Source organism: Leiobunum rupestre, chromosome 2 (genome assembly GCF_980474605.1).
Source record: "Leiobunum rupestre chromosome 2, qqLeiRupe1.1.hap1, whole genome shotgun sequence".
NCBI classification, from domain to species: Eukaryota; Metazoa; Arthropoda; class Arachnida; order Opiliones; family Sclerosomatidae; genus Leiobunum; species Leiobunum rupestre.
Window position 1 is genome coordinate 52824756 of NC_143385.1, and position 72089 is coordinate 52896844.

Below are 72089 nucleotides of genomic sequence, written 5' to 3' on the forward strand. Positions count from 1 at the left end.
CGCAATTTGGAATTTTAGCTTCCTTGGCCATTATTATTATTATTATTATTAGTAAAAGTTGGGTGGTTGGGTTAGACCCAACCTTGCACCTCGACCAGAGGTCCATTGTGCAGCCCTAGTTAATTAAACATGGAAAAGCCCAGTCTTAGAAACGAAGTGCAAGATTTGCTTCGCCGGGATGTTGGAAAGATCGCTCGTTTCCAGCCTACGCATACCAAGGTACTCAAACCTTTGAGCCGCATAAGAATCACAGACACAAAGGACATGAGAAGAAGTTTCCTCCTCTGCAAGGCAGGCCCTGCACAAAGGACTCTCACTGATACCAATCAGATGCAGAGGTCTATTAAGCTGGCAGTGACCTAAAAGTAGGCCCGTAACCACCCTTAAACTACTCTTAGGGTCTCCCAATTCATTTTTAATAAAACTTAAATTTGTGTAGCAATGAATTGTGCAATACTTCCGAAAGCGAACTGTGGTCACATGATTTGGTTACCTTTTGTCGTACTGTAAAGGCGGATGCACACATAGCCTTCGCGCGCGAAATTTCGCTGGCAAATCGCGTCGCGTCGCGTGAATTAAATAGAATGGAAGTCATGGCGCATGAGCGCGTGCGTGAAAATTCGCAGGCAAAATCGCTTGCGAACCGTATGCGTGTTTGGGCCTTTAAGCTTGTTTTCCACTGGCGCGCGCAACGACGCGTTTCTCAGCTTTGAAACGTTCAAACGTTTTTACGCGCGTAAAGAAAATAACATTATGACGCGCGCTACTGGAAAACAAGCTTAACCCGTGGTTTTCACTAGCGCGTGTAAGCGCTCGTCATTCCACTTTAGAGACGTACAAACTTTTTGAGGTGCGTAAAGAAAAATGCATTATGACGCCCATTATTTCGCAGGATCTTGGGTTGATTTGCCTCATGATCTGTGACGTCAGATTAATGTCACGGCAGCGGTTTGAAGGCGGGGTTACCTACGACCTATGCACCGAATTTAAAAATCACTTAAAACCTTTTGTAAAAAGACCATCGATTTAAAAGCACGTGCATTTCAACGAAAGAATTAGACAGGTTCAACCAGCGCTAGAAAAGTAAAGGAGATTGGGAACCCCAGCCAATAGCCTCGGTTCATTAACTTATGATAAAATGAATACATTTTATTCAATAAAATATAAGCTTGGTTGGTAGGACAATGGCTGATTTTCGCTTTGTTGTGGAAAACGTGTCGCCATCTATCTAAAAGAAGTCGCAAAAACCTGGATATTGCGACAGTTCAGCCTTCCTACATTTACCCAAGCGTTCAACGTTTTAATTCAATTTTTTAACACTATTTGTTGGTTGTTGTAAAATTTTAAATGAAAATTAGCAGATCCTTGTACCTCTGAAAGGCGTGTACATTCAGAAATTGTAATTATGCTCGTTGTGAAACGATGAAAGAACAGTTCTCCGTGGCGAATATGCTACCGTGGAGGAAACGTAAGGACAGCCAACTCAACCCATTTCTTGAAAGGAAGCTGGTAGCATTGGAAGAATTATTTTATCCGCGACATAGCAAGATGGCGCTACGAATTTTTCTTTCGTTTTTCAAGTTGTTCAAAGCGTAATATTGTTTGACTAATTATCATATTGAACAACAGCTTCCTGGTTATTTTTTTAAATTGGGATATTACGTGTTTTAGTATGCATTCCCACTAATAGATGGCAGACTTCGTCCAGACTAGTCGCGCCGAGAGAGTCGGTTTCCCGGAATTCACTCACAGGGCGGTTATCATTTTTTTTTACAGCTACTGTCGACTCTATCATTGCCACCTGTATTATGTTAATGCCCTTGTTATTAGAGATGGCAACGAGTCTTTCTGATTCCCCGAAAAAAAGACTTTACTGAAGAGCGTGGTGCCATCTATTAATGGCAAATGAAGTTTAAATTCAAAATAGCGAAACAATAACATCGTCAGAAAGCCATTGTAGTGTATTAAAAACAGACAACTTATACAGGGTTGTTTCAAAAGGGGTAAAAATTTTACAGAGTTGTAGGCTGTGAGTTGGGAAGTATGCCTGTTTTTTTCCCATTTTCCTACGCTGACTTAAAAGAGCGCCTACTAGCCACTGGAAGTTGGCTGCAACAAGACCAAAAGCAAGAAGCAGGAAAATGCGAACATTAAGGTTTGGGTTCGTGTGATAGGTAAAAAAGGACTTTGTAAACAATTCGAGGTAACCAGCGTAAAAAAAGTAAACTTAAACAGTGCTGCTTGGTTTTGAAAGCATAATTTTAATAATTCTAGACGAGATCTCGTCCACCGCGAACAATCACTGACTGAGCTTGCTCAATTTCTCTCTCTCGCTGAACAAGTTCAACTGACCTTCGTTTTTCAAGTTCTCGCTCGTTTCGAGAGCATATTAAAAAAAAGCGCTCCCAATTTTTGCCCACCTCTGGTTTCGGAAAGTCTTATTGGCAAGCTGGCTCTCAAATGGTAAATCGTCCAACGTTATTGGAGAAAGAACCACAATTATGCTGGGGCGTACAACATCACACCCTGATCCCAAGTCGCTACTGGATAGAGTTAGAAGTTTTTAAAAGAGAATACCCAACCATAGATGGCGCTAACGGTAGATTTTGACCCAACAAGCCATCCAAAAAGTCTTCCATTTGACGCAATGTTCGTATTAGCACTAGGCACTATATACCACTGATGTTCCCCTTTCGAAAGCTCTAGTGTTGTACCGTTATGGCACCATAAATGTCATGGCCGGAAGACGTGTCACCATGGAGCTTCTATACAGATATAGAGAATGTTTATATTCCGTCAGTCGCGACGCATCATGAACCAGGGGAATCAACTAAATGGGGGAGGAAATGTAAAAGTAGGCGTTCTTATTTAACGAGTCAACGAGTCACTCACGCGAATGTCAAACGCGTCAAGAGGATTTCATATTTAGGGAGCCAATAATGCGCCGCCTGGAATTGATTTAATTTTAAAAATCGACGGAATATAAACATTATCTCTATATATAAATAGATCAATTCTTGGTGTCACGGTGCACTTTGAGCAATATGTAAACTAGCCTTTGGCTAATTGTTGATATCCTCAATAAATATGCTTTTTATTATTATTCCCCCACGCCACTTTGGTTGCCTTTCAAGCGAGGGGCAGCGGCGGCGATCGCAAAACTTTCTTGTGGGGGCTCGGGTGAATTTTTTATATAAAATTTATTTACATCAAACTAAAATAATATTATTGTTTTATTTTATAGAACTATATTTTAAGCTTATTTCTTTTACGGTACCCTTCTTTAGTAATACCAAAATAAGACATTTTAAAATAATAAAAACAATAATTTAAAACTTATCTTGGAGGATTTCCGCACAAATATTTTTCAGTGGGGGCTCTGCCTCCTGCGGTTTTTCTCTTTGGGGGCCCTCGCCCCAGAGCCCCCACGGGATCGCCGTCGCTGGCGAGGGGTCGGACATGTATGAAAATCCCGTACACTTTGTCTAAAATCGAAAAATCTTTTAAAGCTTTCTATGATAAATTAACATTGAAATCCCAAAATCACTTCAAAAAGTAATGATAAAATCGCCAAAATCTCTATGAAATCCCGAAATCCCGTACAAAATAATGGCAAGTGTCCGACCCCTCGCTTTCAAGACTTTCGATGTCTTATTTCTTACATTATAAAAAACATCTTTTCGACTAAACAAAAATAACTAAAACTATTAAAATTTCTAAACCAGTAGTTTTTAAAGAAATTGCCAAACCATCTTGTCGGGTGAAAATATGAAAATATTTCTCGCTGCGGTAACGACAGGGGGCGACACTTCACGGGATCTGGCGCTGTTGTAGGGGAAAGCTTCCCAAGGGTTGTACCCGCCACTTGCTTTAACTATGTTAACCCGATTTTAACTTTATACGGTTTCAGCAATAACGAATCGAATCAACTGAGAACAACCAAACAGATATCCCCACGTTTCCATGACGTACTCTTTTTTGAATTTTGTGGGTGGAGCTTAATTGGGCGACATCTGTGGGTAAATAATACTACTGTATTTACCAACAGTCAAAAGAATTATATAGAAAATTAATAAAGTATTTTAATTTTTTAATATTATTTAATTTTATTATGTTACTATATGTTATTAGAAAAACATATTTCAAATTAATAATTTTTAATATTTAGTATGTCAATAATAGATAAATCTTTATATTAAATATATCACGAATAATTATATTTTAAATTTAAGTTTAAAATTGAAATTATTTAACTCATAAATATATTATTATTATATACTTCAAAATTAAAAAAGACCTTTGTAGTTCCATTTCAGACAATAGATGGCGCCACAAATCTATAAATAATAAGTAGATCACTCCATAATTCTATGTTTGTTCATTCTCAGTTGCTTCTTAGTTTCAGTATAAACATAATTTGATAAAGCAATTTATTCGGATAAACATAAGTACACGTTAGCTAAATATAAAACGGTAAAAATATTTTTATGTTACAATAACCCTTGACTGACCATTTTATTTTAATCGAAAACCATCCGCGTTACATTTTAGCAAAATGGTTACACTCTAACATAATGTTATGTTGGCACTTATTTACTAAATATTAAAATTATTAAAAAGAAAATACTAAAACATAAAACCGTGTAAAAAATTACATAATTAAAAATATGAAATATTTTTTAAACAACAAAAAAATGTTTTAGAAAACGCGACGGACCAATCACAGGGCGTCTTTTGTGACTTAGTTTGGTTTCGCAAACAAACAGATTCGTTTGTTCAAGGTCAAACCGTTAGTACAATATCCTGAAGTTGTACAACGTATTTTATTGCTTATTTATATTCATTTAATCTTATTAATTATATCTTAAAAAGGTTAAGTATAAAATAATTAAGATATATTTTAGGTAACATGGTTTAATTTAGATTTTTTAAGAAAATAATATAAACATAGTTTGGCTATTCAAAATAAATGTGAAATTTAATTATTTTAATGTGGGTTAATGTAAATGTGGGTCAATAGAATAACTTAAATCTCTTGGCACTGTTAAGATTTATAGCAAATTGGCAACGAAATTAAACTTCAATTCCAAATTAGAGTTCACGATTCGCCACCAATTCAGTACAACTCACGAATTAATAATTGCGATGACGATAGATATAAATATTCGTCACAATTAATTTTACGATTCTATTAAACTCATTGTGAAATCGACTGAATTCGATTAAACTAATTAAAGAATCGACTAAATTCTACTAAACTCATTCGTAAATCGATTGAATACTACTACACTCATTCGTAAATCGACTGAATTCTACTAAACTCATTCGTAAATCGACTTAATTCTACTAAACTCATTCGTAAATCGGCTGAATTCTACTAAACTCATTCGTAAATCGTCTGATTTCAAACACGATTCCTTAATAGCTCTTTCTTTAAAATAATATATACGCGTGCTTCCTAATATTTCAATGTAGAGGGTCTCGTGCGTTTTCGCGCGAGCTCAACAAAAACAAAAATATGCGCCCGCTCTCTAACTTTTAACTGCACGATGAATCTAACGTAATCACGTGACCTGTCGTATTTTATATAAAGAGCTATTGAATTTATTTATGACAAAATTATTCGCGATCAAATTATCATGTTTTAACTCATTGGTACTTACAGTATTTTCAACCAATGATATATTAAAAATTCTAGACAAATTAAAATAAAATTTTTAGATGATGCAACTAAATACAAATTAAAATTCAATTAAAGATAATAAAATTAAATAAACTTTACGCAAATTTTAAATCGAACTGTTTTTAAATAAATTTTCATTTACAACAGTACTGAACGCAACTCAAATTTCATCGTTTCAATCCCACGTCAACTCAATAAAATTCTGCGACCTCTCTGAAATCCATTACAACACAAATCCTTACCATACCCGTACTAACAAAATTTATTGGACATTCACAATCCATTACCAGCAGTTCGAATTAATATAAATCATAACATACAATACATTTTATCACAGCAATACCCAAGCTTTCATTCTGTCTAAGCTCGAATCAATCATTACCAATATACAGCAATACAGCACCAGTTCATAGCAGTTCAGCATCCGAAAAGAGTTCATAGAACCGTTCAGTAGCAGTTTCATTCATTACGGTCTCATATTATCGACAATTCCACGTTTTTCAACATGGGTTCTGTTTAATTTACATTTCAAAACAGTTCCATTAAGTTTACAGCAGTTCTAAACAGTTGCACATCAGTTCCATCTAGTTTACAGCAGCTCAAAACGGTTCCACATCCGTTCATTTAGTTTACAGCAGCTCAAAACGGTTTCACATCAGTTCCATTAGTTTATAGCAATTCCAAAAAGTTCAGCTAAACAATTCCTCGATGACCACGTAATTTTTACCTATTGCCCCAATCGCGAACTTCAACGACCACGGTGCCATTCTTGGATCCGGGTTTGACATCCATGTACTTGTCATTGTACAGCCGGGTCTCGTCTCGGGATCGGCTGCGGTTGATGGTGTTGGCCATATTCTTAATCTCTAGCGGACTCATCAAGGGTGTAAAATTTGGCATCTTGACAACGGGCGACCCGGTACTTTTGGACCTGAGATTCCTCTTATTCCAAGTTCCACCGCTACTAGGTGGCGGAGGAGGTGGAGGTGGTGGCGCTACTGGCGAATCGGGAGGCGACAGAGAAGAGGAGCCACCGAAGCGATCAGCTCGAATCAGACGCGGTGGGGGGCTGTTACTGGGGGGAGTCGTAGAACGAGGTGGCGAAGGTGGACTACTACTGTACATGGCTCTCTGGCGGCGTTCCGGGGCGACTTTACGGGTATAGAGCGGCTCTTCTTCAGCCGTCAGCAGCGAGTCGATAAAATGGCGACGCTCGTTGCTACTATTACTACTAGATTTCCTCCTAAGCCCGTAATCGACTTCATCCCGGGTGTCTAAGTACGTACGATTATCGAACGAAGTGCGTGTGTTAGAGGACGAATTCTTGCTGTTTTTGCGTTTCTCCTCGCTACGAACGTCGTTGACGTATCGGTTGTTTCTGGTGTAGTCGCTAGTCAAAGTCGAGCCGTCGTAGCTCGTGTCCGATTTTCCGTAGCTGTTGAAGGAAGCTATTCGACGGTCTATGCTATTCTCCTTCTCCGTGGAATGGTAACGGTCCTTACTGCTGGGCAAGGACCCGTACCCGTCTGAGTACCGCGACGTGGTACCGTCCGATTTGCCATACAACTTTCTATAATCATCTTTATTGGTGTTTGTGCCGGTGCTGGCGTTGCCGAAATAGAATTTGCCACCGTTTTTATTAGGTCCTACTAAGACGCTTTTCTTGGCGGTACTGGTGCGTCGAGGTAGACTGTGTATTTCGTACTCTAAGGGCGACGGCGATCGGGCCCGACTAAGTATAGACGAAAACACCTGACTGCCATCTTCGTCGTCACTCAGCTCCACTTGGATACTACGGTCGGTCTTCTTTCCGCCAGTGCTGAAGCTCTGAACCTCACTGTAAGACGTACGATGTCGCGGCTTTTCCGTGGGAAACTTCTGTCCTCGGGGGAGGGTCTTGGACGACAGCCAGTTGTCTTCTTCATCGAAGAAGTTCTTGGAATCGAACTTGTGAATGAATCCGTCATCGTGGGCCGTTACTTTACTGCGTAAACGTTGTCTGGGACTGATGTCCCGTTGCGAGACTGACCTCTGGACTGGGCTGGAGCGCAGTCTGGCGTCACGTCCCGTTTCATCGCGGGACAAAAAGCGTGGCTTGTAAGTGGAGTCGAAAATGGGATCGTTCAGAGTCGGCGTTGACTTCCAAACGGGAGCCGACAGTCTCCTGAGTGGCGTAGACTCCAATTTGGGCGGGGACAGACGCTGGTAGGTACCTTCCTGTCCCAAGTAGTACGTTTTAAGGGGAGTTCGGTTCCCGGACGAACTGTATTCGTTGGGCGATTTCGTTCTGGTTTGCGACGTCGGCGTGGGTGTACGTAAGGTCGTGTACACCACGTCCGGCGAGTCGCGAGGTTCTCGGGTGCCGCCAAAACGACTGCCAATCGGCGTCGTGTACACCACGTCGGGAGAGTCACGAGGGTCTCGAGTGCCGCAGAAGCGAGTGCCAATCGGTGTCGTGTATGTACTCTTATAAAATTTGTTACTGCTATCCACCTCTTCCTTGTTGTTGGTGTTGTTGGTAGAGATTCTGGAGAAGGACGTCTTGTGGACGTTTTCGCGTTCGAGGACGGGTTTGGTGGTGGTGCTGGACATGCGGATGTTAATGACGTTGCCTCCGCTCTTGGACTTCCGGATTGTCGGCTCAGCCACGTCGCTCTCGTCCGAACCGAAATGGTTCTCCAGCCAACGGTTGGTTTCGGAGTTGCGGATCTCTTCCTCTTCCTCGACACTGAGGGCCTTGCGCGTCACCGGGTCCCTCCGCTCGGCCGCGATGTCCCGGATGATGTTCAGTTCCTTCTCTTTGCGGATTTTGTCGGACAGGCTTTCGAATTCGTCGTCGTAGTGGTACGTCAGTCGTTTCGGACTGGTTTCGGCGCTCGGGAGGGCCTTGTTCGCTTCGTCTTCGGGCACTTCGTCGTCGTGGACTTCTTCGTGATGGTGGGTTCTGCAATTGTCGGCAGGTTGGAATTATTGTAAGTGGGTGTTTTTAGAATGCAGCGTGAAGCGATATTTTAGAGTAAATATGGGGAGATAGATGCTATATAGGCCTGAAAAAAAGGCCAAACCAAAGGGAACGAAAAGCAAAACACCGCATCAAACCATGATAATAGGTGGTTTCTTTTCGCTTGTTCAGGTATTTCGGAGTAGGATAAGAAGAGTAAGGCTATGACGTCATTTTACTCCGATTCTGTGGTGGCGAATAATTTGAGTCGGAGTAAAATTTTTAAAATGGCTGTCTGTGGCCTTTTTAGCAGATAAATTCTGGCTAGCAGATCATCTAATCAGATTTACTCTCTTTACACCTCCTTTTCAGAAGTAGTAAAAAGAGTAGCTCGAATACTCCGGAACAAGCGAATAGTTTATGGGACGGAATAATTATCATCTCCGGAACAGGCGAATAAAACGTTTTAGAGTAAAAAGAGTACACTTTTAGTCCGACAAAAGACGAAAATAAACCACCTATTAAAGCAATATGAAGAAGCCATATTAAGTCAAAATGGAAAAACCAGACCAGTAAAACAAAATCACCAAGCTTAAGCAAAAAGTTCTAAGACAGAACTACCAAACCAGAGCATACAATCTAAATCATTCAACTTTAAGGGCAACACAAGTGGCCACTATCAAATTTAGGTGACCTCAACACTTGGTCTTTCACCTGTCTATTACATTCTACGAAGTCTTTGTGGAGATAGGTCGCTTTAAAAAATAACCCCCAGCTCCTACAAAGTTTCTTCCACCGGCTACTTTTTGCGTCACCCTGTTCTGCATGATCACTTGTGTTGCCGCTTTATAGGCCATATAATCATAATTTCGTTAAAGCAAGTATATTTATAGTTTCACCAAGGTAATTGCAAGTGTAACGATAAAAAACTTCACAAGTTACCAAAGACAAATGGACTACGATCAAAAAAAGGTTATCAAAGTTATCAAAATCACCACTTTTTTAGCAGTAAAACCAATACTTCACTAAGGCAAACCAAAACCCAAAGTCTCAAAATATCTTCCAACGATTTCGGAAAATAGCTCTAGCAACCCGAAGCTCCAAATACCTTTAAAATATAAGGCAAGCAATGTCCATAAAACAAGCAAAAAGCGCGGGTACTTTAAGTACCCAAAAGCCAAACTGCTAAGCTGAAACAAAATGAAGGGTACTGACCGTGTAGTTTCAGTCACAACTTCGCCGTTCTTCAGTTCCGAGGTTTCCTTGACTTCCTCCTTGTCCGTTATCTTTTTCGACTTGCTCGAGTAGTGGGTCATTTTTCCAGGTAATTGCTTCAGCGTATCCAGAGAGTAGAATGGGCTCTCATTTGGCGCCAGAACCAAAGATTTCCTGTGAATTTCCTGAAAAATAATCAAATATGAAGTTTCGTTGTAAAAAGAATTGGATTTCACGATTGTAGTTTAGTCCAAACTATCACAATTATTGGTCGTTGATTAAGAGTCCAGCGTTACCCACAGTGTATCGCTTATTTAAGGTTCCACACTCCATAGTAGCTTTCCAAGCAGGACCAATAATCTTAGGGACTTATTATTCTAGCTCAAAACCAACAAGGAGAGTACCAGAGGTGTTTATGGCCGATTTCTTTCAAAGTCTGGCCTATATGAGATATCAATTTCCCAAAAGGAGATGTTGCCATGACCACTTAAAACAAAAATAGGAGTTTTTCCTTATTTTACTCAAAACGTGTTACAATTTTACCCCAAAAATGTGCCTATTTACCCAAACTTGATTAAATTTACGTAAATGTGGTCCAAATTACCTATTTCGTGATTTTAAATTAGAGAAAATCCCATGCTTTTTTAAATGGAGATTTATTTGTTTTTAGTGGTCTAAAACATTTTCGGTTGCCATGGCAAATCGAATGGGTAGTGTAACGTCTCATTCTGGGAAAAAATAACTAACGTAGTTGGTAAGTTGGGATTTTCAATATGGGAAAGTTAATAATATGTCCGTCAACCTGAACTCGCGACGCACGATACTACAACACGAACCAATATAATGGTAAGTTTTAAACAAAAAGACTATACTAAGTTTGGTCCAACAACATATATTTAAATTTGAAATAAATCCGTAGAAAGACATTTCCCATAGAAGAAGTGCGATGATGTCCTTTCAACGCCGGTGTGAACTTTTATATTTTATTGTCGATTTTCTTACACGAAAATTTAAATTTTATAATTTATTCCTCAACTCAATTTAAATCTTCCGATTTAAAAAAAAATAGACCGAAATAAAATGAAAATTCGACGTCCTAATAGTGGTAACTGGCAAAACACAAAATTTCTTATCGTTAGTATCACCTAGGAGTAACAAACACAGCACTCCACATACGGAGAACCCAGCTAGTCTTAAAACATGCTAACGCTGTGTTGTGTACAAATTTCATTGGACGAGCCTTTACACTGAACATTTTACGGAAAGGGGGAAGATAATTTCCGAATTTTCCCCTTCCGATGAAAATTGTACACAATAAAATAGTCGAATTTGTCGAGTTGCATTCTCCTTGTGTGAGGTGCTGTGTTTGTTGCTCCTAGGTATCACTATCCAATTTATAACTAGCGACAAAATATGTTTATTTTGGCAAAAATAATTAAAAAACCGCTTACTGGTCCGTTGAGTTCCTTTACATTTTCGTCGTGAAGCTGCATGTTTTCTTCCTTCGATTCTTTCATAACTTGGTGGGTTTCAGTCTTTTCACTGACCACTTTGGCTGAACCGGGAATTCTGACGTAATTAGGGTCCAGTTTGTCGTCATCACCGGTTGTCTTGTGCTGAAACAAAAGTAGAGTTTGTTGGTCGCCATTTTGTTCCTTAAATCGAAATGTTGTGATATCTACCTCTGTATTTTCACTCTCTTCCACCTTGTTATCCTCGGTGGTTTTGGTGGTGACCTGAGGACCACTGTCGGCGACGACTTTACCATCCTCCAAAATGATTTGTCTTTGTACTCTGGTTTCAACCTAAAGAATTAATTGTTATTAGGCGGATTCTGGTATACCAATCACAAAATTTTCAGAAATTAATTGTGATACTATAAAGGGACGAGATTTTATGATCAAATTCAATTCAAATGATATCTAAACATAACATTTATATCAAAGTGGCAATCACACCATAATGTATCTAATTAATTTAACAATTAACAATTTAATCATGATTTCCTTGTTTGGAATCATGATTTCCTCGTTTGGAATCATGATTTACTCGTTTGGAATCATGATTTACTCGATTGGTATCATGATTTACTCGTTTGGTATCATGATTTACTCGTTTGGTATCATGATTTACTCGTTTGGAACCATGATTTCCTAGTTTTGAATCATGATTGCCTCGTTTTGAATCATAAGTTAAAAGAAACTACCTATGGACTGCATGATTTACTCGTTTTGAATCATAAGTTAAAAGAAACTACCTATCGACTGCATGATTTACTCGTTTTGAATCATGATTGCCTCGTTTTGAATCATGATTGCCTCGTTTTGAACCATGATTGCCTCGTTTGGAACCATGATTTCCTCGTTTTGAATCATGAGTGCCTCGTTTTGAATCATGAGTGCCTCGTTTTGAATCATGATTTCCTCGTTTGAAATCATGAGTGAATGATTTTTAATCTTCATTTTGGTCGGTATTAATTCATTATTTATAAAGGCAAAGCTACAAAATTTAATTTCATCAATATTTAATAGCTTGCTACCCCGACAATCTTCATAAACGCCAAGGTTCAAATTTGATTTTAAATTTTCAATACCGATTTAAATTATCACCCAAAATTGAAACTATGAGATGTCACCACCGTCGGAGCACTCAATCAGGTAAAAACCAACAAAGAATGTACCGGTATGAAGTAAGGGTTAAAAGTGAACACTTGATAAACTCCAAAATATCTCCCAGCAAAAGCCGGTTTTCCTCCGGAGGAGCGAAGGCATATAGACTGAATATAATGGAGATCGAGAGGCAACTGTGCGCGCAGCCATCGCAATTTGACCTAGATCCAGTCTCCGACGGCGTGAAGGCCGAATTCCCGACCGTCCAAAATTATATTTTATTTTATCACACTCGCGATACCGTTAATACCAATTAAAAAAACGCCAGGAATGAAATTTATCTCCATTTTCAATGAGACAAAATAGCGCCGCGTTTATGCGAAATAAAAAAAAGCGACTGACCCGCCCCTATTAGCGAAAACTCGCAATGTACGCCGTTTTCCAAAACTAGTATTTTAACATTTTTCGAACTCGGCTTCGAAACGAGGCTATTGTTCGAAGAGACTTCGGGGAATGTCCACGATAATTGCCGGTTTAGACTTAACTTTCAACAATGGATTATTTTCTCCACGCTGTATTGTTACCCCGTGAGCTGCCTCTCGAAGAATTTAAGGCGATGCTGGGAAATTTTGGCTTAATTGATTTCAGGTAGAGGGGGACCGTTAGGTTTGCCATTCTTACCTTAATTAAATTAAACAATTTTTGAGGATAGTAAATGAAAGGATTCCGTTAATTTTTAATCTTATTATGCGCTGCCGATAACTTCAAATTATATTTGTAACTCGTTAACATTAATTTTTAATCATTTTTGTGACTGGTTACCGTTAATTTTTTATCATTTTTGTGACTCTGGTTAACGATTATTTTTAATCATTTTTGTTACTCTGGTTAACGTTAATTTTTAATCATTTTTTCTAACTCTGGTTAACGTTAATTTTTAATCATTTTTGTGACTCCGGTTAACGTTAATTTTTAATCATTTTTGTGACTCTGGTTAACGTTAATTTTTAATCATTTTTTCTAACTCTGGTTAACGTTAATTTTTAATCATTTTTGTGACTCCGGTTAACGTTAATTTTTAATCATTTTTGTGACTCTGGTTAACGTTAATTTTTAATCATTTTTGTGACTGGTTAACGTTAATTTTTAATCATTTTTGTGACTGGTTAACGTTAATTTTTAATCATTTTGTGACTCTGGTTAACGTTAATTTTTAATCATTTTTGTGACTCTGGTTAACGTTAATTTTTAATCATTTTTGTGACTCTGGTTAACGTTAATTTTTAATCATTTTTGTGACTCTGGTTAACGTTAATTTTTAATCATTTTTATGACTCTGGTTAACGTTTAATTTTTAATCTTGCTATTGACTCTGGTTACTGTTAATTATTAGTCTTATTATTGAAAATGACACGTTCTAAAACGACGTATTGCTAAGATGAATATAAATCCTTAATTTAATAAATTGTGATTTCGGTTAAAATATAATTTTCGATAAAATAGACCATTCTATAAAATACAAATTATGTGCTTATTTACTTGTGTATAGAGGGGCAGAAGGTTTGTCCCGATTTTTCATGAACCAGGGCGGCTCATAACAGGTTTCTCTGGCAAACCTGCCAACCTAGTTGTCTGGATAAATAGTGGATTTTTGATCAAAATCATACTCATTTAAAGGTTATAGTTATATCTCATTGATTTTGTAAATAGTTCAGTTATAAACGTATTTTATATTTTGAAATATACTTTCTTCACGTAGGCTACCTTAGCTATATTTTGAAAATCGACTTTATGGGTGACGCTTCAGAAAATACCAATCAAATGAAAATGAGCTTCAGCAGAATTTTAAAATCCAAAGAATAAATGCGTTTGCGAGTCCTTCTGAAGTAGCGCTATTTGGTCTTTGTGAGAGTATTAGGCCTGGTTGGCTAGGATTTTATAGAAAGGTCTATTGTCAAATCGTTTGAATGTCGTTGGAAGAGGAATAGATCGGTCCAGTAAATGGTTTTAAGTTATCCTAAAACGGGTTTTCGGTGGAAATATCATCGGGTTAATATCGGTAAATTTCGGATGCCGGTTGAAATATCGTTATACGCTTAATATCGGTAGTATTGCGATGTTGGGATGGGATTAATATCGGTAAAATGCCAATGTCACTTAAAGTATCGTTATCGGTTTAATATCGGTAAAATGCCAATGTCGGTTAAAATATTGTTTTCGGGTTAATATCGGTAAAATTGAGACGTTGGTGTGATATTAATATCGGTAAAATTGAGACGTTGGTATGATATTAATATCGGTAAAATTGAGACGTTGGTATGATATTACTATCGGTAAAATTGAGACTTTGGTATGATATTAATATCGGTAAAATTGAGACGTTGGTATGATATTAATATCGGTAAAATTGAGACGTTGGTAGGATATTATTATCGGTAAAACTGAGACGTTGGTATGATATTAATATCGGTAAAACTGAGACGTTGGTATGATATTAATATCGGTAAAATTGAGACGTTGGTATGATATTAATATCGGTAAAATTGAGACGTTGGTATGATATTAATATCGGTAAAATTGAGACGTTGGTATGATATTAATATCGGTAAAATTGAGACTTTGGTATGATATTAATATCGGTAAAATTGAGACGTTGGTATGATATTAATATCGGTAAAATTGAGACTTTGGTATGATATTAATATCGGTAAAATTGAGACGTTGGTATGATATTAATATCGGTAAAATTGAGACGTTGGTATGATATTAATATCGGTAAAATTGAGACGTTGGTATGATATTAATATCGGTAAAATGCCGATGTCGGTTAAAATATCGTTATCGGGTTAATATCGGTAGAACAATGAGAATGTAAATTGGCAAACGAGTATTTTTTTAATGTGGCCGAACCCATGAACAAAACCAGACAAAAAAAGAATGGCAAACGGGCACTTCCTGCGAGACGAGGAGCAGCCCTAATCAATTGGCCACTACGAATGTCGCCTCCTAACACTACCATCTCCGGCTCGACTCCAATTCAATGTCACGCAAAACTAAAATTTCTTCATAACTTCACGTCGCGCGTTTCGCGAGAGATTCGAACATCTTCGAGGCAATTGTAATCAGCCCAAAGCCACAAAGGGTTAACCGTTTGCCTCCTTCGAAATCAAAGTAGCGTAACATTCCACGCTTTAGACACACGCGGGGATGAGATCCACCCTTGTTCGCTTTCTTCGTCAACGGACGAGGCTTAAGTAATCATATTTGGCCAGCAACGCCCCTCACACGAGCGAAATTTCTTCAACACGAGGGACGTCTTAAACACTCAACAATGATTATTTTTTCTATTTTGAAATATAGTGTATATTCATTCTTTGAAAGTCTCGGAAAGGACTGTTATTAGGTAACGTGTTTTGTGTTGAAAAGTGGGTCTAAATTGGGTGTATACGGGTACAAATACGTTTTTCAGGATTGTAAGAATACCGCTTTGTAAAATGATACGGTTTTAATTGATTGAGTTAGTGTTATTTCGATACTTTAGTGCGAAACTCTAGTATTTAATTTTCTTTTAAACGGTACCTTTCAAACAAAACAATTCACCTTTTCAATTAGCCACGTAGCGGTCAACGCCAGAAGCTCATAAATGGCAGGATTGTCGTCTGCTAAGCAGACGCTTCGAGTTTTATAATAGCGTAATAGGGGAAAATTTTAATTCAAATAAATCTCTAAACGATGCAATTTGTTCAATGTAAATTATTAAATGGGAATATAACAATTTTAAGAAATACCTCCGTGCCAAAAAGCACTAAGCAGCGCCAGAAATGACAAAAGCCATAGGATGGAGCTGCTAATATTGTAACCTTTATTTGGCCTGGGAAACAGAAATACTAGAGATTATATTCCTTTTACACTTCCGGTGTAAAATTTACCCCATGAAAATAAACGAGTGACGTAAACGGCTGATACTAAGTATATATCTACGTCAAAAAAATAAAACGTGTACCCTCGCAAAATTAGATAAAATGTTAATTATATTTCCTAGGGATAAACTGCATTTTAGTCCGAAATAACTTTAGAGAGTTAGTCTATGAAATATTTCGTACTATTTTTCTTCTAAAACAAACTTTGTAAAATCAGGTGGACCATACACTTATCTCGTATGTTTTCGAAAAGACCCTCCAAATATAAAATTTGTTCTTGAAGAAGAACAATTATTTATTTTAGAGATTTATAAAAATTATTGGGAATCTATACGACAGTATGAATTTGATTAGTTCATGTATTGCGATGATATAAATGGTAGTGGGACCTTACTTAGCAGATTCTATTTAGTAACTCACTATTCCAATTCGTGAAAAATCTAATAAAGTAACTAGAGCCTAGCGCCGACGATGCAACGCCGCCATCGCCGATATTTTCTCTAGCGCCGAACCACCGCCGCCGATTCCTTTACTTTTGCCCCTTCGCACCGCCGCCGATATTTTCTCTAGTGCCGAACCGCCACCGCCGAGTCCTTTACTTTTGGCCCTTCGCACCGCCGTCGCCGATATTTTCTCTAGTGCCGAACCACCGCCGCCGAGTCCTTTACTTTTGCCCCTTCGCACCGCCGCCGATATTTTCTCTAGTGCCGAATCGCCGCCGCCGCGTCCTTTACTTTTGCCCTTTCGCGCCGACGTCGCCGATATTTTCTCTAGCGCCGAACCGCCGCCACCGAGTCCTTTACTTTGGCCCCTTCGCGCCGTCGCCGATATTTTCTCTAGCGCCGAACCGCCGCCGCCGAGTCCTTTACTTTGGCCCCTTCTCACCGTCGCCGATATATATTTTCTCTAGCGCCGAACCGCCGCCACCGAGTCCTTTACTTTGGCCCCTTCGCGCCGTCGCCGATATTTTCTCTAGCGCCGAACCGCCGCCGAAGAGTCATTTACTTTGGACCCTTTGCGCCGCCGCCGATATTTTCTCTAGCGCCGAACCACCGCTGCCGAGTCCTTTACTTTTGCCCCTTCGCGCCGCCGCCGATATTTTCTCTAGTGCCGAACCACCACCGCCGAGTCCTTTACTTTTGCCCCTTCGCGCCGCGGCCGATATTTTCTCTAGCGCCGAACCACCGCCGCCGAGTCCTTTACTTTTGCCCCTTCGCGCCGCCGCCGATATTTTCTCTAGCGCCGAACCACCGCCACCGAGTCATTTACTTTTGCCCCTTCACGCCGCCACCGAAATTTTCTCTAGCGCCGAACCGCCGCTGCAGAGTCATTTACTTTTGCCCCTTCACGCCACCGCCGATATTTTCTCTAGCGCCGAACCACCGCCGCCGAGTCATTTACTTTTGCCCCTTCACGCCGCCGCCGAAATTTTCTCTAGCGCCGAACCGCCGCTGCAGAGTCATTTACTTTTGCCCCTTCACGCCACCGCCGATATTTTCTCTAGCGCCGAACCACCGCCGCCGAGTCCTTTACTTTTGCCCCTTCGCGCCCGCGCCGATATTTTCTCTAGCGCCGAACCACCGCCGCCGAGTCCTTTACTTTTGCCCCTTCGCACCGACGTCGCCGATATTTTCTCTAGTGCCGAATCGCCGCCGCCGCGTCCTTTACTTTTGCCCCTTCGCACCGCCGTCGCCGATATTTTCTCTAGCGCCGAACCGCCGCCGAAGAGTCATTTACTTTGGACCCTTCGTGCCGCCGCCGATATTTTCTCTAGCGCCGATCCACCGCCGCCGAGTCATTTACTTTGGACCCTTCGCGGGGCCCCCCGCCGATTCGTTAACTTTTTCCACTTAGCGCCGAACCACCGCCGCTGAGTCATTTACTTTTGCATCTTCGCGCCGCCGCCACTACCGCCTAAAAAAATCAACGCCGCCTAGTGATTTTCGGGAAACGCCGCCGCCGACCCAAATCAAATCGGCACTATGCTCTAATAGAAACTACTATTACCGAATGCAAATTTTACCTCACATACAAAGACGAAACACTACACTTCAGTTACTCAGGACAAGCTAATAGGACTTTTTTTATTTGTTGGCAGAATGAATAGCAGGTTACGTTGATGGCGACAAATAGCACGCGAAATTTGCGTTACACACAGCGCCTATTTAGAAAATTAGCGGTCGAAAGATATTCCTTGCCATAACAAGAAGTGGGGTGGCGGAGTGGTTAGTACTTTCGCCTCGCAGCAAGAGGAGCCGGGTTCGATCCCAGTTTGTGGCACTGGGTGGAAACTCGGAACAACTCTTTCTGGGGTGAGTTTGCAAGTTCTCTCCCCCTCTGGTTTAAGGGATTTTCCCCCGAGCTCTTCGGTTTCCGCTTCCATAAAAACTTGTTGAGGTTAACGGTAATAGTTGGTGTAGGGAGCTTGCTTAAGAAATTCACAACTATGCAGACGATAAAGCAGAAAGCGTGCGCTTAGCAGAAGAACAACGAGCTTATTGAGTTCGCCACTACGTGCCTCTATGTAAACTGAAAAAGCTGATTCAAAATATTTTAAATATGTAAAGTAAATTGGCAGTCATTTACCTGTTTGGTTTTATGATTGACGACCTTCTTAGATGTGGTCCATTCCTCTGCAATGGAAACAAAACACATTTTCAGTACCCTCATGGCAGACAACGATGAGCTTATAGCTATAATATTTAGTCGCGATGACCATTCAGCGAATGAAGAGTTTTCACTACAAAAATCATCATTTTATATTTAAAAAAATATATATTTTTTTAAAGAAAACCCAAAATAATTCACGCTTGGTCTAAGTCGGACATCCTGTGTAGTCGAGTATATGAAGGCCTAGACATGACTAAACGCTTCGGAGGAAAATTATTGAAAAGAAAAGATAAAAACCTTCACATCCTATTGAAATTGGACAAATTTAGTACGAAATTTTTATGACTAATGTAGTTGTCCTTATTATCTATTCATAGATAGATGGGTCAATGAAATTAAACGTTAGAGAAATTCGCGAATAATAAGTTAAAAGGGTTATTACATTTATGTAGAATTAATTTTCGTAGCTAATATAAATTATTTAATATTTATAAATTAATTTATTATCTTAGTTATTATAAAGTAATTTATCATCTTAGTTATTATAAATTAATTTATTATCTTAGTTATCATAAATTAATTTATTATCTTAGTTATCATAAATTAATTTATTATCTTAGTTATTATAAATTAATTTATTATCTTAGTTATTATAAATTAATTTATTATCTTAGCTAATATAATTATTTAAACTATACTAGCTAAGATAATTATTTAATTTATATTAGCTAATAATTGTAAGATAAATATTTAAATTAATATTATTTTATTAGCTTAGCTAGATTAAATTTATATTATCTTATTAGCTAAGCTCGATTAAATTTATATTATCTTATTAGCTTAGCTAGAGTAAATTGCTATTTTATTAGCTTAGCTAGAGTAAATTAATATTTTATTAGCTTAGCTTGAATAAAATCATATTCTATTAGCTTAGTTAGAATAAATTAATATTTTACTAGCTTAGCTAATGTAAATTATTATTATTTTATTAGCTAAGCTGGAATGAATTTATTTTATTTTATTAGCTAAGCTAGAATAAATGTATATTATTTTAATTTATTAGCTAAGCTAGAATAAATGTATATTATTTTAATTTATTAGCTAAGCTACAATGAATTAATTTTATTGTTTTTTTATTTTGGTTTTGCTAGGCTAATAAATAATAATAATAATAATAATAATCAGCTAGGCTAATACCCAAGGCACCATCTTAGGCCTAAGTCATCAAGCGACTTTTGAAGCCTTTAATTCAGGTGGCCGGGTTACACTGCGTAGGAGGGTGGTGGCAAGCCCTGCATGCCACGCGATCGAGCCAACAGCTCCCTACACTCACTATAACCGTTAACCTCAACAAGTTTTTATGGAAGGGGAAACCGAAGAGCTCGGGGGAAAACCCCTTAAACCAGTGGGGAGTGCAAACTAATACCCAAGGCACCACCCATATTAACTTATTTGCTTATCTAATAAAATTCCCTATCAACTTATTTGCTTATCTAATAAAATTCCCTATCAACTTATTTGCTTATCTAATAAAATTCCCTATCAACTTATTTGCTTAGCTAATAAAATTCCATATTAACTTATTTGCTTAGCTAATAAAATTCCATATTAACTTATTTGCTTAGCTAATAAAATTCCATATTATTTGCTTAGCTAATAAAATTCCATATTAACTTATTTGCTTAGCTAATAAAATTCCATATTAACTTATTTGCTTAGCTAATAAAATTACATATGAACTTATTTGCTTAGCTAATAAAATTCCATATTTACTGATTTGCTTAGCTAATAAAATTCCATTTTCACTTATTTGCTTAGCTATTAAAATTCCATATTTACTTATTTGCTTATATTAGCTAATAAAATTCCATACTAACTTATTTGCTTAGCTATTAAAATTCCATATTAACTTATTTGCTTAGCTAATAAAATTCCATATTAACTTTTTTGCTTAGCTATTAAAATTCCATACTAACTTATTTTGTTAGCTAATAAATGAATATCAAATTATTAACTTAGCTATTAAAACTAGTTAGTCAGCTAATTAAACTTATAAGTCAGGGAATTAAACTTATAAGTCAGCTAATTAAACTTATTACTCAGCTAATTAAACTTAATATTTTGCTATCAAAAATATTAATTCATTACTTAGCTTATAAAATAATATTAAATAATTAGCTTACTTAATAAAATTAACTTCATAAATTATTAATCATACTAAATTAATGGATTAATTAAGAAATAATAAGATGCCATTTCAGGATTGCAATTTACCGAATTAAAATAGCATGACGTCAAAGCTTGCCTCAATTTTCCAAATGACAACCCGCATTAGGTACCTGGTGTAATGATATCACTAATTTGTTTACGCCCTATTCAGCCTCTATCTTTTAATAGATAGTGAAGGAATTTTGGTATAACACAATTTCAAAAAAAGAGATAGTTTTTAGGATTGTAGAATTAAAAGAAAAAATATAATTTGTATATAGTCGCGTTTTGTACAAAATTGAGCTTTGAAATGAAATCAAGTCAGGTTAAAAGTCCGCTAGTGTAAATAGGCTTTTTTTTTGTTACCTATCTTGTCGTGTTAAGTATTCCCAAAAAAAGGACTTCTACGACTTGGTCGAACGCATTCTAGATATCACCATCACGTACAAAAGTGGCAACGCACGGAAGGTATTTTTACCACAAACGGTTGCGAAACACTTTTTCGCAACCTCCGAAAACGGATATTACGAAGTGTTAGGCCTAATTTCACCTCTGGAGAACAATCGAAGCTAGATGGCGATAGCATAGTCTAGCCAACAGAAGAAATAATGTTGAAACGGGATACCGGCTTTACCAAGTTTAAGTTTTGTCATTTCTATTGCGGGGTTCAGCGGGCGGCACGCCCGTTGTGTGGCGCGGTTCTGCTTGGCTTGTGATGACATTAGATTGTTTTATTCCGCGATTTTGTAATAAATTTATGGCCGTGTGGGCTGCCGGGGGAGGCAGCCTATAATATAAGGCTTGTCTGCCGGTTTTTTTTTAAATGAAAGGTTGGAAAAACATGTCGTAATTACTGTTATTATGGTAATTGAAACTGTGTGGGTTTTGAACCCTCGACGGAGATAATTGTGGCAAAAAATGAAATGGTTAGTACTAAAAATTTAAAAGTTGATGTACTCACCGTGCTTTTGCGTGGCCACTACGTCAGGACTCTGAAATAAATGCACAAAATGTGGAATTAAATATTACGAAATACTTTAAATTACTTAATAAGGGGGTAAGCGCTAATTAAAAATCCCATTATGGGGTATTTCGAAAATTAAAAGGGACTTGGAGTTTAATTAAAAATTAATGTAACCTACTTTCCACCCTTGAACTCTAGGATAAAAACTAATTCATTTTTTAACTAATTAAATTATAATTAGTTTAGAAAAGTATAATTAAGTTTGAAAAGTATAACTAAGTTCGAAAAGTATAATTAATTTCGAACCGGATATTTAATGTCTAAAACAGGTCTGTAATTAAGAAAATATAGTTTCGTATATTATGTAGAATTTAGAAAAGGATTAATTTAGAAAATTAAGTTTAAAAATAATTTGTTTTGTAAAAAGAATAGGATAATTTAGTCGAATTTGGGAAATATTTAAAGCAAACCAAGTTTAACTAAAGCTTAACCGGTTTAAATAAAAACCTATGCAAAATAAAAGGGGCAATTTCCAAACTAAGAAATTTTAATTTAGAAAAATTAGATATCACTTTAAAAATGAATAAGATAATATTTGAAACTAAGCAGCTAACAGCGTGAGAAACCGAGCAAGTCCAAGGTCACACCCTAAAAGTCATTTTCCCATCCCCAAAATATAAAAACCACACAATCAAACAATAAAAAAAAACACTAGAAAGCGCTTGTTAACAACCAAATAATAAAAATACTTTCATCAGAACGACAAAAGACGTTGAACAAACGTTTTATTAACCCAATTTTTTCAAAATTCCGAAATCCATCACTAGGGGGTGTTGCTTTCTTTTACAATACCACCATCAATAATAAAACAGTACCTCTTGAAAGCACACATAATTGTTTTCTACCGGATTAAAAACGAGCGTAAAAAAATTAAACCAAGTCGTTGAACCCTGGTTCTGGACCGGCACTTCAGTTTCTAAAGCGCCCACTGCTGTTCTTCGCGTTTCCAGCCTTACCACCTACAAATGCCCATAGTGTCTCGATTTTTTCCAGTGTGACGCATATAGGTATTAGTCAGGTGTTAGCTTGGTTGAGGGTTATTTATATTTATGGTAGCCAAGGTTTTGTCATTTTGATTTATATTTCAATCTTGGAGGTATTTTTTTAATGTATGGTGAAAAAGTATTGGGTGGGGCTTTTTCTAAGGAAATTTGTTTGATGTAGCCGCGGTTTTAGCTCGGAAGGTTTGTGTGCTGGAGCTAATCTTAGATTTTATACATAAGAGTTGAAATTTGTGGGTTGCTGGTACAAAATGTCTCAAGAAGTATTTTCACAAAAATTGTCTACGGTGGTTTTCAATTTTTTTAAAATTCAGGGGCTGGATTTTCAAAATGAAAACACTTTGTAAAAAAATCATTTAAATTTTTGGTACGTGAGAAATTAAATGAAACGTTGGTTCCGTTAGAATAAATTTGCGGATTTCTCTTAAATACACCACGCACAAAAATTTCTAATTTCCAAAAGAATATCAGTAAATTATTATTGGTGCACATTTAGGGAACGTTATTATACCGTTAAGTCGATATTGACACTCATTAACACTTTTGGACTACCAATTAACAGCAAAAGAATAGTTTTTGAAAAAAAAAGATTTTATCCCGAAATTAATGAAATTTCGATCATTAATTAGAAAGTCGGGGTTCCCTAGAATAACAACATTTTTACCTTCGTCATATTTTTCAATGAAAACTTATTTTCTGTTTGTAGTTTTTATCTACCGATTAGATGGTGGTTAAGGAATTTCGCGATTTGGAGGATAGAAAGGCTGTTGATTCTCTTTTAGGATGAAAAGTCTGTAGGAGATTCTATTCCTACCGCTGTAAGGAAAATTCGACTGTTTAGGCGTTCGTTCCTCCTAGCTTTATGGAAGGCGATTGGTCTAAATACGATTCTTCTTAAAGAACACACTGCGTAAACTACCATCGTAGTATATACTGAAGTGCAGATTTAACTGAGTGTGAAAAGGCGAATTAAAATTAAGTTTCTGGAACTACTGCCCAAAAATTACTACCCCCAATTTCCAAAACCCCTTTTCAGGGTTCGTACACGATCTGGTAAACCTGGAAAAGTAAAGGAATTTGAAAATGTTTCCAAAAGGTCAGAGAAAAGTCAGGGAATTTGAAAATGTTTCCAAAAGGTCAGAGAAAAGTCAAGTAATTTGAAAATGATTCCAAAATGTCGGGGAAAAGTCAAGTAATTTGCAAATAGTCCCAAAAAGTAAGGTAATTTCAAAATTACCCCAAACAATCAGGCAAATAAATTTTTTAAAGAAAATATTTTTCAAGTTTTTTACCTCAAACCATTCATTTATTCTAGTCAGGGAAAACCTGGAAATGTCAGGGAATTTAATTCCGGAAATTTAGTAATAGCCCTGTTTTTACTCCCTTTAAATGTTATTATCCCCAGAAACTATTTAGTCTATTTTTTAATAATTGAGACACTTTGTACTGTAAAAACAAGTTAAGCCAAGCCCGAACACCCATAGAGAATTGCGGACTTACCAAAGTCTGCAAGCCGGTCGCGGGTCGCCGGGTGATGACCCTAGTAGTCGTTCCGTTACGGCCGCTACTGTTACTGCTACTCTCCCGGTCGGAAGGCATCTCGTTAAAGTCGCAGCCAAGGGCGCCAGATGTCGCTCTTCTACCCTCTCTTAACTACGTTCCGTGCGCTCGCTGACTTGATGAGGCTACGCATCAATGGATACCTAACCAAGGATGAGAGAAAAATTACTTCATCGGACTCGGGAGTCAAACAAAGATCGCTTTCAGTGAATCAAAGAGAAGAGACGCGATAGAAAAAATATCACGGTAAAGCGAAACCCATAAGGAAGTGAAATCGACAAGGAAGTGGATGGACTTAACTCAGTTAACTTTCACGCCATTTGGAGCGGAATCGAGCGTTTCGCCTCGGATTAAACCGAATACCGCGGTTCATCCGCCGACCCCCGTTCATTCATTAGGCTTTTTAGGAACGGAGATGATATTTATCTGCATTTTTGTACCGTTACCTTGTCTTACTTGGCAATGTTTGATACGGTTAATAAAGCGTACGTTTGTGCCATGTTTTGGCAAATGATTTGTTGATGGGGTAGATTTAAATTAATTAACGGATAATAGAATTCACGAAAGTTGTATTTTTGTACGGAATCGCTCGGTTTAAAAAGGATTTGTTTGTGTGTTATTTATTTGTTTTTTTCCGTCAAAAGTTTTAATTCAAAGTAGTTTTATTTTGCTGACAGAATTTCCTACACACTTCGTTTAGGAAAAATTATTTTTCATATGACTTACATAACTTAGTAATATATGGGTTTTCAAAATGGCTGGAAACGAGTTACATAGGTTCGCTCGATTATAGAGAGGAAAACCACTTGGTGGCATGGTTCTAAGATGGCGAATCCAATTCACGAAGGCTCTAAAATGGAGGACACCAATTCACGAAGCCTCTAAAATGGAGGACACCAATTCACGAAGGCTCTAAAATGGAGGACACCAATTCACGAAGCCTCTAAAATGGAGGACACCAATTCACGAAGGCTCTAAAATGGAGGACCCCAAACCACTTAGACTTTAAAATGAACGCGTGTAAAACCACATGGACTCTAAAAAAGGGAAATAAATTAACGTAGACTCTAAAATGGCAGCAGCCAACCAAATAATCATTACATTGATCTGTATAAAACCACTTGGGCTCTAAGTTGGCGGCAACCAAACCACCTAGGTTCTATAAAGGCGGCAGCCAACCCCAGTAGATCCACATGGGCTCTAGTATGGCGGGACATAAGACCACGTAGGATCTAGAAGGGCGGGAAATCAACCACGTGCGCTGTGAGGTAACGGAAATAGAATCAACTTCAAAGTTGAGCAAAAAACCCGGGAATGCGAGAACCACGTGGGTCTAAAAATAGCAAAATACCAGATCGTAAAAAGAATACAATTAGAATAACAACAAAAGCTCCGAATTAGCTCAAAGGGACACAAAACTGCCACTAAAAATACACCCATACGAAAAGGGAGAACATGGAAAAGTTAGAAAGTACACGTGTTACGGGTGGTGCCATCTCTGGATGAACCGCTACTAATAAAGGGAGAAAGGAAGAGCGTTATAATCCTTATGCTTAAGATAAGTTAAACCCGCGATAGAAAACGCTTAGGAAGAACTTCTAGAAGTTAAAAATTTTATTTTTAAAATATAGCGCCATCTACATTCATAAAATGGAATTACAATTCCTTAATTCTTCCGCTTCGGTTAAATCTACTCGAAAATAGTTTGCTTATTCCATTTCATATTAATAATTACCAGCTAAGCTAATACCCAAAGGCCAAAGTCAACTAGCTACTTGTAAAGCCAATTACCAGGGGCCGGGTTAGAATGCGTAGGGGGGTGGTGGAAAGCCTTAAAGGGAATATAACTTCAGGTATTTGGTATGGAACACCCACGTTTGCAGCTCTCGTCGCTCTTGCTTTTGGCTTTAAAAATGTTTGGCGCCACTGTACAGGGAAATTTGAAAAATTTAAGGAGTCTTCCATAAAATTTGCTTTGTAGGTTATATTCCCTATAATGCCACGAGAGCCAACAACTCCCTACATTTACTATTACATTTAGTTAATGAAAGTTTAGAAAATTAGGAAAAGGTGCCCCAATTTTGAATGTCAACACCGATGCAAGTCACTACAATTTTCAACCGGAGCCGCACGTGTTATTGTGGCTGTTGCGAACTTGTTTTCCTTCCCAAGAAAGCAACAATTTAAAAAGGCTTAGCGCACACCCTGACCGACTTGAATAAAAGGGAACAATATGAAGTTTCCTTTGCCAAAGAAAAAGGTGGGTTTGATTCTGCGCTATTCATTTGAGCCCCGGCAGAGGGCGCCGAAGTCAAGTATGATCGTGCCGCTTCAACTAGTTCTTCAATAGACTAGCGAAAGCCAAAAGAAACACAGAAATTTCAAACTGTTTAAAATTCTTATTCGTAAAACCACGCGTGAGAGTTTCTCCTCCTGGCCGCCACAAATTCACCAAAGGGCTGACTTATGGCGTCTCGACCAAATGGATGTCTTTAACGTACTTAGACATGTAGACGAGGGTTTGTACTAGTTAAGGGACAGTGGCGTATCCTGAGAGAAAGAGAGTTTACAGTGCCATAACATCTCCGCTGTATCCGCCATAATTTAGGTAAATCAGTGTACGCGACAAAATAGATGTTTAGACAAACCTTTCCCCATGAAAAGCGTTATACGCGACAAAATACATGTTTGGACGGTATTAACCCCAAAACCTCTCCCCGTGATCACCGTAAAAGACCAAAAAATTATTTTAAGTATACAAGCGTCATAATTTAGGTATAGTAGGGTACACAACGACATATGATGTATTTGGACCTTATTAAAGCTGAAAACTTATAGGACGGCGTTTTAAGCTTATTATACCATCTTTTTGAAAAGTACCTAACGTCATAGTTTAGGTATAGCAAGGTACACGACGATATAACAAGGGTTTCGACCGCACTAGAGCAAAAACAGGCCGCTGTTTTAAGCCTACTATTCAGTCATTTTTAAAAGTAGCAACGTTTAGGTATAGTAGGGTATAAGAAGAAAATATTCGTGTTAAGACAGTAGTAAAGTAGAAACCTAAAAGACTATAGCATTCAGTTTTACGATTTACTATTTCGTTTTTTTTTTAATTTATTTGACTTTGAACAATATATCTAAAATAAAATACGTACGATACGGTATTCAGTGTGGAATACGTCTCGGCAAGCCACAAATTCATCGCGACTTGATATTCGCAGCATGGTTAAAGGTTAACATTATAAAGGAGTTCAATTCAACTAATGGTTCTCTCACGCGCTCACGATCTCGCCAAACGAAAAGAGAGAGAAAATTCATTCCCCACTAAAACAGGATTTTACAAAATTACAATTCGTTGTTTCAACGCGAAAATACGGTATCTCTGATTTCTGCAAAACTGATAAAAATATTTTTGCCCTGAGAAGAAAATGCGTTTAAATTAGATAATTGAATATAGGACGGAATTTTAAATTAATTACAGTGATGCTGTAATGTTATTTAACAAACCTAATCAACACTAAATTATCGTAATTTCATATTTTCGTAGTATAAATTTTATCTCTATTTATAAATAAACATTGCAAATACTGTATTTTTGGTATGAAACATATGCCCAAAAGCATTTACACACCCAAATATTGGCAAAAATCCTAAAATACTAGATTAGACGTAACCCCAGGGGTCAAAACAGGGTACACTTCCCAGGAAAATCTTGAAATCTGACCGGGAAAAAAACATTCGAAATAAAAAAGGGTATATTTCAAACTGATCTTTAAAACGTGGAAATGATCCACAGATTTTCATAATCAATTTAGAATTTAAATCCCTGTACGTTAGATCTTTTACGCAATATTTGATTCAATAAAATAAGATTATTTATTTAAAAATATTACTCTAACTAATCACAATAACGTGTTGTCAATTCCTACTAGCATAAGTATATAATATTGATTAATAAATATTCGTTTTTGAGAAATATAATACGGAGAGTTATATTCATAGAGTGACGTCATCACAGAAAGAAATTCGCCCCCTGGTGAGGTGCTGTCAAAGGCTACCTGAGGCGAAACGACGTTGAAGCCCGCTGAAGAAGTCAACGTCGCGAATAGTGATCATAAGAATACCATACTTATGGAATAATGTTATAAGGCGACAATACAAATCAAATTTTCTCAAAATTCGAAGTTAGCATATTTTTGCACCGAGACAGGCAATTTCTCTCTATTTGGGAAAAGCATGCACGAATTAAAGAGAAAAACACGAAAATCGCGTTTACCCCTTTCAATCTAGCGCAGTTGTTTAAAAAAGCGCGGGTTTTATAACTTTCTAATGTCATTTTAAATTTAATTTGGAGCAATGCGTTGTTTAAAATCCATTAACGGTGCGCTAAAAAACTAGACGACCCGAGCCGTTTTTATTTACGCGTGAATGTAGTTTGCAACAAAGAATAGGCCAGGCAATAAAATGGTATCAACAAGTTCTTGTTGTATAAACCCGCGAATTAGAAAATGAATTTCGAGTTTTCCCACTTTTAGCAGCTACGGTTGATTGTACGCGTCTCTCAATTTTAAAATCGCTTTTTTCATTTCTTTTCTATATTTTAACTATAATATTCAAGATAAGCACTGCTCTATTTAGTAGTAAATAATTCTTAAGATTTATTTCAATAAATTCTACTCGAATAAAATGAGTGTCACTGACTCCCTGTGCATTACCTAAAATTTGTAAAAGTAACAGTGACTTTTAATTAGACTCAAAAAATAATCTAAAATCTAATAAACAGATTTAAGAAATCTAGGAGTCAATTTTAAAACCTTCAAATCCGACCGAAAAAACAGCCCAAAAACTATAAATCAATAAGGGTATTTAAATATTTTAAAATAGCCCTCAGACATAAAAATGTTTATAAGGTGTGCAGCTTTTACTAATTTTTAAATCGTCTCCAGATTTAATAAAATTTAAAAATCGTCTTTAGATTAAAAAAAATTCTAAATCTTCTTCAGATTTGGAAAATTTTAAAATCGTCCTAAGATTTAAAAAATAATAATATGGTCCTCAGATTTTTAAAGACCGTATTAAGATTTAAAAAAAATAAAATGGTCCTGAGATTTTTAAAGACCGTATTAAGATTTGTAAAAAAATAAAATCTGGTCCTTTCAAAAAACTATAGATCGTCCTCAAAATAACTTTATTATTTAAAAGCCGCCTGTAAAAAATACGTTAAGTGAAACATTTCATTGAATGAAAGAACCTCAAAAAACAAATATTTTTGAATTATTTTCTTTCGGCACTGAGGAGTGTAAGTCAAAACAATTTATTTTGGAAAATGTTGAAAACCGGCCTAAAAATGGGGGCCCAATTTATAACGGAATCTACCAAACCCAGAAACGCCGAGAAACTAATTTCGCGGTAAAGCGAAACTGGCGAAGAGAGGCAATCACGGCGCGGAAAAGAAAATCTGAAAATAAATCTCGCATCGCCCGAAGCGGATTCGAGTGGGAAAAGTATGCCAAGATTTCCAAGAAATGGAAAAGAGACGATATTCGTCGGTTTTGGGGGACCTCGATACACATTCGCTCCGATCAAGGAAATTTCGAACGGTCAGATTTATCGAATATAATGACTGCTTAGCAGGGGTGTGATCATGTTAAAGGAAATAATATACGCGGAGATACCTTTGCTGTTTTTCCCACAACCGCCCATTCACTTATAACCACTTCCGTTAGAAATCGTTAACATTTTAAATTTGTTCAATAGCTACCTCACAGTGTATGAATAATTCGGCCGAACTCGCGAGGGAAAAGAATAAAAAAATTGAGAAATTAGGCGTTTTCTGTCCAAACTTAAGTGTTGTTTTACTAAAAGATGTAGATTGGCCATTCCATTACGTGGTGATTTTTGATTTCGAGTTTGAGTGAGAAGTATATACAAACTCAACTTGATTTTGGAAACTATCAATTCTTAGAAAAGACATTTGAAATTTTACCAGGTGGGCAATCATACAAACCAAACCATGTGTCCAAAACTTTCAGTTCAATTAGAACCCCAGATATTTATTTATCAATTTACGAATTAAATTAAAGCAACTGTTGGCTCTATCATTGCCACCTGTATAATGATAAGGCCATTGTTATTAGAGATGGTAATGAATATATATCCCATTCTTTGAGAAAAAAAAAATTACAGGAGAGAGTAGTGCCATCTATTAATGGCAAATGAAGCTAAAATTTAAAATAGCGAAACGATAACGTCTTCAGAGAGCCATTGTCGAGTATTATAATTAGACAACTTAAACTCTACTTATTGGGATTTAACCTAATTTATACAGCTCATAAAATATATTTCTAAAAATTACTACAATTGAAGTTTTTGTCAAATTTACAAACGAGCCAATCAACGCGAGGGGTACTTTTATGTCCCGCCTTTTGGGTCAAAATGTAGCTTAAGTATCTTGTTTCAACGCTAGCGACATCTGTTGAAAAAAAACTTCTTCACGTTGAGCCGACACTTGCTTTAAAAATTAAATAATTTTAAAACACGCCATAAATTTTTCACTTACGAGAAATAGCACTTTTTAAAATTTTGTTTTCTTTATTAGCTTGATAATGTACTGTCCTACAAATTAATTTAAGACTTAAATAATTTTTAATATATTTTTCAACACGCCATAAATGTGTCACCTCCGAAAATTAGCATATTTAAAAAATAATAATTTATTTCCTTTATATTAGCTTAATAATGTACTGTCTTACAATTTCTGACTCATCATATCAGCTAAAGTAAAAATGCAGTAAAGCCTTCGTCGGGGGAATGTTTAGGTCGAAGAACTTTTAGGGGTAAATAAGGTCACATATCGAAAGTGCTCTCGGGTAAAAGTTACTTCGTGGGGGGGGGGGGGGGGAATGCGAACGAAAGAAGAGTTGCAGAAAATCCCGCGAGGGAAAAAAACGGGGTCATTACGTTTGATAGATCACGTCTGATGACATCACGTTTCCATTATTATTACTGTTTTGATTACGATGATTTCGCAGAGCCTCTCCGGCGTTCACGTCAAACGCCACTTCAACGAATTAATTAAAAGATTTAAGGTTACGAGTTTTTTTTACACTGTAAGGTCTTAAGTCTTGATTTGTTAACGTGACTTTTAAACGGCGTTACTTCATATTTCAGTTTGTATAAGGATAAATTGTAGTGTTTAACGAGTGTAGTGGAACCCACTATTTATAAAATGATTTTGACTTTTACAATAAATTCAAGATTTGATTTGTTAACCTTATACATTTAAACGGCGTTTTTTTAAATTTGGAAAAGGGTAAATTGTAGTGTTTAACGGATAAAGCGGGACCCGTTATTTTAAAACATTATATTGTTTTTCATTGTAGACTTAAGTTTCCATTTCTTAACGTGACTTTTAAACGGCGTTATTTGACATTTCAATTTGTACAAGGATAAATGGTAGTGTTTACAGAGTGAAGTGAAACTTACTATTTATAAAATGATCTTGCCTTTTCAATAGTTTGAAGTTTTGATTTGTTAACGTGACTTTTAAACGGCGTTATTTCAGTTTTTGCACGATAGAATGGTAGTGCTTAAAAGGTGAAGTGGGAGCCATTATTTATAAAATTATATTGTCTTTTCAATAGTTTGAAGTTTTGATTTGTTAACGTGACTTTTAAACGGTGTTATTTTAAATTAAAAAAGGGTAAGTTTTATTGTTAAATGAGTAAAGTGGAAAAAATTATTTATAAAAATAATATTTACTTGGTTTAAAAATTATTTTTCTTATAGTTTTTATGAAAGGTTATGTTTGTCAAACTATAAAATAATTTTAATTTAAATATGTTAATCCATCATAAAAATTTATTTTAGTGTAATGCAAATTTCCGAGCTTCGACTGTAATATGGACTATGGTAAGATAATACCGGCTGGTACTACTCTATAGTACGTTATAATTATTAAATTATATTTGACAATAGTTCTACTGGGTTTTGTAGTTCGTTGGTATACAACAATAATTTTAATAATACTTCCTTTGTCTACAACGATAATTTTGATTATTGGTGTACAAACAGGTTTAATTGTAATTTGTTGGTATACAACAATGGTATTAAGTGTAGTTTATTGGTAAACAACAATGGTATTAACTGTAGTTTGTTGGTACACAACAATGGTATTAATTGTAGTTTGTTGGTCTACAACAATGGTATTAATTATAGTGGTTTGGTGTACATGAATGGTATTAATTATAGTGGGCTGTTGTACAACTATGTTATTAATTATAGTGGGTTGGTCTACAATAATGGTATTAATTATTGTGGGTTGGTCTACAATAATGGTATTAATTATAGTGGGTTGGTCTACAATAATGGTATTAATTATTGTGGGTTGGTCTACAATAATGGTATTAATTATAGTGGGTTGGTCTACAATAATGGTATTAATTATAGTGGGTTGGTCTACAATAATGGTATTAATTATAGTGGGTTGTTCTACAATAATGGTATTAATTATAGTGGGTTGGTCTACAATAATGGTATTAATTATAGTGGGTTGGTCTACAATAATGGTATTAATTGTAGTGGGTTGATCTACCACAAATGTATTAATTATAGTGGATTGGTCTACAATAATGGTATTAATTATAGTGGGTTGGTCTACAATAATGGTATTAATTATAGTGCGTTGGTCTACAATAATGGTATTAATTAAAGTGGGTTTGGTCTACAATAATGGTATTAATTATAGTGGGTTGGTCTACAATAATGGTATTAATTATAGTGGGTTGGTCTACAATAATGGTATTAATTATAGTGGGTTGTTCTACAATAATGGTATTAATTATAGTGGGTTGGTCTACAATAATGGTATTAATTATAGTGGGTTGGTCTACAATAATGGTATTAATTGTAGTGGGTTGATCTACCACAATGTATTAATTATAGTGGATTGGTCTACAATAATGGTATTAATTATAGTGGGTTGGTCTACAATAATGGTATTAATTATAGTGCGTTGGTCTACTATAATGGTATTAATTAAAGTGGGTTTGGTCTACAATAATGGTATTAATTATAGTGGGTTGGTCTACAATAATGGTATTAATTATAGTGGGTTGGTCTACAATAATGGTATTAATTATAGTGGGTTGTTCTACAATAATGGTATTAATTATAGTGGGTTGGTCTACAATAATGGTATTAATTATAGTGGGTTGGTCTACAATAATGGTATTAATTGTAGTGGGTTGATCTACCACAATGTATTAATTATAGTGGATTGGTCTACAATAATGGTATTAATTATAGTGGGTTGGTCTACAATAATGGTATTAATTATAGTGCGTTGGTCTACAATAATGGTATTAATTAAAGTGGGTTTGGTCTACAACAATAGTATTAATTATAGTGGGTTGGTCTACAACAATGGTATTAATTATAGTGGGTTGGTCTGCAATAATGGTATTAATTATAGTGGGTTGGTATCTCTGTTGGTATACAATAATGGTAATAATTATAGTGGTTTTGATAATAGTTTGTTGCTCTTTAAAAAGGATTTTGATTATAGTTTGTTGGTCTCTCTGTATCCAAAACATGATAACATTTAACATGTTAATCGCCAACTGCCAATACAATAATTAACAACGCCATCAATTCAAATGTCTTAGCTGTCGAATACAGAGTCTAAAACCTCCACCATCGTAAAAAAGACGTACTGCATAAATCACCATCTTCGAGAATTCAAGTTCACCATAAAACGACCAGGGACGTCGTAAAAAAGAGCGCAATCAAAATCACAATACTTTTTGCATCTGACGTGAGATATATAAATAATAAAAAATACCAGAAGCTTCAACTCTTTACAACTAACACGCGCGACTTAATTTGCCAGCGCTATTGAACCCCCTGCCGCCTTTGCATCTCACTGACAACCTAGAGCGAACTTTTCCATAGACGGAACTCTTAAACAGTCGAGATCAGTTGACAGCTTGATAGCGAAGGTTCACGGCGTAGACGACGTCATAAAGTTAGGGCGAAGGGTTTAAATGGGAAACTTTGACTTCCCACCACTAGGTGGTCGGCTCCATTAGTTTCGCAGCTGGCCGCCAGGGGATGAGGGGGCTTTTAGGATGTCTGTGACCAATCGAAAATTACCTTTACGGGAGTAAATATACGAAAACTAAAAAAACCGTTGCGTATGTAAAAGTTATCGCTGAGTTTTTTATGGTTTGAAGATGATTTTAAGAGAGGTCATCGATTTGAATTTAAATGTTTTAAAAGATGAATGTTTTTTTATGGTAGGATTTGCTGGTAATTAATTCTCTGAGGTAACGAAAACGCGCGAAAGGTTTGTATGCATTTATTTTTTATCCTTCGATATATAATTTATTTTTTATTTTATTCTTCCTGTTCAGAGTAATAAATTATGATTCATCGAAAGTGTAACCTTAAGTGAACGCGCGAAACTGTTATTAAAAGAATTTATCGCTTATTTCCACAAGGAAATACAGGATATTGCGAGGGGTATTGTTTTACTGGAATGTATTTACTCATTTAAGGAACGAAAAATATTGGTTTTTAGGAATTTATCACTTATTTTTGAAATGTTGGAATTGGTTTCATTGAATTTATCGCTTATATTTGAAATGTAATAAATTTGTTTCAAGGAATTTATCGCTTATTTTTTAAATGTAATAAATTTGTTTCAAGGAATTTATCGCTTATTTTAGAAATGTAAAAAATTGGTTTCAAGGAATTTATAGCTTATTTTTGAAATGTAAGAAATTTGTTTCAAGGAATTTATCACATACGTTTTTAATAATTGGAATTGGTTTCAAGGAATTTATCGCTTATTTTTGATATGTAATAAATTTGTTTCAAGGAACTAATCGCTTATTTTTGAAATGTAATAAATTTGTTTCAAGTAATTTTATCGCTAATATGTAATAAATTTGTTTCAAGTAATTTTATCGCTAATATTTGAAATGTAATAAATTTGTTTTAAGTAATTTTATCGCTAATATTTGAAATTTAATAAATTTGTTTCAAGTAATTTTATCGCTAATATTTGAAGTGTAATAAATTTGTTTCAAGTAATTTTATCGCTAATATTTGAAATGTCAGAAATTTGTTTCAAGTAATTTTATCGCTAATATTTGAAATGTCAGAAATTTGTTTCAAGGAATTTATTGCATACGTTTATAGAGATTGGAACTTGTTTCAAGAAGTTTATTGCTTAGTTTTGAAATGTAATAAATTTTATTCAAGGAATTTATCGCATATGTTTATAATAATTGGAATTTGTTTCAAGGAATTTATCGCTTATTTTTGTATTGTTTGAAATTTATATCAAGAAATTTATGTATGCACGCTTATTTTTGTACTGTTTAGAATTGGTTGGAGGCACTTATCGCTTACCTACGGAATGGACAAAATTCGTTTCAATGAACTTAACGCTTATTAGGGAATGTATAACACAGTAGCGTAGCCAGGATTTTGGCTCTTGGGGGAGGAAGTCAAAAAACTGAAAACAAAACCCCTTGCACATACAACCATTCGTTTCGAGGGGGAACGTGCCCCACCCTGGATACGCCACTGATACGACGTCGGACAAAAGAACTTCAAAATACAATTCAGAGTAAATCGATACCAATTTTAAAGTAATAAATTAACCTTGAATTAAAAATTGTATTAAATTTCAGATTACAAATTTCAAATTTTATAAAACTACATAATTTCGGGATCATAATTTGCACATAACATCATTGAATAAAATTATGTATTAGGTAACGTAAAAGAATTTAAAAAAAAAATATCTTAGATCCAGAAACTTTTAACACCTTGAAAAAGTTACAAGAGCTAACTTTCGTAACTTTTGCACAATAAGCCAACAAATCCCACCCAACCACAATGACATTTTAATTGCCGCTTTAAAAACAAGCGAAATATAACGACTTTTGGAGACTCAGAATTAACAAAATCTTCGCGAGTCCTATCTCAAGTTTTCTCGTAATTTTTCGCTGAAAGTGAAACACAGCGACCTTGGCTCAACTCCGACCGTGGGTGTTTTGTTTCAAGCCGGAGCCGAACCTCTACCTGCCCGCTCAGGTACTCTCGCGGGACGCCTACCCAGAGTCGCTTGCATCCCCCCCCCTGACGACCCCTCCAAACTCGTTATCAAAATATTACTAGGACGGGGGAGGGGGGAATTCGTCATACCACACTGGCAAAATATGGTAAGTCCAATCTGGGACGCGTCAATACGGATTCCTACCCTTTGGCTCTTCCGCTTTTAAAATAAAGATCTTGCAAGAGTCCCGAAGACTATTATCACGGACGAAATTTTAAAATCAAATACGTGAAATTATTAATAATAAACAGATTAAGCAAACCCTCGAAAACGGGAACGAGGAACTTGTGGGAGTGTAAATTGTACACTTTTATAAGTTCACGTTACCGAGGAGTTGCTTAATCTGTCTTTTATTCATAATTTCACGTATTTGATTTAAAAATTTGTTTTAATACCGTACGTTTATACAGTTTGCGCTACACGTTTCGTCATACAGGCTTAAGCTCTCTAAAATTAAACGTGTATAAAGTGGTTTTTCATTGGGAAATGATAATTATATAATTATATATAAATACTAACCCTTGCAAAGATTTTGGTAACAATAGATTTCGTGTCGCTTTTCGGAAATATCAGATTTGAGAAAATAAATAATTTCGCCATTTTTCCAATATACCTGTGAAATACCGATCAATTGCTACGTCATTTGCGCGAAGCGAACAGAATCGAGTGCTCAGACATTTCAATTTTGGGTTACGGGATTTTGGATTTTCTTAAGGATTTTCTATATAAAGTCTTTGGTATGGTCGATCCTAGGATTTTCCATTTAAAGTCCATGGGAAGAAAATTTTAGGATTTGGGGTTTGTGGATTTTTTTCCAAAATTTCTTCCACGTTGAGGAACCTAAGTCAAATACGTGTTTTCTATGAGATAAATGTTGAAGAGCTAATATATATTTTCTGGTAAATCAAATAACCTATGCAATACTTTTGGTAAATTCTCCCAAGTCAAAACAGTTCGTGTGAATTTCGAAAAACAAATGCGAGTTAGCATATTTTGGCATTAAGTTCGCTTTTTCGGGTATATAGAGCGGTTTTTATGAGACTATAACTTTCTATCAATGTTTGCGAGAGTTACTGGTTCAAAATGTGGAGTAAGGATTTCTGGTCGGGGCTTCGTTGCGTCATCCCTCTTGCGAAATTGTTTGTTTTTTTTTTATATATTTTGGATAGATATTAGGTTTAACGTATTTGGTTTAGGAAGTGGTTACATTGTTATTAAATTTTAAAAGAGGTTGTAGCTTCAGGTCTTTCACTTATTTATTTTGATTTAATTGTTACGTTGAAGGGGAATTTTGCTTGGCCAAAAAAATTAAAACCGGAATAAATAATTAAGATTTAGTATCAAATTATTTCACTACTGAAATGATTTTTACGACCTAATTAATGTTTGAAAATAAATTAAAATCAAAAGAAAATGTTGAGAATTTAGGTATATGGAAAAACCATATGCAACATAATAATTGCGTGTTATTTATGACCAGCATTGGCAAAAATATCGAAAAAGCGCCGCCTGGTTGCGTCTTCGCGAACTATACTTCTGGAGCTTGTTCATCATTTGAGACCAAGGCTTAGCAAAGTTTAAAATTGACATGGTTTTTTTGCGTAATAATAAATAATAATTGAATAGAAACATAAAATTGGTGATTGAAAACACTCGTCTCAAATCAAGAGGTAATTTTTTAGAATTTGTAGATCAAAATTAGCTTTGTTAATTGATATATTTATCTGATTTGTTAATTTGAATTTGGATAACCAATGGGGGAAAGAAACTAACATAAACTACTAAATTTACTAATCCTTCTACTAAGTTATCTTTGTAAGTTTGGTAAAATAAAAGAGATAGAAAAAATCATGTACAAAACTTTACATGTTAAGTTACTTATGGAAGTAATTTATTTAGCAAGTACCGAGGACCAGGGAATTTACAAAATTTCGAATTCGTAAATTATTACGCGAGATCATTTTTATTTAAATAAAACCAGGGCCGTCTTAAGGCATGGGCTAAATGGGCTACAGCCCAGGGCCCCCTGAAAGGCCAGCCATACAGCCTCTACTCTAGGGATAAGGGTTTAGTTGGTTAAATAATATTTATGCTCATAATTTGACCCATCGCCACATCGCGTATCATACGGTACCAACAATTTCTAAAACCTAACAGCGAGTCACTGTTAGTAAAAATCTTATTTTCAGTAGGCCTATGTTATACTTTTGAAATTAAAAGTTTTGGTTTGATTATTTTGTAGGTGAATTTAGACAACGGACATACAAAGGTTGACCGTTGGGACTTTGGGATCGCAAATGTCTTAAGTTATAATTTAGACCAGGGCACCAAAAGGTCTTAAGACGGGCCTGAATAAAACTGTTCCAAGTAATAAACAATTTTTTTATGACCAGTCTACAACGCCTTATCCCCCGTAATCCCTAGTAGTTTCATTGCACCTACTTAATACCTCAATTAACCTTCAAATTACAGCGTTTAAAACGCGATAAAAATCAACAGCATCAAAAACACGGAGCGAATCGATAAGGATCCCTATTAAGAATCATCGAACGCGGCTCTCGTAACTGGATCAAACCGCGACCAAAATAAGGTTAATTTGGGACTGGGAGAACACCCTCCTCAACCCGTTAGGATCCCTTTCCCAAAAATATTAACGACAACAGGAAAATTAACTCGGAAAATGTAAAGGGCTCAAGGCCTCTAAATGAAAGAAAATGATTTCGTCAAATATTCACACTCACGGGTTCCCACGAACACGCGAACGAGCAAAGTCGAGTAATAAACTATACTAATTTATGTATAAAGTGTCGATATGGTCAGTTGCTCCGGACATTTCTGTAACGGAGGAGTGACAGTGACCGCGATTCGCCGAAGCGAAACGTCTTCCGCCTAGACGTTGAAAATGGAACGATAGTCATCTTCCAGCTAAATATCATATCTTTTCATAACGCCATATAATGATAGGTTAGATGGGACTGCGACAACATTTGGATGAAAGTGTTTTTCTCAGTTTGGACAAGGGTGGCTTATAGGCGGCGCTAGATCGTCCGTCTGTACTGTTAGTACACCATTTAAGTAGGAGCCAGTTTTCGGTTTTCCATCGCGAGAGTCATCGTTTAATCAAATTTTTAATTAACTATAATCCAACCATTTCCAGTGTATGGTTTTTTCTCTTTTCATCAGTCCGTCTATACCCATACGGTTTAGAATGAAGAGCATTATCTATTTCCCACATAATTATTACTAATTATATCTCCTTTTTACTATTTAGTGATTTATGGGGGATTAATATTAATAATTTTTTACACACAATTTTTGTTTTCATCAGTCCAGCTTTAACCATATAAATTATAATTATAATGATTTGTAATTAAATACTTTTACTAGCCGATAAGGATATCTGTGTTTAATATTAACAAGTCTTAGCACATCAGTTCAGTTTCACCAATAGATTTACAACTTGCTGTCAAGAAATACACATTTTTACAAGAACAGCTTTCATTTTACTAGCCAGAAATTAAAATTAAATCAATGTTTTTTTAGGACTTGTTTGATAAAGGAAATATAATTGACTACTTCTGGTAGTTTTATATGAGTTTATTATCTTAAGTTAACGAGATATAGGTATACCGATTAGTATGCAAGTTTATAACGCTTCAGAAGTATATGAAACTTTTCTCGATCTATACACAGATTACTAAGGTGACGATATGTGACGGCGCAGCCATAGTTGTTTAATAATGGAACAAGCGTGAAATCTGGATATCAGAAGTAAATGAACTAAAAGTGTAGGTGGGCTGGCGGAGTGGTTAGCACTTTCACCTCGCAGCAAGAGGAGCCGGGTTCGATGCCAGCTTGTGGCACTGGGTGACAACTCCGAACAACTCCTTCTGCGTTGAGTTTCCAAGTTCTCTACCCACTTTCAAAAAAACTTGATGAGGTTAACGGTAATAGTTAGTGTAGGGAGCTGTTGGCTCGCGTGGCATGAAGGGCTTGCCGCCACCCTTCTACGCATTGTAACCCGGCCACCTGAATTAATGTCTTTAAAAGTCGCTCGATGACTTGGGCCTAAGGTGGTGCCTTGGGTATTAGCCTAGCCGATTATTATTATTATTATTATTATTATTAAGAACGCTATAATTCTCGGTTACCCATAATTCCGTAGTGGAACTGGACTTCGACTTAAGGGAGTTAAAGTTTCGATTAATTTTAACAACTCTAGTTCATTTACTTCTGATAATACGCCATATCCAGTCCCGCTGCACTTCGATCTCATTGCGTAGAAGAAGAATAAACAATCGTACTAAACTAAACTTTATAGAAATAGGAAACGCCAACGAGTATTAGCCAATATATTTGCTAAACGAAACGGGGTTGCGCGTTTCACAACAACGCAAATAACGTATTATTGCGGAAGCATCGTTTCGAATTCTATTACCTTGTCGCTTTTTTGTTTTATCTCATTTTTTAACGAAATAACGCAAAGTGCCTTCGACGATATTTTTATTCAACATAGCACCTACGGATTCGAAAAATGTCTGAGGTAACAGGCAGCGCTAAAAAAAAATTGGGAATTTTTCACCTACACGAGAATGAATTTTTTGACCAAAGAAGGCTTGCCTGGAACGCCTCGCGAGTGCGGTTTTACTCAACAGTCGCAAAACCCTTTTCCGCTTTATACCGGTTGATTTTCCGATGAGGCATCGCGGTAGTACGCCCATGTACCAAACGCCTTTACGAGGTTTTATTAAGTTGTGATTATTCCGCGATAAACTTTATAGATTTAGTAAAATAATAATAATAATAATAAATAATAATAGCCAAGGCCCCACCCTAGGTCCAAGTCATCTAGCGACTTTTACTGCCTTTAATTCAGGTGGCCGAATTAAAATTTTCAAGAATACGTAATGTAAAAATAAAATATTCATCGTCATAGGACCTGCTTTACTAATAGAATATTTTTCTTTAATGCAATATAAAATTAAAATTTTCATATTTAATTTTAAAACCGAAATATCTTGAAACATTGACCACTCAAACCTAAGCCAAGCCTTATTTTAACGGAAAAGTCATTGTTTTACGTTTTAAGGGTATCATATTTCTGGATAAGTATTGGGTATGAAAATATCTCGAACTAATAATTCCTTTTTAAAATTCCAAACTCCCGTATTTCCTAAGAATAAAAAGAATAAAATTATTATTTATAATATTATTAAATTTTATTATAAAATAAATTTACAACCCTTCAAAAATTCCTGTTGAAATCTTTAAAAAAAATGGATTACCAACTTCATACAAGCACAAAATATAACTTGTCACAACCACAAAATAACCCTTTATTACAGAAACTAGATAATTACGAAATAGAAAACTCATAAGAAACAATTAAAAAATAATTATGCATTCCCTATAATTAAAAAAGTTTTAAAACTATAAACTAAAAAAAATATATATATCATTAAAAAAAACTTTCACCATAGCCACCTCAATCTACAAAATTCGCGACAGAAAAGTAACTTTTGGCGCCATACAGGCTGACGTCACGCGTCTGACGTAGGCGTGATGAGCAGCCCTCCAGACAAATAAGACTATAAATGATTTCATTTTGATTTTTTCACTCGCCAAACGGATCCGGCGAAAGCCATTAGCTAGTCGAGAAAAAGGTATCACCATAAGCAATTATTAGCATTAAATTTAAATAATTATTCCTGTCGATTTCTTCAGGAACTGCCCTTGGGGGCTGCAACCTTAACGCATTTGCCCAATACGACCGCTACCCCAGGGTGGCGCTGTTACGCAATATTGTGGAAATGTTTGTTGAATTGTTAATATCAAAGGGTTATTGCTGTAACGTTTGGGGTTCTTTGGAAGAAATGTTTTAAGTGTGGAATTATTTATCGTTGCAGGTGGTCTTACATCAAGTTTTTGTCAGAAATAATGCTATTAATTGTGATGATTTGTGGCAATTATTTTGAAATAGTTTCCGTGACTTCTGGGTTGTGATTTGTAATTTAAAATTTTTAATTTTTTCAAGGGCCTTATTTTTAATTTTCGTTATACGTTTTACGTTTTATTTTCTTATTTATTTTAAATTTGTTAAATTTATTAATAATGTATTTGATTTATATTTTTCATTGCAATTGATTTTTGTATTTTCTTAATTAGTAAATATTTTATTATCATTTCGCCAGCCAAATTGATTGACATTTTTCTTGTATTGGTAAAATAATCTAAAAGTTAATTAAGCTAAATTAAATTGTTACTTGTAATTAGGTCGAAAAAAAATTGTACGCTTTCATAAATTGCACAAGTCCCAGATTAACGTTTTGTAAAAGCAGATAGATTTAATTTCATCTTTCCTAAATTATAATTAGTTAATTTGACGTTGTAATAAAATAAACTTAACACAAATAAAACGAATACAAAATAAAATGTAAAATAAAATAACTAAAATTAATACCAAATAAAAATTAAAATGAAAACTAAACAAAAGAAAATAAATCAAGATTATAACAATTAAAAAGGTATAATGCGGTAAACAAAGAAATTCTCTTGAATAATAAATTTCCTTGCTTATACCAGATGTCTTTCAAAGTAACTTTCAATTATTCCATAAGAAAAATAATATAACCAATCACCATACGAGGTCAATAATTCACAAATGTTTTTAAAAATTTACATCGAAAACGCTACCTCTTAAAGTGAACGTGTATTTTCATTATCTATCTCCACAAAAAAGAAAAGGTATAAACTACAGAACACTTTGGTCACGAGGATTTAAACTAAAGCACATCCCATTTCTGCCAGCTAGGAGCAACAAACACAAGGATAACGTAGCTAGCCTTTAAACACGCTAACGCAGTGTTGTGTACAAATTTCATTGGACGAGCCTTTACGCTGAACGTTTTACGGGCGGGGGGAAGACAATTTCCGAATTTTCCCCTTCCGACGGCAGCCGGCGTTAAACCGTCTAATCAATGAAAATTGTACGCAATAAAATGCACTATAATTTTGATGGTTTGCGTTCTCCTTGTGTGGGGTGCTGTGTTTGTTGCTCTTAGCTGCCAAGAACACACATTTTTACTCGCATCGAGACATTCTAAAAAGAATTAATGTAGGTGAACAGAGAATACCCAGTGCGTCTCATGATTCCCCAAAGAAAAACCACGCCCCTTCTGCTTTTCCTGTCGTAATCTATCCCCCTTTCCAAGGTAAGGAGGGAGGGAGACACTCCGGTACGATGGCGGGCTCGGTCTCCGAATGGGCGGAGAATATCTACCGGAAATCATGAAAACCAAGGCTATAGTTGCGTATTCCTATTATCAGTTCACTTGTACGCATTCTTAAATCTACAGATTGCCTGCCGGTATAAGTCTTAGTACTATTATCAGATTATAATAACGTTTAGGAACTTTTCGCGCGAGTTTATCCACGGGTTTAACGCGATAAACTGAGCAGATAATCCGTGTTTGAGCAGGTCTGGCATCAGGAAGCGTTGGCATTCGTGTCTTCGGGCTATTGAAATATTTTCTATGGAAACTTGTTTAACTTTACACAAAAGCCGATAAGTTCTTTAGAATTTACGTACGAATATATTTTATTATTATTATTATTTCAGGTAATCGTTGAAGTGAATTATCTTTTCGTACGTATGGATTTTGCCCCGTTAAGCGTCTATTTGAAGGATCGTAATTTTGGCTTTATTTAAAGGTTTGCCAAAAGTAAACCTCGATTTTAAATCGCGTATTTTGAAAGTTGTTTGTTGATTTGGAAAATATGGTTTTTGGTTGTTTTTATGTAAATTCGAAATTGAAATTATTCTTTAGTTACTAAATATTTTTTTTCAAAAACTAGTTTTTATTTTTTATGTACTACCCATGGACGGAGAAAGCTTTAAAATAACATACATTTAAAGTGTTTTCCCACGGCAGTCGTAGATTAAGAGTTCGCAAGTTTTTTCATTTGTTTTATAAAAACCAAATCGATTTTGTTTATTTAAATAATTTTTTTTATTTAAATCAACTTTTAATAAATCGACTTTTTATTTAAATCGATTTTTTATTCAAATCGATTTTGTTTATTTAAATCGATTTTTTTAATTTAACTCTATTTTTTATTTAAATAGTTTATTTTAATTTAAGTATATTTTTTATTTAGACCGTTTAGTTTAATTTAAATAGATTTTTATTTTTTTAAATTTATCCATTTCGTACCATTAAAATATTTTACATCTCTTAATTCTCTACTTTTCTTATATCGGCTAAATAATCCAAACGTAACCGTAATCTTAATTAAATTTTATTAACATTTTATAATTTAGTTTAATCAGATTTGCTTCGTATTCGAGTTATTACAAAACCTTTTTCATTCCTACATGAAAATACATTGTGCTTTAATTAAACGATTTTCTTAAATAATTTAATTTAAATGAAATTGGAATAGCTGATTATTAATATTTCCATAAAAAATCAACCACAAAGCGGAAAAAAAACTACCAATTAACCAATTAATTAAATCAGTAAAATCACGTCATTCAAAAAATAACAAAACGAAAAATGAAAAGCAAAGCGTGCCCCGAAATAAATTAAAATAACAAATTAAAAGCGCCAACCCAAAAATCCCACAAACTACGAAATTAATAAAAACAAAGCGACCTGTCTCTCGATTCGGATCAAAAGTGGGTATACCCGATTGTTAATAAATCCCACATTTGAGTGTAGCTAAACTAACGACGGAGGAAATTGAAATAAGGGGGAAAAAATCGAACTAAAAAAGTCGAATTCCCTTTCGCGCAGCGTAGCATAAATTGAAACGGGCCGAAGTGACGGGTCAAACCGCCTGTATGTTTCTAGCCTGTCTATCTGGAACCCCTATCAATTATTTATTCCAATGTCCTACATTTGAAGGCCCGGTTCGAAGCGGAGGACGACGCTGGGCCTTTTTTCAGGAAAGCGGTGTAATTTACTTTTCAATAAATATAGGATCTAGAGGTGGAATTTCCTGATGTATGTTAGGTATATAGTATAAACCGGAAACCAGTCTCCGCTGACGGTTTTTACTTTTAAATAAAATTACAGATTTCGAAAGTGATTTTGAATGGTAACCGAATTCCGAGGAGTTCAAACGGAAGCGCGATTAACGCTTACAAATTTGCTATACACTTTGTGAAGTCCCGGTCTTGGTTGATACTTTCGTCTAAGATTTTCCTTCGTGGTAGCCTGGCCTGTCTTAGTTTTATGGTAGAGATATCTTTAATGAGTTATATAGTAACTTATAATTAATTTTAGCAACATTCAATAAAAATAAAATGAATGCTTCCTTCTGAAAATTCTGTTGAGACTAATCCAGCTACAAGTTAAATTTAATAAAATTAAACTTTCCAATAATAAAGCATAATGTATCACTTAAAAAGTAAGTTAATAATAATAATAATAATAATAATAATAATAATAATAATAATAATAATAATAATAATAACCCACTGAGAAACAAAGGTACTCCCATTACACTACAAAAAAAATAACTCTAACACTAAAAACTTAACTAACTCATACCCAAAAGTAATATTTGAAAATTGAATATAACCTAAACAAATCGAACTCTCGTACATACAACAACTCTAGCCTTCCTTTGGGGTTTATGTATATATACCCTCCTACGTATTATAACCCGTCCACCTTTTATTGTCTTTACAAGTCGATAGTTGACTTAGGCCTCGGGTATTAGCTTAGCTGATTATCTTTACACTGCAACCGAAACGTTGCGAAATTAGGTTAATAGTTTTGGCTTAATCTCGATCTGTTACCGAGGTCTGTTACTTCAGTCTCGAAATAGACGGCTAAATTTGTATTTCCAAAGTAAAACGTTGCGGTGTTGCCCGACTTGTTCGAAACGGGTCTATGAAAGAGAAAACCTCTATAATCATTGTTGGGGAATAATGGAATTGTTCGAATAACCTTGCCACAAATGATGAGTCCACCAGCACCGGAGTACCGTTGTAAAGCGATCTATGAAATGGCCGATTGTATCGGTGGCCATATTGTGGTTTCGGGGAGGGCCTTTGTCTATTTATAACAAGGGGATAGTCCCGTGACTCCCGTACAATGAACGCTCCGTGGTTTAAGTGTGCAGGATAGTTACCCATTCACTGTATGGCCTAACCCAGCATTGAGATTGAAAATACGTCGAAAATTTCACATTGTTAACCATAGAATTTGTATTGGTTTTTGAGACGTTATTTATAGAGTGGAAGTGGATTTTGTGATATTAGCTGTAGAAATAACGTGGGTTTTGCGAAGATAACTTCAGAATTCAAGTATGTTTTGAGAAGTTATCTATCAGGGCCTATTTTAGTGGGTAGTTGTATTTGGGTAGTTCTAAAATTTAGAACTAGCAAAAAATTTCATTCGGGAAGACATTTTGGATAGTTCACAAATTTATTTTTGACAAATTAAGTTATTATTCTAAAAATAGGATTGGTAAACTGAAGATCACGGTTTTTAACTATCAGCGTGGATTTGACCATCTGGAGTATTTAGTAGTGACATTGCTGATATTTTTACGTTTAACAACACTGAAACTAAGCTTTGGGTTTTTTTTCTGTGGGTGGGATAAAGCAGAATCGCATTTGGGTAGTTCCCAAAAGTCCTTAAAATAGGCCCTGTTATCCATGAAATTAATGTGGGTTCTGAGAAGTTACCTTTAGAATTAAAGAAGGTTTGGATTTGTTGAGTTAACCATACAAATATTGTGGGTTTTGTGGCGTTTACAAAGAATTAAAGTAGGTTTTGAGACGTTAACTATAAAATTATCATCGGATACATAGAATTCCCCGTAGATTTCGTTGCGGTTTTTGTGGCGTTTTCATAGAATTAGGCTGGGTTTTGTTAAGTTTACCCATAATTAGGGTGAGTTATTAAGTTTACCCATAATTAGGGTGGGTTATGTTAAGTTTACCCATAATTAGGGTGGGTTTTATTAAGTTTACCCATAATTAGCATGGGTTTTGTGACGTGTTCACATAATTAGCTTGGGTTTGTGACGTTTACGTAGAATTAACTTGGATTGGTAACTTTAACTATCAAACTATCATGTGATTTGTAGACTTAATTATAGAACCATCGTTACCCATATAATCACTATGTATTTCGTGGCACTCATTCTTTTAGCCCCAACTGCAAAGCCGTTATTGGGCAATAGTACAATGCGTTTCGATTTGGTATTGTTACTCGTCCATGTCGGGGGTGATTGGGCGGCCAATGCTATTGTACTCAGGTACGTGTACCGTTTTCGAGGTAGCAACATTGCGCAAGCATTTTTCGGCCAGCAATCTACAATTTAGGTTTTGTATTTTTATGATAATTTAGGGTTTTTGTACGCTTGATTTGTCGCATTTATTTCGGTGACAATATCCTCACTGAAAAACCGAAAGGACGTGTCGTCAGCGAAAACACTCTAGTATTTCGATCGAATAAATTTCGTCTGTCTTCCAAGGCTGTTAAATATTATTTTGACGAAGCTAAAAAAATAAACGAGGATATTTACAAATATTCCGTCACGTTAAATTTATATTTAAGTTTATGTCAAAGTGAATTCGCCGATTAAGTCAGAAAATCCCACCAATCAAATTCTGGAAACTAAAGTGGCAAATTACTGAATTTAAAACGATATTGGGTCACTATAATTCGCATAAAATAAAGCAAAACCGATTTTTAAACCCAGTTGTAGGTGTGAATTATTGAATCTGGAAATAAATTTAATAATTGTAATAATGATAATCAGCTAGGCTAATACCCAAGGCACCACCTTATTCCCAAGTCATATATCTACTTTTATTGCTTTTAATTCGGGTGGCTGGGTGAAATTTCATAGGAGGGTGGTGGCAAGCAGTTCCGCATTTACTGAAGGTGATACCCTAGGCAATAATTTGGTGGGGGCCTATGTAAGGAAAGCGTAAAAACGCAAAACTCGCGTGTCGCAAAGCTGAGCTTATGTCCCAAGAATAATGATTTTTCAAATAATAAAGCCACAAGCCTGATATGTTTTTCTCTTAAGCCGAATCAGTGAAAAATCCGTTGTTTCATCAGTGATTGAAATTTCAACTGCAAAACCGGTGAAACAGTAAAAGTCCACTGATTTTTCAGTACACAATTTTTTTTGTCGGGGCTCATAGGTGGCAAACCCTTCATGCCCCAGCCCCACGGGACCCAACAGCTCCCTACACTCACTATTACCGTTAACCTCTACAAGTTTTTATGGAAAGAGGAAACCGATTAACTCGGGGGAAAACCCCTTTAAACAGTCAAACGGATCTTGAATGTTCTCGTGCACTTTACAGATTAAGCTAATTAATAGTGCATGATAACTTTTCATTTCCGTTTCGTCAAGAACCTATTTATATTTAAGTATAAAAACGCATTCTGGGTTTCATATTTTTAGGTTCTGTTTTGCGTGATTGGGTCCGTCTTAAGTTCTTCTTAATTCGGGAAAAAGGGCGATTGAAAAATACAAATAATTTCTGATTTAAAAGCCTTTATTACTAAACTTATTATGTATCCAACATTTAAATGTATTTGAGAAAAATTAACAAATCATAAAAATGTAATTAATATTCTGCACATTACAATTTTAAAAATCCGGCACAAAAGCCAAGATCATAGAGAAGTCCTTAACGTTATTTGATCTTCCACAATACAAATTATCTTCCAATAAGTCCACCTATATCATTTTATTTTCTCGCATACCCTGCTTTACCCCGCAAAAACTATAATCCATTAAATTGCTTTGTTTAGACGTTTAGTCTTTCCCTTGTAATTCGTGTTCTCCCATTTAGCCAAATTTTTATATAATTTGAATGTTCCAAAAATAGTTTTTAAAATCGATAAATGATGGTGATAATATGATTTTGTTAAGTCGAATCAATTTATTAAAAAGAAAAATAACGATGAAATTTTTATCGTAACTAGCGCCAGTTACTTCAAGGATAGTTTAAACCTGATATCAGAAACGTGAACTCGTGAGCTACCAGCCAAAACAACTGGAACCATAACATACCATTCCCCAAAAACCATCAGGAACAATAAAAAGCGACCTTTCAAAATTATAACCAGGTCCAAACAAAATACGTAATAAAAACATTAATGGTCACATAAAAACACATAAGGCGGGAACGCGCACTTCATAACGCATTTCTAAGCAAACCAATAAAAAAGTACAATGGTTCTAAAAAAGGGCTCTTAAAGTAGGCTTAAGAACATGGCCCAGCGAAATTCGTGACGACGAAGGACGTAAATTAGAATTATTTTCCGACCAGATCCGCAAACGAAAAACGCGATGCGAGAGTTAAACAAGACTAAAAACCACAAATCAAGGTTAAGGGTTAGACAATTTGGCAGAAACCACTACATCAAAAAAGTATTAAGAAAAACAGGCAATTCTATAGTCTCTGATATTAAAGTGGGACTCGCGAAGTAAGAAATTTTACACCTGCGGAATTTTAATGTCTTGTAATGATTTTTCAATAACGTTTTTTCAATCGGTTTAATTTGCATAATGTTATTAAGAGTGATTACTTTTGTCGTTATTTCAAACTGGTTTTTTGTAAGGACGATGTGATATGAGGTAGATATTAAGAGTAGTCTCGCTATTTCATGTCACTTAACAGTTACACCAAAAATGGGTTTGGTCTAAACTCCGTCGAGTTCCACAGCCAAAGGCAAGGTTTCCCATTCCTACATACTATGTATACTAAATATTCTATAACATCATTAGATAATAAATCAATTAAAACATTATGGTTTTTTTGAATTTTAATATATTTTTATTTTTCGATAAATATATAAAAATCCAAATGTGGCAAAAAACGTTTATCATAGTTGCCCAACTAATCGTGCATTTCGTCACAAGTTCAACCGCACTACAAACGTTTTCCCTTCCTCCCAAAGAAAATCTCATAATAAGCAATAAAAACTTTAAATATTCAATCGTATTGTTAAAATCCAAAATTAAAAATACAAATAAAGCACAGAAAACCATCCAAATAATAATAATCATGCAAATTCAAACCACCACTTAATTTCCTAAAAACAAGAACGATAAAAAATAACCTCCAAATAATCATATAATGAAAAGATCAATTTCAATCCAGTTTCAATTTTATTGAGTAGTAATATTTTTTAGTCAAATTTACGTTTAATAACTCAAAAATGAACGAAAAACTACTCACAATTCAATGACATAATCCAAAAAAACACCGATTATCACGAGTCAATGTAGCACGCACATGCAGAGGACGCGAAAATTTGAAAAGCCGCACTCTTCACGACGTTAAAAGTGAAGCGGAGAGTACGAATTGCCTAACGGGGCACAACGCGGTGAGCAGACGAAACTCGCGCGTAGACTGGCCGGAGAGAGAGGTAGCGTGATTTAGAGGGCTCTTTGGCGCTATAACATCAATCTAGAACGGACGGGCAGAAAATGATCCCCCGTTTCTACACAACTAGCTCCGCTAGAGTTTTCCTTTTTTTGAGGGGCGGAAAATGAGAGCCTACGCTCGGCGATATTACAACAGTAAGTTAACTGGCCGGTTCCCTCCCCCCTTATTATTGGCCCTCCACCTCGCCGCGCCGCTAGTATCGCGATAATCGAATGAATGTGTGACGTCAACTGGGTTTTGGTCGGATTTGGAAGCACGTGCTTTGAAACCAGTGGTTTCGGTATAGATTTTCTTGAAAGAAATGATATTTTATTTATCGAATAACTTAACAAGAAAACAATACCGCTATTTCATATCGATACTGTGATATTTTAAATCGTTATCGCAGTCCTTTAATAAAACGTTACTTTACTTCGATCGTTTACTTGATCGTTACAGCGATCACATAATATATCTAAAATTGATTTAATAAATCGTTATAGCGATCAAATACAATAGCTATCGTTAAAATCGTTAGAGCGATCATATCGATCGTTTAATAAATCGTTACAGCTGTCATATATATCGATCGTTTAAATCGTTTAATCAATGGTTACAGCTGTCACATATATCGATCGTTTAAATCGTTTCGTTACTGTGGTCATATAATATATCGATCATATAGATTTAATAAATCGTTACAGTGATCACATAATAATTACCGTGGTAATATGTATAAGAAATCGTAATTGTGATCACGTAAATTGTTACGGGTCTTTTGGCTGAATTTCAATGGGCTAGCTTTTCGTTTCGTATCAGAATAGACACATTTCATTATAACTATTAAGCGAAACCAATAAAGTGGCTCAACTATACGAATCGGAATAGTAAAAAAACACACAATCAATTAATCCTTAGTTTCTTGTAAAGTGCCTGCGTATTGTGGGTTTCATGCTAGAAAGGTTTAATCAAATCATTATACTCAACATTTTGTATAAAATAATCCGACTAGTAATTTTTCATAAGATATTCCAACTCGAAATTAATTTTGAGCGTGAAAATATATAGCACATTTAGGGTCAAAAAGTGGGTAAAAAATTGGTTTGCCCAGGACATATAGATGTAGTGTCGTCATTTCCAAACTTAATTTCAAAATTTCAACTCGCAATTTCGTATTAAATTATTAAACTAGAAATGTTGTGTTAAACTATCAGATTCGAAATATTATATAAAACTATCAGGTTCTAAATATTGTCTAAAATTATTAGGTTCAACACTTGGGTTAAAATTTATCAGGCTCAACATTTTGTTTAAAATTTTATCATATTTATAATTTTCATTTAAATTTTATCAGAGTCAAATTTTCTGTAAGATTATCAGATTCAACATATTTTAAATTTCATCAAACTCGAAATGTACTGTAAAATTATCTGACTCGAAATGCAGTGTAAAATTATCAGACTCTAAATATAGTGTAAAATTGTCAGACTCGAAATGCAATGTAAAATGGTCAGACTCGGAATGCAGTGTAAAATTATCTGACTCGAAATATAGTGTAAAATTTATCTGCCTCGAAATATAGTGTAAAATTGTCAGACTCGAAACGTAGTGTAAAATTATCAGACTCGAAACGTAGTGTAAAATTTACAGATTCGAATTAAAAATTACCAGGTTTGACAATTATAATATTATCAGATACTAAAACTGACTCATTGATAGAATCGCAGAACCATATTCGAACAAGACCCGAATCACGGATGAATACAGTATCAAATAGTGAAAGAAGAGAGGCTGATGGTGACTATCACACTATTTCGACGTAAGAGAAAGGAGGGGAAGCAAACGGGGGGGTACAGGCTGGATAGAATGAAATTTCCAAAGCTGGTACAACCTGTTCTTCGGCGTTTTGTAAAATCCCCTTAAAAGGCTGAACCAGAGACTGGGCTCCCCGGCGTTTCATTTCATTGCAAGTGCACCTGTGCCTACGACGAACATAAAGAGAGAGAGAAGGGGTTTCAAATCAACTAAATTTACATTTTAAAACATTTCTTAACGAACACCAACGCTTTCTAACGCCCGTTCGCGAGCGCGTGCTCCCATCCCGTACATTCGTATACCGTATGGAGTCGACCTCTCAAGGGTTACAACTGCTTTTATTCGGTTAATTTTCAAGTTGTGATCGGTTAAGTTCATATAAGGTCGATTAAATGACTCTTATCTGACGGATTCCATGTTACTTAATTGATTAATTTATCGCTACTTAGTCGAATAATTTATTGCTACTTAGTCGATTATTTTATTGCTACTTAGTCGATTATTTTATTGCTACTTAGTCGATTATTTTATTGCTACTTAGTCCATTATTTTATTGCTATTTAATCAATTATTTTATTGCTACTTAATCAATTATTTTATTGCTACTTAGTCGATTATTTTATTGCTACTTAGTCAATTATTTTATTGCTACATAGTCGACTGATTTATTGCTATTTAGTCGACTGATTTATTGCTACTTAGTCGACTGATCTATTGGCGCTTAGACTATTCATTTATTGCTATTTACACGATTAAATAATTACTCTGATTTCGTCACAATTACTCGATTAATTTGATTGACCAGTATTGAGAAAATTAGTATGTGTTAAAATCGGAATAAAGTTGAATTTAAAACATTGTAATCGGATCCAATGAGCTAGTTTTGAACTATGTTCAACCAAATTTAAATTACTTTATTTTGTTAAGTTACTAATAATATATTACGACTGATGTGAAAACCAACTAAAGCTAAATCCGTTTGGCTCTATTAATCACAATTAAAGGATAAGAGGTGCAGCCATTTTCACCACAATCTACCTCAATGAAGCAATTCGCTTAAGGATCAAAGCCCTCCTCACGAAATGTCTAATATATATATATATATATATATCTGAGCGTTTCTCTGTCTGTTTGTCTGTCCGTCTGTCTCGCTATAGGCGTCCACACCCTTTGCCTTATAGCGAAACCAACTTCGCAGAATTGTACAAACTAATCTCTATCCATTTCCACTCTCTCAGTCTGGTGTGTCCATGGTCTTGTAATTGACGACCGTCGAAAGATTTTAACTATTTGTACGCGTGTGCTAATAGTAATAATAATCAGCTAGGCTAATATCAAGACTCAAGCTCAGGCCCATGTCATCCTGAGACTTTTAATGCCTTTAAATCAGGTGGTCAACTCTTCGTGCCACATGAGCCAACAACATACTATTATACCGCTCACGTCTACAAGTTTATATGGAAAGGGGAAACGGAAGACCCGGTGAAAAACCCCTTTAACTAGTGGAAAGAGAACTTACAAACTTAACGCTGAAGGAGTTGTACCGAGGTTCCACAAGCTACTGTGAGGTGAAAGTGCTAACCACTCCGCCACCCCACTTAACACTTGAACCTTTATACACTTGTCAGACCGGTTTAAGTAAAGTAGTGTCTTAAGGCTGGTTCACACGGGCAGTGTTTTCCTGATTTTCTCTATTTTCTCGTTTGACCACCTTTTCCCGTTGTTCTGGCGCACGGGAACACGACTGTACACACGGACAAAATTTGCCGGATTTTATCACAGCGAGCGCTGCCGGGTAATGAGAAATCGGATAACCTTTTTTTGAGGGGCGTTGGGCTCGACCAGTCAGCGAGCGTTATGCCGTCACGTGGTAGACGCAAAAATTCTTAAGCCTACTTTTAAAGAATTTCAAAATCCCGTGACAGCGAAACGCTCGCTGATTAGTCGAGCTCAAAGTGCTTCAGAAAACCGGGAAAAAAAGTAGAGATATTTCAACATTTTTTTCTCCGTTTTCTCGTTTACCGGCAGCGCTGACGGCGGAAAAGTCCGTTTAATTTTGTCCGTGTGTACAGTCGTTTTCCCGTGAGCCAAATCAACGGGAAAAGGTGGTAAAACGAGAAAATAGAGAAAATCAGGAAAACACTGCCCGTGTGAACCAGCCTTTACACTTTCATATTACACCTTAGCGTATCGTATCTTAGTGTATTAGAACTTTAACTCCACTGACTGGTGATTCGGAAATATAATATCGACAAATGTATGTATAAAAGATTTCATTATTTGCGCGAGCGCACTTGATATATTAGTATAGATTGTGGCTCCCGCAATTTTGCACGCGCGTTGAAAATCAAAATGACAGAAAGTAACCAAATCATGTGACTTCCGATCTTTTTCAGAATCACCTATTCGGATGGTGTTATTAGATTTCATATAATAGGCGTTTCAATAAATGCCGCTCTCTTTCCTACCTACGCGCACGCGCTAGTCACTGAATGAAATAGTCACGTGTTTATGATAGTTTTATTTGTAAGTCTAAAGTTGATTTTATCTGTCGGGAGGCGCGTGCGAATTTGAACGAGTCCTTCTGTTTTGAAATATTAAGCAGCGCGCGCTATCAAAGATAATTACAAGTACGTCCTGGCTCTCTGTATTACTAATTACAGGTTTTATTTAAGCGTCTATTGCTTTAAACCTTCCGATTTGAATTTGTATATATTAGATTTATTTACAGTGCAAAATAGTCCGCTTTAGTTCTGTCCAATTTTAGTCGGTACGAGATAATATTACTGAGAAACACGGTCGGCTATCCACATTTTACAAAATCGAATGCTTCATTTGTAAATATCGATTCTTTAAAAGACTAAAGTCTATTGTTGATTAAGTAATTTTTTAAAATCATTGTACAATATATTAAAATCTTTGAATGCGACTAAACAATTTTACCATTTTAATTAAAATGTAAAAAATTTAATATAAAATTTGTTATTTTGTTTAAAAAATCGACCTTGCATTTATCGATTTGACCCCGTCATATTAAATAAAAAGTATCATAATCAGATAAAGCTCAAGCAAAATAAATGTAACTTTCAAACAAAGCGAAAAGGCAATCAAGCGAGTAAAAAGATTGTGAAAAATTCAAAGAAAAAATTCCCTCATTTCTAAATTACAAGATAAGAAAGTCGAAATTACCGTAATTTGCGAGCGACTTTGGTCGAAAAACCATGAAATGCTAGGCCTCGGTCATTGAAGCAAAAAATATGGTAATCGGAAAAGGTCGTCTATAGCGTTTAATTTCAGGGACGTTATCAACAAAAATCCGATTCTTTTGGCACGTCCCGAATTTGACATTTGCGCACCGTTTCCAAACGCAGCCAGTGGGCTGGAGTTCTGACGTAAAAGTATCAGAAATTTGGCTCAAGGTAGCGTCGCTTTTTGGTGCTGTTTTGTAATAAACTAAGAATCACTCCTTAAAAAAATAAAATAAATTAAGTTAAAAAGCAAGTGGTCTTTCGGCAATTCTTTCAAGGAGCTCGTAAAGGTTTTGTTTCGCGATTATGGGATGCCGTGGGTGCATTTCATGACGGCGTTCGTCGGCATTTTGTAGTCACCATACCTTTTCTTTTTCTTCAAAAAGAATAACGTACGAAAAGGATTTTTGGATAATATCGTCTATTTTACGGTACGGGGGTATACAAATCCATTAGTCCATGTCCCTATTTATCGTTTTATCTATTTGAGTATTTATCGTTTTATCTATTCGACTATTTATCGATTAACCTATTTGTATTTTATGGTTTTATCTATTTGACTATATATAATTTTAAAAATTAACCCTCTGACCCATTTACCGTTTCATCTATTTGCCAAATTACCATTTGACCAATTTACCGTTTCATCTATTTTCCAAATTATCATTTGATCAATTTACCGTTTCATCAATTTGCCAATTTACCATTGAATATATTTACCTTTCATCTATTTGTCAAGTTGCTATTTGACCCTTTTACCGTTTCATATTTGTCAATTTTTAATTTACTATTTTTGACAATTTATCTTTTTTTTTACCGCTTCTGTCAAATTATACTTTTTGTCAATTTGCAAAGTTTCTTACTATTTTTGACAATTTATCTTTTTTTTTTCAATTTACCCTTTCTATAAATTTACCCTTTTGATCAATTGAAAATTGACTATTTTTGTTAATTTATCCTTTTGGTCAATTGTAAATTGACTATTTTTGTCAATTTACCCTTTTGGTCTGTTTAAAATGGACCATTTTTGTCAATTTACCCTTTTGGTTAATTGTAAATTGACCATTTTTGTCAATTTACCCTTTTGGTCCATTGTAAATTGGCCATTTTTGTCAATTTACCCTTTTGGTCAATTGTAAATTGACCATTTTTGTCAATTTACCCTTTTGGTCAATTGTAAATTGACCATTTTTGTCAATTGGAAATGGAGCATTTTTGTCAATTTACCCTTTTGGTCCATTGTAAATGAAGCATTTTTGTCAATTTACCCTTTTGGTCCATTGTAAATTGACCATTTTTGTCAATTTACCCTTTTGGTTAATTGTAAATTGACCATTTTTGTCAATTGTAAATGGAGCATTTTTGTCAATTTACCCTTTTGGTCAATTGTAAATTGACCATTTTTGTCAATTTACCCTTTTGGTCAGTCAATTTATAATTTTCCAATTTATCATTTTCCATAAATTTACAGTTTCTTCAAATCACAGTAGGTGTTCAACTAACAAAAATAGAAAGATACAGGATTCACATTAAATCTAGTCAAAACCTTTCCTAGAAGTCATTAAGACTAAATAGATATATATTAAACATCTTTCAAAACTGCTATTGTCATATACCTTGGTAGGCAATATCTCAATTTTCTTATTAACAATAAGATACCCCTATTTGGTTTCTATTGAATTAATAATAAATACGTTTAGGAAAATATTAAATACGGAAAATAACGTTTATAGGTAAATATGGCTACGACGTAATATGAGCAATTCACATCCTCGATTTGGGCCCATTGCAAGCTGCCTCGATCTTCCACGAAATATACTAAATACTTCTGTGAAAAGTTAGTACGCGTTCCATAACCTTCCTAATGATAATAATACAGCGGTGAAACCACCAAACAGGGTAACCTATTTGTAAAAATCACTTTTCATTTCCAAAGCGTAAACCCAAATACTTTCTCAAAAAACCATACGACTCGCAAATGACGAATTTCGAACAAGCATTACCCGACACTTCGAGCGAATGGCAAAATCGGGTCCGGTCACCGTTACCCCGCGTAAATTAAAAAAATCAGGTTATAAACGACCCTAAAAATAATTACGGAAATGAATTTTATTTTTTGCACTCGTCAAAGCGGCCGTTAGAGGGCGGGCCAGTGGCGTTGAATAGACGGTTTCACGCCTGACTAGCGCCGCATAACGGAGCTATTATAGCGATCGAGCTTACAGATTTAAAGTTCCTGCGGTTTGAAGCCAATTTGTTAAGAGTTTAGGAACACCGATAATTAGGGTTTTGCGCGAAATGAAAAGGATCCATTTATTTTTAATTGTCGCTTCGTTAGTGAAAGTGGAGCGCGTTTCCCGACTTTGTTTCGTTTCGATATTCAATGAGCCTTCCAGGTGCGCTTATTGGCTTCGTGGAATTCCACAATTATTAAGAAATTAGCCTTTTCAGGCCCATAAATGTTAACGCGTACTCATCTGTTAAGCAGGCCTATAAATGTCAACGCGTACTTGCCTGCTAAGCAGGACCATTAATTGTAACGCGTACTTGTCTGCTAAGCAGGCCCATAAATGTCAACGCATACTTGTCTTCTAAGCAGGCCCATAAATGTCAACGCGTACTCGTCTGCTAAGCAGGCTAATTAATCTCAACGCGTACTCGTCTGCTAAGCAGGCCCATAAATTGTAACACGTACTTGTCTGCTAAGTAGGTCCATAAATGTCAACGCGTACTCGTCTGCTAAGCAGGCTAATTAATCTCAACGCGTACTCGTCTGCTAAGCAGGCCCATAAATTGTAACGCGTACTTGTCTGCTAAGTAGGTCCATAAATGTCAACGCGTACTCGTCTGCTAAGCAGACTCATAAATCACAAAGCATACTCGTCTGCTAAGCAGACCCATAAATCTGAAACCATACTCATAAACTGCTTTACTAGATAAAGCAGAGGTTTAAATTTCGTTATCTTGGTGTTAAAATAATGTAACGTAGCTGAGGTTAAAATTGGTTGTGGAATGGGCAAATTAATATAATTTATTTAACGTTTTAAAATTGAAGTCTTACAGTTAGACAAAGATTTCGTTTAACCTATAATTCAACTATTGGGTACAGCCAATTTAATGATGAACATGCCAGATATGTTAAGCATCAAAAATTTTATTATTAAATTCGAAAAGAAATATTTTTAAGAATTTATTTTGTTAATGCGAAAAGACCCTACTCTTTGATCTAAGCCATTGTTAAATCTAATCTCATTATTAATCATAATTTGTTTTTATTTTACCAAGTTATTTAATTTGGTACCAAACCAAAAACTTTAAAGTTGCCTGTGTTTTATTTCAATATAGGCAAAGAAAGTAATACCAATTGATGCATTGCTCAAATTTAAAAAAAAAAGAATTGAAATCTCAAAAACGTAAACACAAGTCGAATATATGTGCGGAGGCACTTTCGCCTAGCAGCCAGAGGAGCCGGGTTCGATCCCAACTTGTGGCACTGCTTGAAAACTAGGAAGAACTCATTCCGCATTAAGTTTGCAAGTTATCTCCCCATTGGTTAAAGGGGTTTCCACCGAGATCTTCGGTTCTTTCTCTTAAAACTTTCTGAAGTCAACGGTAATAGGAAGTGTAGGGAACTGATGGCTGGAGTGGCATGAAGAACTTGCCACCAACCTCCAACGCTATTTAACCCCGTCACTAGTAATTGACTTTACAAGTCATTAGTTGACTTAGGTCTATTGTGGTGCCTTGGGTATAGCTAAGCTGATTATTATTGTTATTACTACGAAGCTGAAGTTAACAAAAATTACCTTAAAAATTGTTAAAAATAATTTAAAAAGAACTGCTACTGCATGGAGTTGTTTAAAAACATAATTTATTTAAATCTTTTCTTTGGGAGCTTTCGGACCGCGGTCCTTCCTCAGCCAAGCGTCGAGTAATACTGAGTTGTTTAAAAACATTGTTTAAATCCTAAGCTGTCGGATTTACATTAGTAGTCACCGACGCCCAAAAATGGTTTCTGTAAAATATTAAACTTTTCTATTAAAGATTTTCCAAGTTTTACCAAGATTATCAACACGACAATCTCATCTACGTTTGCCGTAAAAACCCAAAACGACCCTAATTATAGAATCTCATATAATGTTTCCATCAAGCCAAAAAGTGACCCTAAAGAATCTCAGCTAATGTTTCCGTCAAACCCCAAAGCGACCCTAAAGAATCTCAGCTAATGTTTCCCTTAAACCCCAAAGTGACCCTAAAGAATCTCAGCCAATGTTTCCCTTAAACCCCAAAGCGACCCTTTAGAATCTCAGCTAATGTTTCCCACAAACTCCAGAGCGACCCTATGGAATCTCAGCTAATGTTTCCCTTAAACCCCAAAGCGACCCTATATAATCTCAGCTAATGTTTCAATTAAACCCCAAAGCGACCCTATAGAATCTCAGCTAATGTTTCCCTTAAACCCCAAAGCGACCCTATAGACTCTGAGCTAATGTTTCCCTTAAACCCCAAGGCGACCCTATAGACTCTGAGCTAATGTTTCCCTCAAACCCCAAAGCGAACCTATAGAATCTCAGCTAATGTTTCACACAAACCCCAAAGCGACCCTATAGAATCTCAGCTAATGTTTCCCTTAAACCAAAAAGCGACCCTATAGAATCTCAGCTAATGTATCCCTTAAACCCCAAAGCGACCCTATAGACTCTGAGCTAATGTTTCCCTCAAACCCCAAAGCGACCCTATAGAATCTCATCTAATGTTTCCGTCAAACCCCAAAGCGACCCTAAAGAATCTCAGCTAATGTTTCCCTTAAACCCCAAAGCTACCCTATAGAATCTCAGCTAATGTTTCCCTTAAACCCCAAAGCGACCCTATAGAATCTCAGCTAATGTTTCCCACAAACCACAAAGCGACCCTATATAATCTCAGCTAATGTTTCCCTTAAACCCCAAAGCGACCCTATAGAATCTCAGCTAATGTTTCCCTTAAACCCCAAAGTGACCCTATAGAATCACAGCTAATGTTTTCCTTAAACCCCAAAGTGACCCTATAGAATGTCAGCTAATGTATCCCACAAACCCCAAAGCGACCCTATATAATCTCAGCTAATGCTTCCCTTAAACCCCAAAGCGACCCTATAGAATCTCAGCTAATGTTTCCCTTAAAACCCAAAGCTACCCTATAGAATCTCAGCTAATGTTTCCCTACCCCAAAGCGACCCTATAGAATCTCAGCTAATGTTTCCCTTAAACCCCAAAGCGACCCTATAGACTCTGAGCTAATGTTTCCTTAAACCCCAAAGCGACCCTATAGAATCTTAGCTAATGTTTCCCTTAAACCCCAAAGCGACCCTATAGACTCTGAGCTAATGTTTCCTTAAACCCCAAAGCGACCCTATAGAATCTTAGCTAATGTTTCCCTTAAACCCCAAAGCGATCCTATAGACTCTGAGCTAATGTTTCCCTCAAACCCCAAAGCGAACCTATAGAATCTCAGCTAATGTTTCACACAAACCCCAAAGCGACCCTATAGAATCTCAGCTAATGTTTTCCTTAAACCCCAAAGTAACCCAATAGAATCTTAGCTAATGTTTCCCTCAACACCCAAAGCGACCCTATAAAATCTCAGCATTATGTTTCCCTAAAACTTCAAATTGAAACTAGAATCTAAGCTAATTTTTCCCTCAAACCCCAAAGCGACATTTGAATCTTTACTAATTTTCACTTAAAAATCATTTGAGATCTCAAATTCGCCTTTTTTAATTTACATAGTGCCACGTAGCGATCGAGAAGTTCACAAACTCATGTAGAACTTTTGTTATTTATCATCGAGCAGTATATGAGATTCTCACATTCTCCACTACGTGACTCTATGTAAACTTATTGTTTTCACCAACACCATAATTGAACATAGTTTTCCCACCAATTGTGCGATAAATTGAAATAAGTTCATTCGTGAAGAATAACGAGAAGCAGACGAAAGCCCACAGAAAAAAGGAACGTATAATTTTGGTCGGCAGGTGGCGTTGATGCGAAATATAATTTCTAAGTACCGGTAACTTAGAAACTAAGTATTTTGGCTATCGGATTAGTGCATACAAAGCGAGCGTGGGAAGCGTTTTAAGTTCAGTAGCCGATTCCGACCCAAGCCTCAGCCGTAAACAGACGCGCGTTTACGAGAGGCATATTTTATAAGCGTTAGATTTATCTGCCGCTTATTTTCGGATGTCGTCAACGACCGCTAGAGGTCAGGCTATGTTGTGGGCGGAGACTCGTGGCGCTCTTTAGGTGGGCGGAGACTCGTGGCGCTCTTTAGGTGGGCGTGTAATTTGGAGTCACAATTTTTGATTCATTAAACTATAAAAGCATTAAAGTTTACGTGAGTAGCATTCATAAATTATCCCGCAAAAAAGGCGATATTCAAAAATTTTGTTAACCCTTTATAAAAACATTTTTCGGCCTACATAAAATCTTAGAGCTATTTTCAAATTTCTTCCTATAAACAACCAATAAGGTGGTACATAGGTCATAGACACCGTATTCGTTTACAATATTCCATGTTGTTACGGAAATTAACGAGCTATAAGCTAAAATTAATTGTCATCTTCGTGAGTACCACGTTATTCTATGATGACTATCTAATACAAAAGTCAATAAAACAAAAGACAGATTTAGCATCCCGTGAAAATGCACCCACGCGACTGCTCTACGCTTAATTGAAATATTTTCCTGGTGTTGAACTTGGGGTTCTAGTCGTCTATCATTGAACTAGCTGGCCCACCCCTCATTAAACAATTTGGTAAGCTAATATTTATATTGTTAAGGGAGGACTCACAACGACCAAATCTTGTTTGGACAAAATACGTAAATATCTGAATAGCCTACTGGTACAGTGGCGTAGGAACAATGCTGTTTTAAGACCTTCGTAGGCCCGGGGCAGTGGGTATTAAGACCTTCTAAGATTAAATTTTTTCATACTCATAATTTTTGGCGGCCCCTTCGATCCTTTGCTCCTAGGCCCTGGGCATAGTGCCCATTGGATTATACGTTAAATTATTTATTAGTAACCCTTAACCGACAGCGAAATTAGGAAAAACAGCACCAGTCTTGCACATGCACTAAAAGTAAACCAAGTCACATCATTTAGCTTTTTATCCTGACTTGGTTCACTTCTTTCCTGTACCACGGCCAACTTCGATCGCGCGTACCGCGCTTTAGCGGTCCCGTCAATCGAGGCCGCCTCGCATCTAATGTTAATTTGCGTGTATGAATAATCCCGATAGGGGCGCTACATACGACCAAAAACCTACTATCACCAAAGGCGAGGATTACAAGCGAAATCGCGGAAAAATGTTTTTTCTTCGTTTTTCCACTTTCCTATTTAGAAAAAACAAGGTATAGTAAGTTAAACTATCTTTTCGCAATATATTTATGTATTATTCATAAATTTAAAAAATATTACCTTATAAATATTAAATGAAGAAAAAGAGACGCGTTTTTTACGCGAAGGCGCCATATTAGAATACATAGTTTTGAAGGCTGTAGAGGTGTTTAGAGCTTTTTGACGCGTAAATAATGTCTCTCTTAAAATTTATAAATCTAATTTGTTTTAAGAGTAAGAATCTTAAAACTAGTATAATTGAAGATAAAAGATGCTTCGGTAGGCCTACATCTTTGGAACTAAATAGGTAAAAGATAAATGGTCTTCAGCCTGTATTTCAAAGAGGATGATTTCTGTTCAGGTTTGTACCTTTATTATGGAAAAAAATTTCAGTCAGATGAAATTCAAACCGGCCCTTACTAAATATACAATATTATTCTAGGTTTAAAAAGACGAAAGCTTAAAACTTGTTGAAACCTAAAATTATAATTTTTTGCGCTTTTAATATATTTAAACTTAATATTATTTAATAAAAAATGTTTAAATAATATATTTACCCTGAAGTTACAGGGAATCTTCTTTTCGCTTTTTGTTTTATTTATTTATTTACATGTGTTTCAAGTTTAATACTATGTTGCTGGCAGAATCTAGAGGATGTTCTTGGTTTCTGTTTAACTCTTTTATAATTTATAAACACCGTTAAAAAACTATAATCAATAAAAAACTATTATACTATTAGTTAAAAATCAACCTACATTCGGTTTCATTCAATGTTTTTTAAAATTTATTTAAAAATAATTGTTTTTTTGTGGATTTTTCCTATCTGACTAACGTTAAATTTTGGTCGTAGCGAAACCCTGGTTTGAAAATATATACACAGTAAATTCAGGCGATTGACGGGGCCGCTAAAGCGCGGTACGCGTGATCGAAGTTGGCCGTGCCTGTACAGTAGAGGGCTATCTGGTCTTTTTTAAGAAGAGCCGAAACGTCCTGGTAAAATTGTCATTAAAAAGGATTTATTGTCATATTTATTTCTTCTTCGAATATATTTTAAATCGCTTCCCTTCGGCATATACGGAGTGAACTGTAACCTAAAATATCTCATACCACATTTATTTAAAAAAATTGGTTCAAAATTCATTTACATCGGGTAGGGTAGGCCAAGGAAGATCTGATCTTCCTTGGGTAGGCTCACTTCGATAGAAACCATAAAAAACATTGTTTTCAGTTGCCGCTCTGGAGCACATACTGCCATCTATCGGAAAATAAATAAATACTATATAAAATTGTTTCATTAAACACTAGCGGATGCCATCTACACTATGGTTATATAAATATTTCGTAAATAAATAATCTTGATAATTACTAAGCTTTTTCGTTTATCAATTATAACATTATAAATATTAATACATATTCTTCATTTAAATCAAATTCCGTGGGAAAAATATTCTTTATGTTTTAAAACACAAGCAACTAAAAAAAACCAAAACAATGTATAAAAGTAAACTGCTTATAAACCAAAATAATATGACCCTATTTTAAGCTAAACGATAGCTTGGAGTAAACATTAAACATAGTAATAGAAGAAAAAATATGCGCAAAGAGTATTGAAGTTTTTTTTTCATTTATAACTTAAGATTCACGTTATTTAAACAATGACAAACTATAAAATGTTAATGTTTAGAAATATTTTAAATGCAGTATTTAATTATGACAAATTAATTTATTGCGAAAAATTAAATTTAAAGAATAAAAGATGATAAACGTAAACACTTCAACTTTTAAAAATTAAACCAAATTTAACAATACTATGCAAAACAATATTAAGCTTAATGTAAATTATTCTTATAATTAGACATTTGTCTTCTAACTTCATAGAGTAATACATTTGGTAACCTTCCTTTAACCAAAATGTAGTTTAGAATTTAAACTACTGTTCAAAATGGGTGGAATTTGAAAGCTGTTTAATTTATCTTACAACACTAGAAATTGCTTTGGGGTTAGAAATAACAGCATTTGGAAAATAATTATTTGAAACTGGCTCTGGTACTCAGGGCTGCATTACTGACTACGCAAAATAGGAAATTACCTAGGGCCAAACTGTAGTAGAGGTTTCAAAATTCTGTGTTTTTTCAGTTTCCCAAGTTTCATAAGTGCTTCCCAATTTAAAACATTTGAACAAACAACCGGAGGAGAGCACAGAAATGTTTTTTCTATATAACATTCCTCTGAAGTGGTGAATGAGTACAGTGAGAAGAAGTGTCTTCTTGATATCGCGTTGAATAGCCAGGATGCAGTGGGGTTTGCTCACTGTGACATCAAGTTCCGAAGGAAAATTTCTTACTATATTTCACTATGATGATTTATTTTCACATGCTTTTCAATATATCACTATGATTTCGTTATTTTTTGTAACTATAACTGCCAGAAAACTGTTTATTTAGGTTATATTTCAGCAAATGCATGTATTTTAATGTGAAAGAAGCATTATCACATTTAAACAGTCGGTTTATTCAGTGAACTCAAAAATGTCACATGAAGTTGATAAGTAATGAAATGATTGAAGCTATATTTGTGCTCGGCAACAATACAGCAAATGCTTGTACTTGGACTAGAATGACCAATAGAAAATAACCTGTATGAGATAAAATTCTAAATTTTATCATCATGAGTTTCGAGTTACTCGTGTATGACAAAAACTTCACAATTTGATGACTAAGGATTTAAGCCTACTTGTCACTTACTTAAGTTACTTTACTTAAATAATATAATTCCGTTATGTATTATTACTCAGTCGTAAATGCAACGCAATTAAAACTTTCGAGAGTAATGTAAAAACAATTACTCGTGGCGTGATGTCGAACAAAACATAACATTTTCTCTAAAAGTATTTGGACTTTTTTTTGTTTGGAGAAAGAATTTATGGTGTCAGCTTACGCCTTAGACACCTCAAGAATTCTAGAAAATAGCCAAAAAGTAATCTTTCTAAGAGCCAGGACTTGCAAGTTACTGTTTATACAGTGCTTGTTGAAATAATGGAAACTTTTCACCTGTAAATAGTATACGCCAAAAAAGCTACCTGGTTAAAAGGAAACACTTGTTGTGTAATGTGTACCGTACAGGTGAACAGTTTCCTTTATTTCAACAAGCACTGGCTATCGGAAATATTACTTCTTGGCAATTTCCTATAAGATGTTTTATTGTAGGGTCTAATGCCTGCCAAAGGTCTTTGACCACAAAAGTAAAACTAAATTAGAGTGAAACGTGAAAACATAAAACCCCAATTAACCAACAATGTAGTAAAGTAAGACACTGTTTATATAGTGCTTTTAGAAGCTTAACAAGTGTCAATGGTGAGACAGGTGCTATCTCTTACAGTAATCATACATTTTCCCACCCAACTTAAGTATTTAATATGGTGATATGCAACCAAAGACCATGCCAAGACCTAATGTTTCCACCCACAACTAACGTCATTTCTGTGGAAATTGAAGTAATTTGTCTCTGTGAGCATAAGTTAACAGTCCATAAATCTTATGATCATAGACCTGCTGCTGTGATGTTCTACTTTTCAGAATGGAATTTAAGCCCCCAAAATTGGACTGTAGCACCATATCTGGACAACACAAAAGTGGGATATTTTCCCCCGCTTTGATTGGCGATTCAAAACAGATAAATTTTTTAATTTGCATTCGCTGACCAAAATACTATAATGTATATTTATACATGTGATAATAATAAAAAATTATAATTTGACTTCATAAAAATGTATGCTCTAGAGGGCGCCAGTAAATTCGCGGAAATTGAGAAGTTTAACAGTTAGCAGTCAATATTTTCATAGTTCTTGCTGTTATAGCCTGTAAATAAGCAATTGCAAAATCTACAAAATGTACTTTGCAAAAAGTTTTATTCGAACACAAAAACTACATTATTTTGAGAATATCCAAAAATTAAACATTATCAATATCATGAAGTCGTTCAAAAAGAGAAGACAATGTACCGGTTTTTCAAAAATGTCAAAAAACACAATGCTCGAACTTACATAATTGTACCTGTACAATTATTGAAATATACCTAAAAACCTATATGTTCAGTTTGTAATTTATTTCAATCAGGATTGTAAGGTAGATCTTTATTTAGTAATTGCAATCCTCTTAAGACTCTAGGAAAAATATCTTGAATAACTTATTCACATATAGTCTTGAGTATCAGGAGGTGAACAGCCCATATCCGATTTAGAATGGTTGGTCAATTCATCGGAAGTAGCAATAGAGGTGCAAGTGTTATCATGGTCAGGATATTCAGGCTCGAGGCGTTTGTCGGTTTGAGTCGAGGTAGAGCATGGCTCGACTACATGCATGTCGTCGCAGCTTGGAACATTCAAATCAACTGTATCAGCTGTGGCGCTATGGGTCATCTCATGCAACTTCAAGTAACTTGCATCGGCAGTAGTATAATCACAGTGCGTACATTTCATCTGCTTGTGGATTTTGCTGTGTCTTCGTAAACTTCCAATCTGCACGGCAGAATAGTTACAATACATACATTTGTAGGGGCGATCGCAGGAATGGATACGTTCGTGTCTTTTCAAGTTGCTCTTATCCGTGGCAGCATAATTACAACGGGAACACTTGAATGGCTTAACCCCAGTGTGTATTCGCTGATGAATATTCATATGACTGAACTGGGTAGACATGTAACTGCAAGAATTACACTTGAATAATTTATCTCCCGTATGGATTCGAATATGTTTCCGCAAGTTGCTTTTGTCTTTAGCAGAATAGCTACAATTGTTGCATTTGTATGGCCGATCCGCAGAATGGATTTTTTTATGAACATTGAGGCGTCCAAGTCTAGCCGCAGCATAATTGCATTCCGTGCAGCGGAAGGGCTTGTAGTTTGGATCCCTTGGGGGTGCAGGTTCCTTAATAATTGGAGGTCCGGCAATGTATTCGTTATTACAATTAATAAGACCTAGCTTTAGTTGTAAACTTCGCTCGAGATCTGGAGGTATGTTTTTAACCATAATATTCCTTTCCGAGTTAGTTGGGTTATTTGGTTTCATTTGAAAATGTCTCTCATCGTTCATTTTCGCAGGTAATGGTTTATGGTAAGTTCTGTATTAGTCCACAATGAACGTTACTTAATATATGCGCCGTCGCTAGTCTTGCTTCACGCAGAATAAAACGGTGTCGAAGAAATTAAGCAAAGGCTTAAGTAAACAATAAATAACGCTTGCAAAAAATTAAGTTATTTCGGCATTTAAAGTCCGCTGTTATAAATATTTCTTCACTATAACGTATACGTTTATATTAAAGGTAAAAAATAACACAAATTTCATAGCTGGGATAACTAAGTTATATTTCAATTTTGGTTACGCAGCTCCAGCAATCATCCACAAACTTTACCCCGCCTGCCAACACAAAGACTGACATTTTCACTCACGCCCGTATTTTTGTGGTAACACGGTTACGCGACGACTACCGATAATATAAAAAGTTATTGAAAATGTCAAATGGACTAAACTAAGAAACGTAACAATTGTTTTCTTAAGAAACAGGGCCAGAGCGCACCAATTTGGTAAGAATTCTCTGCTTTTCTTGCAAATGATATTTAATTACTAGCTTCTGATTGTGAAACAATTTTTTTTCAAGAATTATTACCGATTTTACGCGTCCTATATCCGATTATAATAGTATTAAATATCATATTTTCTTTTTATTTGAATTATCAACTATGCAAATAATACACAATAGGGCCAAAAGCACAATTAAACTGCACAATGCGGATTTCGATTCCATATTAAGTCCTTTTACGAATTGCACTTCATTTAAAGGTAGCAGTTATTTTAAAAAGTCAATCTTTATTGGAGAACACAGCTTTCGGCTTAGGTTCGTATAATACGTTTGTTATCCTTCACACGCTCCGCGAAATGTTTGAAAGACTTCTTACGTTAACCAGCGAATAAAATTGTTCTTACGAAACTACCTCTATTACCTTAAAAAAGATGGTAAATAATAATATTATCATTTAGTTTTATCCAATTAAAAAGTATATGAAAATGATTAGTTTTCAATATTGACGGTAAACGGTGACCAAGACGTTGTGAAATGTTTTCACCATTCATACTGAGCCACTTTTGTTTGCGGTTCAATATTATTGCAAATATTTTTGCCTTTTGAAATTAACAAGATTTAACGCGAATAAAAGTTCAAAATAAACTTTAATTAGTAATATCATATGTAACATTATCATTCGTAATGTAAAATTGACTTCCGATTACATATAGTAATACTGTAACAAACATCACAATTAATAATTATGACACTTTTAACTTTATTCATGGATTTTCATGTGGTTTTGATGTTCAAAGTGGAACAACATTTTACCTATAACGACATCAGAGGTAATGTTTGTAACCATCAATATTATGTAAGGATTCAATAAATAGCCAAAGAATATCGCTACTTCACATTTTGAAAGCGTTATAAATTTCGTTGTCGTCCTAACTTACAAACTTACTACAATTCTGATTTTTGCTAAAGGTGAGACCCAATAACAACACAGCTATCCCACTTAAATTATTTGTTGTTGTTTAAGTTAGTTAGTAAATAAAAGAAATGCTAACAAATTGCTTGATTGAATTTTAAAAGTAAACTTTAAACGCCTTTAAAACGAAAAATTTAGATGCATTAACATCAACAAACTGATATAATAGTAGAATTCTGCTAAATACCTGTATTATTCTAGTTTCGCTAAAAAATGATTTTCCGGTGGATTATATTAAACCAGAAGAATATAATAAAAATTTTGGAAATAAGTATTAACAGGAAACTATATATGTATACACTTGGAATGTCTATGAATACATTGCCACCGTTTTTTTTGGAAAACAGGCGAGGCTTAAACTACATCGATTGTAAGACGTAACGCATTTCATCAAATTAATTGGCTTTTAATTCTCACACTGAGAATAGTCATCTAGGAAAATTTGTCACGTTCTTCCGGAAAGTGGTCTAGTTCACCGTAAAACCACGTATTTTAATGACTAGAAAAGAGCAAATGAGGTAAGTGTACTTTTATTCGAGACAAGGCTTTAGGTCGACTAGGAGCCGAGTCTAGCTTAGCACGTCATGAGCGAAATCTCACCTTAAACCACACCATTTGTATGAGAATCACCGTTGTTTCCCTTAGACGTAGTATGGATGTACATAGTTTCCTGGTAGACATCTCCTTCTCCTGCTAATACCATTTATTTGAAACAAGAATTAACTTTGCATGATCCCGCTAATTTTTCAAAATACGATTTAAAAGAAAAAATAGTGCGACACAAAATACACCACACTATACGAAGTTTCTATATACATTGGGAATTTTTTTAAACATCATACATAATATCTGAAGCTATTCTATATTTTTTCCCAAAGGGCAAGCGGTATACATTTTCGCATGAAGCCAAAAATGGGATAATATTATATTCTTGATTATGTTTGAAAAATATCCGGTGATTTCAGGAGGATGTTTTCCGTGGTAACTCGCTTCCTTCCCCTACTTTCACGTCAATTAATCTTTTCCGTTTTATATAGTCTTAGAGCCACCTAGTGGCCAACGGCTGGAGTTTTTAAAACCCTTCCGCACGCTTTAAAGTGAATATAACCACTAGTATTTCTTTCACCCTCCCTCCCACCAGTAGGTAATAACGCGTTGAAAGTTATATTCCATTTAAAATCATTTGTATTAGTGCCGGATTTCTCAGAGCCTCAGCGCCCTCATAGTATAAAGATTTGCCTCGTAAGGTCCTGGCCTCCATCTTCCTGCCCATTAATTTGGGGCCTCAAGTTGGTTAAATCCGGCACTGCCCTGTATCGCTGTTAAAGGGTCTAAGGCCTGATGCAATGCAGGTTGTAAAAATTGCTTATTTTTTATAGTCCACGGAGGAATTTTATTTTCATCTATTCAGCGTTATCTAATATGCGACTGTATTAATCGACAACGATTATAATTTCCATAGAATTTTATCAATTTACTATATTTTAGTCTATATTAGTTGAAATGGGGTATACGAAAAAAAATGTTAGCTGAACTGTACTAAAGCAGTAAAGATGAATTGCGTGAAAATGGGCATGCAAAGTACGGTGCTAAGCTAAGGGCGTATTTGGAATAAGCGGATCTTTCACTTAGAAACAAATGAAATATTGCTATTCAAACCGAGTTTGTGCGAAAACGTTGCTTCTATGAGCAAACTACGTAGGACTTTCTTTTGTACTGAATATATTTAATTCTGTAATTGTTCTAAAGTCCACAGGAACATGCACATTAGCGAAAACTTGCTTTT

The 72089-nt window shown here is 35.5% G+C and overlaps 1 protein-coding gene across 1 annotated transcript; it reads right to left on the reverse strand.

The window, feature by feature from the left end:
- Window positions 1-4514: 4514 nt before the first annotated feature.
- LOC149958364 (uncharacterized) lies at window positions 4515-51383 on the reverse strand. The gene is made up of 8 exons (XM_090165799.1): window positions 51126-51383; window positions 24712-24914; window positions 22148-22178; window positions 18955-19001; window positions 11522-11644; window positions 11291-11455; window positions 9840-10024; window positions 4515-8627 (listed from the first exon to the last, which is right to left on the reverse strand). Exons 2-8 carry the CDS (start codon window positions 24808-24810, stop codon window positions 6407-6409), a joined length of 2871 nt encoding a protein of 956 aa, XP_090021925.1. The 5' UTR covers window positions 24811-24914; window positions 51126-51383; the 3' UTR covers window positions 4515-6406.
- Window positions 51384-72089: the final 20706 nt, after the last annotated feature.

Coding starts and splice junctions, on each gene's coding strand:
- LOC149958364 (XM_090165799.1), bottom strand. CDS start 24,810: ATGCCTTCCGACCGGGAGAGTAGCAGTAACAGTAGCGGCCGTAACGGA. Junction 22,179..24,711: donor CGACCGGCTTGCAGACTTTG/GTAAGTCCGCAA, acceptor CATTTATTTCAG/AGTCCTGACGTAGTGGCCAC. Junction 19,002..22,147: donor AGTGGCCACGCAAAAGCACG/GTGAGTACATCA, acceptor TTTCCATTGCAG/AGGAATGGACCACATCTAAG.